We start from the raw sequence: 72089 nt of genomic DNA, 5'->3' as shown, positions 1-72089 counted from the left end.
AATAAGTAATGTGGTATATACTAGTAACTCACTTAGTAAATAGCTGTTTGCAGAAGTAGATACTTACTGTTACAATATTATTACAAATTCTTGCAATTTCGCAGTTACGTTTAAGTGCGCTTGTTATAATTTAACATAGAACCTTGAAAAAGCCTTGATTTCACAAAGGCACTTATAGCCAAAATAATTCAGGAATCACTAAGTGGGACCGAAAAAAAATCATTACTTTGCTATTTAATTGGCTATTGATGTTACACACAATGTACTTAATTTTACTAGCAACTGCTCCCGTCAGAAAATCTAAATAAATCGATTTTCTTGGGACACATTTTTTTGATTGCAACAATCAAACATAACTAAATTGCTTCACCATCTTTTTTTGCTTTTCTTTATTAATAAAAAAAATCTGCGAGTTGTGAATATTGTGTCAAGTACTTAGTCTGAAATGACAACGTAATATATATATTATTTAAATACAGATATAAGGTCATCGCACAATAAACATAATGCTATGTAATTTATTTGTATAACAAAGTAATTCACTCTTTACTCTGCTTTAAAATCACAACACTCCGTTTCTGTTTTTGACATGATAAATATTTATAAATAATATGATAAGAACTAAATGAATAAGGGACTGAAGACGTTGTCGAATTATAACTACGTCACAGTAGAATGCGAAGCAACAGGAGCACCACATACGATAATATTTCCTTTCTTAACTCTACAGTTGGCCGTTCTTCTGCTCTTACTTTTACATATTAGAAATTATATTATAGCATAATGTTTTACAGGTAGTTTTTTCCACCATTCTGATATAATACGAACAAATTTTCTGATTATATTTCTTACTATTTTTTTATGTCTTGTGTATAAACCAAATATAAAATTATAAATTCAACGTGTATTTTAATTCCATATAAAGTATACTTTTAGTTCAATTCAAAATATATATGATAAAATTTTCTTTGTTTATCGTTTTTTGACACGTGCCCAATGCAAAATAGCTTATTTATCTCGTGATACTGAATATTTATGTATTCAATTTTTACCTTTGCGGATTGGGTCGGCAAAACAATAGGTTTAACATTTTTGGGTCGTAAACAAAAAAAATTGGGTACCACTGCCCTACTCCATTTAAGTGATTTTTTTATGCATAATAACAAAATATTTTCTTCACTTTAAAAAATAAAAATCGTTATCAAAGAGATTTTATGTAGAGCCATTCTGAAAATCTCACTCCTGAGAGATTTTCCAATTTAAATTTACTTTCGATATCACCCGCCCACTCAAAACCAAATGAAAATATGAAATTTCCGATTTTCTCTCACTGGTTATTTTTTGCGAAAAATTTCCCAATCCGAATGACGGTCACCCTAATAAATATTCGAACTATTGCGTCGCCGTTTTCGATGCAAAACGCTTCATTGTTAAATTTTAATTTTCACGTCGCGTGGCATTGGATGTTTATATGCATATAAAAAATCAATACACGGATTTTATAGCTTTATTTAAATTTTTTTGTAAGTGTGAATATAAAAGAAAAGTTTTATTTATTTTTCAAAATGCGTTTCAAGTTCAAAGTATTTTTCTTTCATGAATATGTTTCAATACAATGCATGATATTAATGTTAATAGCATGAAATACGATAGGTGAACAATAGCTTAATGTCTTGGGCTTAAATTCCATATGGATTTAATTTGTATCACGTCTGAAGTTCAGAATTAGTGATTATTATATAAATTTAATTCCGATCGATTATCAAAGATTTGTTTTTTCAAGTTTTATCAAATCACTGATGAATAATTAAAATTATATTCTCGCTGATTTACAGACTTTGATTTCAGTCTGGTGTCTCACTACTAACTTAGTATAAGTTGACTGTTTTTATCCAGTTGTAACGTATTGGTATAACGTCATGTTGCAACGGAATAATAAATAAATTGTTACTCTATAAAAAATCGTATTATTTTATCTTATTTTATTTTTATCACGCTTACTTTCTTTTGAGACTGGACTATACTTAAATATGTGTAGTGCTACTTTTAGTGATAATAGACGTGGCAAAATTTTTTAAGGTATTTTTTATTTAAAACTAGAGATAGCCAATTTACACTAAAGACCATATTTGTATATGATTTTTAAATTTTCGAGAAACTTTTCAAACCCTGAAATCAAGAGTTGGAAAATTATATCTTCAGGTAAAAACCAAGATAAAATTTATATCTGGTTTTTCGAAAGTTTTTTTGAAAAAATAGTAAGTCGAAGTAAAGCAAAGAAAACACTCCATGCCATACTTCGCTAAAAGCAAAAGATTTGACGATTTTAGGATGGCCTACACAGTCACCAGAACTAAATTCTATAGAGGATTTATAGGCAAAATTAAAAGAAAAGGTTGCCCAAATTAAGCTGCGAGCAAAATTGCAGATGGAATGGAGAAAATTGTCTCCGTCCACCCGCAAGTCATTAGTTGACAGTTTGCCAAAAAAGGTTATAGCTTTAAGTATAGCTAAGGGTGGGCCTACTGAATATTAAAAATTAACTTTAAATAAACACTTTAAGCTTCTTTAGTCGGTTTTTTATTTATATTTTCACCATTTTTAAAATATAACACATTTATTGGTGCTCCCCATTATTATGGTCAAGCCTGTATTTACATATTATAAAAAATGCTTATTTTCCAATTAGATAGATTTATAGCAAAATATAAATTATGTCAATATTTTTTTTATATATATTATATGTATATAAACTGTGACATTTCTACAAAAAAGTGTAGGTAAATTATTTACACTTGAATCCTTTAAATATGTAAAAGTAACAATATGAGATATACCATCTTATTGCTCATTTTGTATTATGTTCTAAAACGTGATACTGCCTATGAATTTTGAGAACCGCTGATCCACCTAAGGCGACACCTGTTGAATACCGCGCGCTTTTCAAACAATCGAAGACTAATAAGTCTGTCAGAAAACATTGATCAATCACTTAACGAGTCGATGGGTTTTTTTTTCTGCACTCGCAATCTTTGCACAAGATCGGTGCAAATAATTTCAAGTGATCATTACGACAATAGCTGACGAAATCGGGCGTCTAATTGGCGTCGACTTCCATACCCAGACAGCAGGCGACGCTGATCGATATCTGTTGTGAGATGTGACAGAATCGGTCAGGCAGGGCGTGGTCGGTCACACAGTGGTCTTGTGTGGTGCGTAAGTGCGTAAGGCACGCACGGTAAATGGTCATATGTCAAACATGTTTATGTAAGACATCCTTCTTCTGCTTGGATTGCCACATTTTAACAGGGCTATAAGTTTTATCAGTAACAGTAAGCTCACAATGTCACATATGATTGCATGACATCATTCATCTCACATTTTAGCAAAGTCTAAATTCGAATTATCTGTGCTGAAACAAAAATATTTTTTTAATTGATTAAAAAATTTAATTTTTAGGCATGTGTCGTGGAAATGCTGCTGCTAGCTCATTAAAGTAAACTTTTAGTGATTGCAAAAGCAAAAAGTCTAGATTATTTAGGAGATTGAAATAAAAATATATTATTATAACTAAAAAAGAGCATAGATAAATAAAGAGATCTTCAAAGATTGGTTTAAAACTAAATTGGTTCCTGAAGTAAGATATTTTTTGTACGGAAATTTAAAATTTAATAATTCATCGTACTTCGTACATGTTAATAGGTGACACTTGTTCTTTTATATTAGATTTTAGAGTAACCACAGTTTAAATATCCTTTTCTTATTTAATAATAGTTGTATCAGTCGAATTTCTGGAAATTAAACGATTTTAAAAATTAAATAATTTTGTCATTTATTGATGAAACGTAATCGCTCTAAAAATTGGCTACAGACAACCATGCCGAGGGAGCAGCTAAAGCCGACTGCGGCGCGGGTGGGCTGGCTGATCAGCTGTCGTGCGCAGTCGGTACGCATGCGCCATGAATTGCTTATCGGGAATTGAATTGGTCGCGCATGTGAACTTGAATTTCAGCCGGTATTCGTGCTCGTATACAAACAATATTTATAAATTTTCTCTATGTCACTTTAAAATATTTAAATTTGAATAACTGAATAAAAATTTATATATATACATATTGTGCAACATATTTTTTGTCTTCGTAGCCATGTTTGCGTCTGTAAAATTCAATTGTCTTTCAAGATAGTTAAAGGTCGGGCCTCACTTTTTAACTAGGGTTGACGTGCAGAGGGAAGCAGCTGCTTTTTCTTGTTCGTGCTCCGAGTTTCTCGGCTTAAACTTTTTCTAAAACTGGTTAAATTTACGGTTAAGGAAAATATTGTTATTGCTCTCTCTAATTGTACAATCTCAATCAGTGCGTATTTTTTGCTTTATCGTTTTTTCTCCCTGTGGATATTTTTTTGCTCAAATTGTGTACCAGTTTAATGGACCATCATACCTAATTATCAAATGCTTTAATTTATGTTGCTATGCGCTACGTCGTTACGCAACGACGATTAGCAGTGCGTCAATTAAGGAATCTTAACGAGCGATTTCTGCGACGCGTCAATTATGTAACGCTTTCGCTGCGAGCCATCATTATAATAAATAGTCTGGGATTAGTGAAATTGTTTAGATATGAGATATTCGCGTATATTTTGTGACGATCTAAATTTAATTGCTGGATTAAATATGTGATTTGGTGTTTAACCGTGGTAGATTTGCATGAATATTGGACTATGTCTAAATTAATTACAATAATTCAAGGTTAGCGTTTCCGGTAACAAAGATAAATCAGTGGTTTGCTAAGCTTACAACTTTGAAGTTGTTGATTGAATGTTTAAGGGATTAATCGACATTTAACAGACGGAGTAGGGTGAGCACAAAAAAAAATTTAATACACAAATAATTGAGCAGATTAAGTATGAAATATAAACATTTGGATTTTTAATTACTTATTAAAAATCCATAGCGATCTTTACATCAATTAAAAACGGTTTTGGATTAAGTAGGAGTTAAGCACGTCATCAATCTTCTTCTCACGGGCGTCGATTAACGGCAGTCTAAAGTCTATAAATGACCTTTCGGTCTAGACGTTGGACGAAAGTAATTCTCATTGTTCTTGCGAATTCGCAATGGCGATTATAGAGCGTTGGAAAATGTCACAGCGGACGTAAAATTTGCATACACTGTCTTTATGTGGGGCACTAAGAATAAAAAGTACATCGTGCAACGACTTGCTGTTTCATATATAATATAATTTATATATAATGTAACTGAATTTTAAAATTATATTAGGAAATTTTGTTTTAAAATTTAATAGCACTGCATTTAATTAACTGGTCATTATTATTTTTATTTTTCGTTGCAACCACTCAACCTAAATTAAAAACATGAAACTGTCATATTTTAACTACTGAACTATTCACAAGAAATCACAGCCGACAATAATACAACTCTACATGCCAGCGAAGACCATCTGACTTCAAGGAGCTGGTATTTACATTCGTTGCCTAATAGCGGCATCTACATTTCTCTATATATGTACATAAAATAAACTGTTACTAGCTTTTTTCAGTCAATTTGACTGCAAAGTCACACTCCTTTGGCCTCAAAAGCCGAAACTTCAAAATTAAATAAAAATAAAAAGTGCTAGATCTTAAGCTAGAAACTACGTTTTGTCAATTGTTATCGAATAAATTAGAAAATATAGCATAAGAGTCTAATTCGACTCATTAATATGTTTTTCTAGAATCTTGCAAATATCATATTTATATCAATAATATTTATTTATCATTATTAATATTTTAAATAATACATTTTAAAATAGATTTGTAAATATATACATACATATATTTTATAAAGAATTATTGAATGACATATTGTTGAACAGGTGTATGTATGTGTTTTCAAAAACAGCTGTATTCATAAAACACAAATACAGCATACCATCGTATACATATTTACAGTTGAAATCTATAAATACATATTATTTTTCATGTTACATTACTGACATATTTGCAAATAAATCTTTGCATAAACACAAGGTCAAGCTTACATTTATTTATTATTCTTTTGTTTTATTACAGTAAATTTATTTAAATTGTTAAACTAATAATGATACATACGTTTTCAAGTGCTCAATGGTGTAACATAGTATAATGAAACATATATGATTTTTTAATGAATACATTGGCTATTCATAAATTAGTTCATTAACCCTCTTACCTCCTTATATATTTAGAGATACTAATATTATTTGATTTTAATATATATTAACGTTTATATGTGTGTTGATTACGAGTAGAGCGGCAGCTAGTTAAAAAATAAAAAAATAATAGCTAAAAGAAAAAAATCTTCTTTATCTAATAAACTGTCCGATTTATAATCGGTTATAAATTTGCTACCAAAACTACCAGAATTTGAATTGCCTCAATCCATATTTTGATTTATTTAATTTCTGCCGTAAAATATTTTGTAAATAATAATTCAAATCTGCTACCGTAGCTTGAACCCACAACCTATAGGTTACTAATCTAGACCTTATGGAATACGCTATTCCGACCGCAATTCATATAACAATACAAATTTTACAAGTAAATTATATATGCTCTATTTCAACATTATAAAATAACTGCTTCAAAATCAAAGTACGTTAGACTGTGCAGCATGTAATTTTTTGATATTATTTTTTAATTAGCTTTTAATTTAAACTAAAATTAAGATTTTAATTAGTAATTATTCTTGATATTAAAATATATATATATATATATATATGCTTGATTTTTTTCATATTTAAATTTAGTTAATAAAGGGTTTACACAGATTTTACTTAATATGCAATATATTCCTATTATAGTAATATAATTAACTCATTATCAACGTTTATGAGGCATTAGAATATCATCATCATAGCAAACTTATTTTTTGTTAGTCAATGGTTCTTGTTATATAATACAACTGTTGCATCCAAGTGTTTGGAAATGATGCCTATAAAAATGGTTAATATTCATCATTTTAACGCAATCATGCCTCACATTGGTGACCTAGATGATATTTGCAATAATTTTAGATCAAACATACAATGATTAAAATATAACAAACGTCTACATAAATACAGAGAATTTAATTAGCAGGTTTTTTGTTTACATTGCTTTACAGATTTTGTTTACATTACACGTCAAGGCTCGATGCACACTGTGATGACTTTAAAAATTTAAAACAATTAGACTAGTAATTCATATTTAATTGAAAATAATTATAACATTATTAAAATTGTTTCATTATAAAAACATATAATCATAGTTTTACCTTATATTTATTTCCGTTACATAAATATAAAAACTGATGACAAAATAAGATTCCTATTTAACTTTGCCTATATTTGTATAAAAGTAAACATATATCTATTATATATAGTCTGAAATCCACATGTTCTTTGAAAGTATAATTAGATTCTCTACTCATTCAGAACTTGTTATTTAATAATTTTATAATTATTACAATAACAATCTAAACACTTGCTTTGTGCTCTATGAAATACAATGAGAACGTAAACACTTATTTTACGCAGATGATTTTAAAATGTATTTACATAAATAATTAGTGCAAAAATATAAACTTGAAATTAAATATTGGTAAATGTAATTTATTTTAATAAATTGAAAATATATGTAGCAATTATCTTCTAAATACATCTAAAAATCGAGAGTAATTGAAAGAATATCGACAAATATTTAATTTATTTTAAGACCACATAAAGTTATGTTCTTAAAAAAAGCCTAAATACTGTTGTGCTCCTTGAACATAATTAGATTTTTATATTGAAAATAGTTATTTTATTTTTTAGTAAAGCAAAAGGATAACTATTGATACCATTATTTTACATTAAGTATTATTTATCATCATGCAATAGTAAAATTAAATTATTATTAATAAACCAGTATCTTAATTTTTTTTATACATATATCATTTTATATTAAAACATCAGTATTTATTATTTTTTTAAATTTGATAATTATTAGAATCAATAATATTTTTTGTGTTTTTATGTATTTAATGGTGTTTATATTTTGACTAAGTGTTGATATTTTAACAAAGTACGAGCTAGTCTCATGAATTGCTCTATAAAAATCGTCTGAAATATTTGTATTCTTATATCACATATTTTAATAGCATTCGAGAAAATATATATTATATATTAAGTATAAATAAAATAAAATAATGAATTCGTGTAGTTATCTATAGATTTATTGACATTTTATCAAAAGTAATTAGGATCGATTTTGTTGCCGTATTTTATTTTGTAGGTTTTTTCATATCCTTTGATAACCTATATTTTGTAATAAATTAATATTTTTAATTAGCTGCTATCTATTCAAATTATTTATATGTATCTATTATAAACAATTTACATTTTTAGTTATCCTTGACTTGTAAATGAAATATAATACAATAAAACTGTTCAAGTGAAATAATTTATTACCTTATTTACAATAGTCAATAAAATAATTAAATCTAAGCTTAATTTTATGACAGCTTTTACAATTTTTTAACGATGTTAATAAATAAGATCTTAACACTTCTTCAATAATATTAATTCTCTATTTCCAAATTTTATGTTTTTTATTAGTAGATTGCAGTTATTTAAAAAATGTTTTTTAATTACAGGTATCGCAAATATAGTATGATAATAAATAACATATTATTTTTATTTATTTTTATTTTGAATTTATAGATCAACAATATTTTATAAATCTTAATTACTTAGCTAAGGCAATTAACCCTTTGAGTAGCGAGTTAATTTATATACATTTGTAAGCATACATCTTGGAGTTATTTAATTCTACGTATTTTTCCATAATTATTTTTGTTGTTATTTAATTATTATTATTTCATATTGCATTCATATTAAATTATCAAAAAAATTAGCATTTTTCAACGTTTTATTGCTTTGATTTATATTACTACTTTTGTATTAGTATAAAGTAATAATTTCTTCCAACACTATTCTATTAATAAATTTATTTTACATATTTTTTTATATATTTTGTAGATTTTTTTTTATCATTTCTTAAGCTTTTAATATTTTTTATATAATTAATATGATTTTTTTGTAATGATTATTTATTTAGTACTTTTTAAAATATCGATATTATTATTTTTTACAAAAATTATTTACATTAAATCAAATTAAAAAAATTCGCTCGTTATCGCTCGTCATTATCGGACGTCTACTTACATTAGCTCCAGTAATGGACATAATTAATATTATTGTTGAAAAAATGGACGCAAAATTCGCTGCACAAGCGAAGTTGATTGCGGAACAGCAATCTCTAATTGCGCAACTAAAAAGTCTGCTAAAAATTCAAGCTGCGACCCAGCAGCAACAGCTCACAAAGAGAAGAAAAAATAAAAAAATAATCGCAAAATCCATGGACTCTAGGCCAAGCAATGAGATGGTGATAGGCTCAATTTCGTCGTCACCAATTCAACCCGCAGTCTCACCGACTCGTCGACGACACGCGTCAGCTCCTTCGGTTGCAGAGAAAACCCCAACGCCTGTGCCCGATGTCTCGCCATTTGCCTGGACCGAAGTCAGGAAGAAGAATAAACAAGCGCGCAATCAGCTTCTTCGCGGGTCTGGACAGCAGGATGGGTTAATAAAAGCAGCTTTAAAAATGAGACATCTACACGTGCTCTACTTGCACCGGGATACAACCGCGGATGCAATTATGGTATATCTAAAAGAAAAACTAAAATCATGTGATGTGTCGGTCTCGAAAATCATTACAAAGGGCACAAGTTATGCATCATTCAAAATTGCAGTTCCTGATGCCAAACTAAATGAGGTTATGTGTCCAGAGTTATGGCCATCTGGATGCTCATTTAAAGAATGGAGATTTCGGAAAGGCGTTAAACCTTCCTAGGAAGAGTTCGATGGATCCCCTTTCGATTTTTTATCAAAACGTAAGGGGATTAAATTCCAAGACCGTCGACTTTCTTTCCGCTATCTACGCACAGGAGCATGACATCATCGCTATAACGGAAACGTGGCTGACTGATTCCGTGCTGAACGCTGAGCTCTTCGACGATCGTTACACCGTGTTTAGAAGAGATCGATGCAGCAGAGGCGGAGGTGTGCTCTTAGCTGTCCGCAGAGATTCAATTCATGCGCGAAGGCTTGCGCATCTCGAAGCTGACGGAGAACATCTCTGGATCCTCGTCGAGACGAAACGAGCTTCAATCGTTATATGCGTGTTATATTTTCCGCCAAATCAATTAAAAGACGTTACTGCTGCATTTTTTCGTAAGATTCAGTCGGAATCTGAATATTTTTTGAAGAAAAAATGTATCATCTTGGGTGATTTTAATTTACCTACGAACATTAGTGCCAATATTGACATAAGTTTAATAAGTAATATTTTTAATTTAAATCAAATAAATTGTGTCAATAATAATTTTGGTGACAAATTAGATCTAATTTATACAAATGTAAATAATTGCATAGTAATTAAGAGCGAATTCGTATTGGTGTCGGAAGATAATTATCACCCGGCGCTAATGATAAAATTAAATATAAATAAAAATGGCATAACTACGAATGAGTTGGAATGCGTGAGCGATCGGAATGATCTCGGATGGTCGTTTGGAAATTGTGTAGATTTTGGTTTATTAAATAATTTACTTTTAGGTATGGACTGGAGCCGAGTTGGCGGGTGCGTTGATGTTGAATCTTCCCTGGCGGCCTTCTATGAGGTTCTTTATTGTGCATTCGACCAGCTCTTTATTCGAAAGCGCCCTCGAGTGCTTAACGTGTCATATCCTAGATGGTTTTCTCATGAGATCATCTCATTGCTAAAAAGAAAGCACGCCTTTCATAAGTTATGGAAGAGATCGGGACATCCATCTGCTCTCGAGGAATTTCGTTCATTAAGAGCACGCGTTAAGTGTTTGATAATTTCCTGTCATCGCAATCATTACAAAAATTGCCAAAAACAAATAATTAATGATCCCAAAGCGTTCTGGAAATTCATTAGCACTAAACGCGCTACTCAGTCTACGTTGAAAGTGATGAACCTCGACGATAAAACATTGGACGGTTCACAAAATATTGCTGACGGTTTTGCGCAATATTTTCGTTCTGTTTTCGAGGAATATTTTTCGCCTTCTGCTCAGTCGCTTCCTTCTTCATGTTCTTGGTCTTCAGTACTGACCATCAGAGAAACTGAGCACTCAGATCTTAAATACGGATTTAATAAATTAAAGACAGGGCGTTCTTCTGGACCTGATTTAATTCCCGATTTTATTTTGAAGGGTTGCGAAGTAAGTCTCGCTGCTCCTCTAAAATGTATTTATGATCTGATTCTCAAAACATCATCATTTCCTGATTTATGGAAATGCACAAAAGTCACCCCTATTCATAAAAAGGGTGACAAATTATATATAAAGAATTATAGACCAGTAGCAGTGTTGTCAGCTCCTGCTAAATTATTTGAAATAATTATTCATAAATATCTTTACAATCACTTTCAGCAAGTTTTATTAGACCAACAGCACGGGTTTCGTCCTGCCCGTTCCACTGTTACTAATCTTCTGTCGTTCACCAAAACGGTGACAACTTCTCTCGATGCCGGAATTCAAGTAGACGTCGTGTATACAGATTTTGAGAAAGCCTTTGACAAAGTTTGTCATACGTTATTATTAAAAAAATTGTCGAACCTCGGTTGCTCAGATAATTTAACTCGGTTATTTTCAAGTTATTTGAGCAATCGTAGACAGTTTGTAACGTATGGTGGCCGATTGTCAAAGGAATATTTTACCCCTTCGGGGGTTCCTCAAGGATCCAATCTGGGACCTCTGCTTTTTGTGTTATTTATTAATGACATAAATACTGCAATTAAACATTCAAGTTTTCTTCTGTACGCAGATGATTTAAAATTATATAAATGCATTCGATCTGTTGCGGACTCCTTCTCTCTACAAAGTGATTTAGACTCTCTGTGGAGATGGGCTTCCGTTAACCGTCTGCCCTTTAGTGTCGGAAAGTGCCATACTGTGTCATTTTCTCGATCCCGTTCGCCATCAGCTTATTTCTACCATCTCGGTGGTAACATTTTGACTAGAGAAACTTCCATTAAAGATCTCGGAATCACTTTCGAGAGCAAATGGAGGTTCTCTCTACACATACACGACGTCTGTGATAAATCTTCCAAGATGCTCGGCTTTGTTATGAGGAATGCCTTTCACTTTGACGATCCGTCAGTTATTCGCATCCTCTATGACACCTTAGTTCGTAGCATTCTTGAATCGGGATCTATAATTTGGAATCCCCGAATAGCCAAATATTCCCTTTTAGTGGAAAAAATTCAAAAAAGGTATTTAAGATACCTTTACAAAAGGACATTTGGTTATTATCCGTACTTATATCCCAGCGCCTTTCTTTTAGGAGCGTTGGGATATGATTCGCTGAGTTCTCGCAGAAAGCTGTATATCGCTAAGCATTTTTTTAAATTACTAAAAGGTGCTGTCGACAATCCAGCTATTCTCGAGGAATTCCAGTTTTGGGTTCCTGAACATTTTCGAGAATCACGATCGAGACCTCTTTTGATGACCGTTAGGGCTAGGACATCCGCACTTGCCGACTCGCCTATGGCTGTGGCCATCCGGCTCCTTAATACGCTGGCATTACATATTGACCTATTTAATGTCAGCTACGAGGAGCTGATCCGGTTTATTTCATTTAATTTTAATATTTTATAATTTTTTTGTTATGTTTAAGTATTTTTATATTTATGTATATATACTTTTTTTTTTATGTTTTATAAATTTAAAATTTGTTTTCGACCATCGTGGCGCATTGGGGTAACCTGTTAGGCCACGATGGTCTTAATTTAATCTAAAATAAATAAATAAAATAAATTTCTCTTGATTTAAATATGTAACATTGAAAGATTGACCGCCGTACATGTACGGCGATACCGATCAAATCTAATCAAAACACTATATTATATTTTAAATTATTTAATTTTATGGATTCATCAATTGTAAATATACATATTTTGAATAAATATTGAAAGGTAACAAAGAAAAGTTTCCAGGGGTTTTTTCATTCTATATTTTTCACATACCCAAAAATCGGGTTCTGGAATTGCTTGATTATCTAACACTGTTTTGTTGATTTTAAGAATCACACGTGTGTCTTTTGTATACGTCTCAGCGTATAAGAATCAAAACAACACGTTATTGTTTTGTAAATCTTGTGAATGAATTACAGCAGAATAAACATAATTTTATTTACGTAACCTAAGATTTATTTGAAGTATTTTATATCCCAACGGAAGCCATTAGAAAGTTCCAGGAATTTATTATATCTAAAAGTGTAGAGTTTCATAAAAATTATCATACGAACATAATTACTCAATTGGAAAAACAAATTGGTACTATTACAAAATACCGTTTGAGTTGATAATGTCTATTTTGATTAGAAATATATTGTTCTGTTAAAAATGTCGCGTTTTAACATATATAAATAAACAAATTGTTACATAAACATGTTTCATTATTGATAACCAATACTATGTTTATCTTATCTTGACATAACAATTTATTTCTTCTTACTTAACAGCTTTTTTTTATTTACATATTTACAGTGATAATTTAGTATTTGTATTTTTCTTACATAGTACTACTATAAACATATAATTTATTTGAAGTTAGTTTCCTTTACATTGCACGATTATTACGCATGATCACAAATCAACGAACGTATCACATCTGCCTCTGTTTCTCAGCTGGTTAAAATAATTTAGTTAACCTATTAATTACACAACAATAGTTAAATCACGTTTGAACACTGAAACAACATTAATTTCATACAAATGTTAATTGAAATAGTAATTTAAGTCATGAATAAAAATATTATTTATTTATTAACCGCTATTATGCATTACCATAATAAACAATTTAGAAAGCGAATCCTCGCAAGGACATAATAAATTATAAAATCAAGTTCTTTGAAAGACCACGCCCGTCTGTGAAGCGAGATCCGCATTAAAGCGCGTTAATCCTTTTAATGTACAAATACGATGCAGGTCAATTGAAATAAAATAAAAGTATAAGAACCACATTTTTGATAGCATACTGCGATCAGAAATTCTGTATGGCTTATAGCAATGAATTGTGGTTTTATTTAAAAGCGCAATCACTATGCTTGAAAGGGTTAACCCCTTCACGCCGTTGCATCGCCCTGGATTGCCCACGACAAGCTTGTCACGCAACGCAGTGCGCCAAAAAAGGCGCAGCGATTGATAAAATTCCATAAACGTACGCCTTAATGCGTCTCTCTGTCTGTCCACTACTGTCGGTCGCTTATTCAACCTTTTTACTGACCAAGGAGAAGCCGGTGGAGAACGTGCACGTGCTACCATATTATACAGTTCTTTAAGCCAATTTTGGCTCAGTCAATTCATTAGGAATTTACGAGGCGAAAAGTACGATTGAGTTGTCATATGCATCGATCGATGTGCGGTTGCGATTGATTGAGATCTAGGTTTGTATTAGAATCACGATGAGAAGCGTTGAACGGTGAAACTGTCCAAATACGGTAAACCTACGATTAGTTGCCATTAAATAATTACAATTCATAAATTATAGAACGTACACCCACTCCTACTCCCACTTCAACTGCAACTTCCACTCACATTTGAAAGTTTCTCTAGTTCTCAAACATATGATACTTTGAAAAATACATGGCACATAATATATATTTTCACTAGTAAAAATATATATCTACTGATGAAAATGTATTCCGATATGATTTTACTGAAATTACATATCTTAAAAAATATTTTCGGAATAGATTCGAGACTGTTTTTTTATAAATTTTCTTCAATTAAGATTTGTCGAATATTTTCTCTCATGTCTTATATTTTTTAAACGTTCAAAAAGCAACAAAGTCAACAATAATTTGCAAACAACTTTGAATAATAATGTTTACTGTGAAAGTACTACCTAGAAAGTAGGTGCTTTTGAAGGCAATGTTCCATTTCTTTTATTTATTATATAACATATATAAAAAGGCTAAAGAAACTTATACCTGAAATACATAAATATATTATTACTATTTAAGGTCGGTTTTTACTTTTTTTACAAATATATTCTTGCTATGATTTTTTTCCAGAGTTGGGCCCCGGGATCTCGATATCCCCCCCCCCTCTTTTTGGCAGACCAGTAAACCTCAATGTTTTTGTCAATATGCATCAATCGAAACTGTCTTATTAAAAATCAGATTTGAAATAAATGTACAGGCTTATATATGATATTTAAAACTTATTAAATATTTAAAATATTTTGAGGGCGACAATGTGCGCGCTGTAGTGCTTTGCCGTTTTCAATACCATTTTCAGTACCCATCATAATTTAGACTAGTAAAAATCGGTTTTTTGTTGTTCAAGCGTATTATGAGAACATACTATCGATTTTTGTTTTTTGGTAAACTGAATCCACACTGTAAATAAAATCAACTAGCATACCTACGACTATTAAAACATCGGAAAATTTTCTATGGCATTGGGAATATCAAGTTATATTATGTTTAATAATTAAGTAAAAAGAACATACCAACAGTACTTTAAGAGTAGTGATGAGTAGCAAGTTAAAACAAGATTGTACTCATAGACATTTAGATCAAAACACAGATGGAGGCTTGATTGTCGCATTATATATTAAAGAGTAAAATATTATTTCAATGTTTATTGCTCAATATATATTTTTAGATTAAGTTGTTATTTATTTATACCAAGATAACAAATAATTGACAATATTTATAAATAAATATTTTTATTACATATTTTAATTAAATGATTTTTATGCTACTTATATCACCGAAATTAAATAAAATATGATAATATTTATTATTTATATAGTTGACATGATAAAATCACTGTTATTGTTGTATTATACTAAAACAAAACATGTGATAATGCAGACGTTATCTTTCTTTATTTTAATACATAAAAGAATACAATAAATCGTTAACGACTTTTTGAAGATAAATTGTTCTAATGACACATTTTTTAATCAGCTTTGTCTTATTATTTTATGAAATATTATAAATGTCAGTCGATTTTTAAGGTTATTGTTAATATATTATTTTTTTACGATATAGGTGATCATCGCTATTCGTCAGTTGTTTGCTCGCAACGCTCGGAATTTCGTTAATTGAACGATAACGCCACAATTCCACAGATGCCTAGGTGCAAAACGACGAAAACGAACGATAACGACTGCCATCACGAGTTGCCAAGTGGTTTTTTTTAGAGCAGCAGCTTAAGAACTATGTGGAATCGTAGAAATTACATACCACACCTATCACTATTATGTACAATTTTTATGTATTTATATAGTTATATTTTGCAGCTTTAAGGTATAATTTTGTATAGTTTTTATATCACAAAACACATTCACTCAACATTTTTGAGCGTAGATTTAATTTCATAAATTATATTATACTAGCTGTCGGTATCTCACTAGCATGAGATACCGCAGCTAGTGATTGTGTGTAAATACCGGACACCTAACTTTATGCGTTTAAAATTGTATTTTTGGTTCGTTCTGATTTTGTTATTCTTTGCTATTATTGATCTTGAAAATTAAAATATTTTATAGCTATTCTCAACGTGGTGAATTATAAATTTGAAGTTTTCATTACGAAGATTGTTAATATAGTTTAATCAATGTTTTCTTCTAATCCTTACACACTTAAATATTTATTTCATTTTCATAAACGTACCTAGTTAATTTGCAATCCGAATATTTACATTTTGTTAAATCAAACAACACGCATGAACAATTAATGAAAATTTTTGTCACGTTCCTGTAGGCCATCTTCTTTTATATTTAAATAAGTATTTTTTTATTGTTCGACAAAAAAAAACACTGTTCATACAGAGTGATACGATTAACAGAGTAATAAATTGAGCGTAGAGCGTTTTATTTTAAAGCAAGCGCGTCCGAAAGCGAAAGCGGCTTAGAACAATTATATATAAGATAAAAGATAACATCAAGTCTTCTTTTCAGCGATAAATAATTGGTTTATTGTTTCTTAATTACATTATCGCCCTAATGATGATGATAATGGTTCGTAAAAAAGTCGGATAAAAATAGTTGAACTCTATCTTGAATTTGATAATCATTATGGCATAATGAATCGGGTCTTCGTGTGATTTAGTACAATAAAGTAATATATTGCTAATAAGAAATTAGAGAAAGATTTACATACGATTACGTAATAGATTTACGGCGATAAATACGATGACTCAGCGTCCGTTCCCGAGCGTGTGCGAATAATATACACATACATTAGCAGTAACCTTTAAAACAATAAATGCAGTAATCATTTTTGCTTCCTCTACATTGAATATGCATATTTTTATACGTGACGAAAAAATATTTTACATGTTAATACAAGACTAACTTATATTTACGGCATTACTGATTTAATTTAAGCAAATGACAACATTTTAAAATCCTTGTTATTTTGAGCATATTAAAGATAAATATTATACAATTGTATTAAGCTATATAACTAACAGCGTAACTCATATTGTAAGATTCTAAATTAGTGAAAATTGGCAACGTCATCATTGTATAGAATGTGTAATCTGGGCTTTAATAACTTTACATTTGATATTTGTCCAGCGGAGATCTTTGAACACCGACCATATCATTTGTTCGTGGTTTTTATGCAAGTGATTTTGAAAATGTTATTAAGTACTGTTTAATTGATCCATCTTCTAAAATACGCAATATCGTTTGTTTACGCCGACGAGTCTTTTAAAAGATCGAAGGGATACAAATTTATTATTTTTATAATACCATTTCAAGAAAGTCTTTTGCTGCTAATTTTATCGCAACATTTACAAGTGTTTAATGTTAATCCAGATAAACGCAATACTACTTACACAGAAATATTGGTTCTGCAATTTTAAATTTAAATATGTATAGACAGCGTTTAGATTTATTTGTACTTAATGTGTTTTATGAAGCATTCTTATTTTTTAAGCTCTCATTTGATTCAAATGAAATATCATTACTATCTACAAATTTTTTTTTAACATTTCACAAATAAATTTGCAGTTTTATTTTATAAAAAAATTGCATCACTAGAAAAAATTACAATAGTTTATAATTTTCAAATATGTTTGAATTTACAAACTTTTAGTAAACTCTAGGAAATTGAATGCGACAGTTTGATGATAAACTTAGAAGATATCTCTGTAAGCTGTACTAGATTAGAGTTCTGGCTGAACTCTTGTGTATTCTCAAACAAAGTTGAAAATTCCGCAAATCGTTCTTGCTGATATTTAAATATTAAGTCGAAGATGTGTTACACATGTGTTGTCAAAAGCAAGTCTTAAACGATAGTTGTTGATTTAGACACTGTGTATCTGGTTTTATACACATCGCCAGCTTGAGGAAGTTGCAGTGTTCACCCACTTTTTTGCTACCATAATCAATTAAAACGTGCTAGGAATGTAAATAAATTAGCTTATTCACTTACTGGACCATGACCTTTATTGAGCTTAGCAAATTGCAAGTTGTAATCTGAACAAGTAAAATAATTATCGGCTTGTTTTTTTGGATTCCAACTGTGGTTATTTATACATTTGTACATAATAATAATTGCAGCAGATCTCGAATGAGTATAGTGATACTTTTGGTTTATTCCGTCTATTGTTACGTATGGTCTGCACTGGCGGCATAAAAAAATGATAAATACAATTTTGTTTATTTCTAACGGTTAGTACGTTGTTTTAATAATATCATTAAAAAATAACAATTATGAAATAATTGTCTGTAATCAATGTCGAATCTTGGAACCTTAAATTAATTTTCATTTCGAAGAATAACTTGAATTAATAATTGCATTGGTAACACCGGATATTGCGATGGGCGTTTAATGAACATGTTATTAAATAAGGTTAAGACTAAAAGAAAAATAATCTAATGAAACATTTTATTGTATAATAATAAATGAAACATTCTCTGCGGACTAGCAAAATTCTCTCACGAATCATCAGTGGTCCACGGAGCATTGATAGGCGAGTACTGATCTAAAGAACATAACGATAAAGACTTACCTAGGTGAATTCGAAAGACAATCTCTCCTTGAAAACGTTATGTTATTACAAATATTATACATACATAGATTAAACGACAATTGAGAAGACCTTTTGCTACATTTACAAATCGTATGATTTAACTATTATAGCACATAAACTAGTTAACGCTTGTGTGCAATTTCACTATTTATTACCACTATAAAGTGTACGATAAACGCTGAAATCAATATTTTGCATTGCATAAGCGTATTATTGCAATAATATTTTAATAATAAGGTCAACGGACAAACTTGCATAATTCTAAAGCAAAAAAAAATATTCATTTCATTTCGGTACAAAAAAAACAATAATTAATCGTCGACCTTGTATAGGTACGTAATCTTTTACACATTGACGGTAACACACGTATATTATTATTTTGTATTGTACAAAAATACATTATTGATCCGCATCCGTTAATGTAAGCGTATGTGGTTTTTTCATACTTAAATAGAAAAAATACGTATAAAAAATAAACATGAAACGAATAACAGGAAGCGGCCAATTTTTAACTAATGCGTTAAATATACTAACCATTCGATTATACTTGCACGTAACATGTTCAAATTTTTGGTTTATATTTCATAACAATACGTTTCGGAGGTTAAACTCGCCGCTACTGTAAGAATACCTATGCTGATATGATTAATTACATCAGACTAATGTGTGATATCTCAGATAATTAATATGTCTACTTGAGGATTTTAGATAGTGTTGTAATTAATTTTAGCGCATTTATAACGTGTTGTGTGGGTAATTGAACCACTTGTTATTTTAGAGACATTACTATATAAATTGAATTGTAAGTAACTGATACTAATAGCATAATATTTTATAATGTTGATCATCTTGTTTAATATCCATTCGTGCAGATTGCACATGTTGCATAATAAAGTATGGAAGGTCACGATGATAGTGCTTTTCTGTCATAAATTTAGAGTACGTCTATCTTAGAAGAGTATTTACTTACATACATCAACATATACTTATGTATATAAGCTCACAAGTATGAAAGGGCTTGTTCCGTCTCGTTAGCAATCAAACAAGCCAACGACCGTTTTGAAACTGTGCCATTAAACTATACATTTCCTGGTGTAACACTGCTAAAAAAACTACAAACGTGCTGAAGCACTTGACTGATGGTTTGTCAGGAGAGTTATTGATGTACATGCAGTATAGGTGAAAAAGATGGCCGGTGTGCTATCCTATCTAAGAATGTAAAGTTGTGTGTTTTGCAATTGTATAATCGCGCTCGATTGATTCATTACTGCATTCACCTTCGGTCATTATTTTCATTTTCTTTTGCTATGCAACAAGCGACCGCCAGGAATCTGCGGAGAAATTCTCAGACGATGGCCAATTTGAATTGCTGCCACATTGGTGATGAAGATTGTTTGGTATGGCTGGTGTAATATACAATCTTTTTACTGACAGTAGATTCGATTAGAATTATTTAAACTCAGGCTATCATTATCTATAACAAGATACTACAACTGGTATATGCTTATATCTAAAAGGTTAAAGATCTCTCGGTTTGAACTCTTGATACAGTATTATTATTATATTTAAAAAAATAATAACTAATTAATCAATGCATACTGATGAAGCATAAAATAAGTTCTAATGGTATGAAACTGATTACAGTTAGCTGGAAGAAATGCCATGGAGTCACGGCAGCAAAAACAATTAAATACGAGCTAAGGGACCACATCGAAACGAGAGCAATCAGTGGATCGTCCAGAGAGGATCACTATAACACATAACCACAGTATCACATCAAAACGACGCAGGACAAAATAGCGCCGACAAAACAGCGCAACGCATATATAAAATATATATAATAAAAACAGAAATAATGTATAAGAAAAATTCAATAGAATACGGTAGTGATATAATAATAATTCTTCTGAAAATGCACATTTGCATTTTTCCTGATCTTTAGAAATTATATTTATTATAGGCTGTGACTGCATTTATAATCATATGATATATTATTTATTTTTGCGGTAGATAAATTTTATTTTATTTGAAAAAATAAATATGTTTTTTATTCACACTTTTATGAATAAAAAAAATACAAATGTGCACTTTACAAAAAACCTACGTAGGAATGTTTTTTATTTTATCGTTGCTGTTTTTTGTTTTTAATATTTTGTATATATGTGTTGCGCTGTTTTGTCAGCGCAGTTTTTCTACGGAACCTATCACGAAAAATTCCAGATGATCCATTGAATTCACAGCCGACAATAATACAACTCGATATGCCACTCTCTGACTTTCAAGGTATCTGATTTCCAGCGGTAAATATATTTCTCTCTATATATGTGGTAATTTATTATGTTCATAAAATAAACTGTTACCAGCTTTTTCTATGTTTATTTGGCTGCAAAGTCATACTAAAATAATAATTAAAACTGTATTTAATCTTCAACATATTTCTTTTTATTAGTCTATTCTGTAGTAATTTTCCTGTCTTTTAACTTTTAGTATTACTTGACCCACGACTTCATCATAAATTATAATAATAGGTATTATGAAAATTTGATTTGCGAGAGACTTGCCTATGCATATAAGCCATAAAGAAACAAGTCACAATATAAGTACATACTATAATATATATGTACATACATGCATACATTACATATCCGGTGGAATATTGCTTTAAAACGATAAAACATAATTTACGGTTTAGTTAGTATTTATTAACACTTAAACGGCTAATGTCGTTCGATAAACACGTTATCAATATTAGGTTAATGATTGTAAAATTGGTAATTTATTTAATATATTCAAAGTTATAGACAAGTACCAGTTAAGTAATTTTTAACGCAATTTTTTTATAGTTAATATAATAATATTTTCTTATTAATTCCAATTTATAATTTGCAATTCGATTCACACGTTTGTCAGTGGAAATAAACACGATTTTCAACCGAACAACGAGAAAATCAACATCGTCGCAAAACAAGTTGTAAGATTAATATCGCTTGTTCATTACATCTCAGAAGCTCTTGTAATAACGTTCCATCACTTGACTACTGATTTTAAATGGCGCAATATCGCAAAATGATTTATTTTGTAAACGCAAACAAATTATCTTGTTATATTGTTTAGTACTTTAGTTAAATATATTATTTATGTTATCAATTAATTTATATGGTACATCTATACTTATATAAAATACATATATAGCAAGGATTTTTTGCTGTTCCTCAATATATTTGCGAATGCTACCGAATGCTTAGTCTACCTCCAACTCCAAAACACGTTGGGCGTTTTTTTGCAATTATAAAAGATAATTTAAGTGAAGCTTATTTGATGCAAGTACATTAGCGTTTTTCTACAGATATGCTTCTAAGCTTATGAATATGTTTTAAAAGATTTACTGTAATCGATGTCTTCTAAAAGTCTGTGTGCCTTTTGTGCAATCCTGGGTGTTCTGCTTATTTCCAATTTATATTTTTGGGACAAACTATCGTTTTGACGATTTTTAAATGCAATAAATTGTGTCCACAGTACAAAACACTTTTTTTTTATTATTTAAGGACACGAATCATTTTATTGTTATTCTTAAATTATGTGTATATGATTGTAAATGAATGTTAACGATTTTTACCGGTGGTTCTCGAACTTTTTTCTCATTATTAAATTCTAACCATTTGAAAATCATTTGAAAATCGAATCATTTTATTATCTTATACATAATTGTTCTAAGCCGCTTCTGGACGCACATAATTTAAAACGAAACATTCTGCATTCAATTCTTTACTCTGTAAATCATATCGTATATGTTTAATAATACACGTAAACAAAAGAAATATATTCAATTATAACAATAAATAATAATAAATATAAAAATTGAATTTGCTTCATTGCTTTCCGATGCACCGGTAATGCGTTCTGTTGTTTCGACCAATGAAAAATAAGCATTCAAATATAAAACAAGATGGACGACAGTACCATGACAACAGTTTTAAATAATTCTTATTTAATAATAAAATTTTGCTACGCAACAATAATTTTCATTAATTCGTCATTTAACTGAATATAAATAATCGGATTGCAAATTAACTAGGTGTGTTATAACTATGAAAATTAAATATATACATAATGTGTCGAGGATTAGAAGAAAACTTTGATTAAACTAGATAAACAATCATAAAACAATCTTTGTAATGAAATCTTCAAATTTTGAATTCCCAGTGACGGGCTCAGAGGCCAAAAAGTGAGTTTTTCCTTTTATAAATAATCGGATTGCAAATTAATTAGGTGTGTTATAACTATAAAAATTAAATATTTACCTAATGTGTTTAGGATAAGAAGAATACATTTATTAAATTAGAAAAACAATCTTCGTGATGAAATCTTCAAATTTTGAATTCCCGTCGCCGGGCTCCAAGGTCGAAAAGTGAGTTTTTCCTTTTATATTAGATAAACATTGTCATTGCTTCCGATTTAATGCACATATACGTTAGATTTTAAAAAATTTAAATAAACCAGGTATGTCTTAAACGGGAACGTGTAATATATCATTAGTATGTATGAGGATTGAAAGTTAATGTCCATCAAATCAGCGCTGTCACAGTGGGAACGCTATATATATCAGCCAACGGACAGCTTATAAATGTGTAGTTTCTTGGATGTTATCTAATAATCAACATTTTACAATGATTATAAATATGTGATTGCATACCTGGAATAATCGATAGCCAAAATATCTAAGAGTTGCTTATTTTTAATTCCGACGTGGCAAAATATGTATGCATCATGGTTTTTATTCAATTTTTGTTCTGTGATATCATTCCTCTTTTTGAATAGCCAAATTCAAGATATTTAGTTACATCAAAATTATGTAGTATGTTTTTTATTAATTGATAATACTTGCTAACAGTGACTTCAACATGAGAAGATTCACTCTTTGTTTATATATACCAATTCTACGTTGTAGCCATATAGGTCATCAAATTGTTTCATCATTGTTTCTGAATAATAATTAAAAACAATAGAACCTTTATCAAGAGTAAACATGAACAGATTATTACTACAAATATAATCCATAAATTAAATTTAAACGACAAGTTACCGTAGAGAATTAAATACGTAGATTGGCATCTTTTCATCTTCTTTAAATTGTCGCAATATGTCATATAATATTAGGTAATCCCGGAATTAATGTCGTTTTTTTAATAGGCAACTTTGGCTTAGTATTTTTGGGTCCGATGAGCAGTGAAGACGTGCGTTGTAATTTTTTTCTTTTCTGTGATCCTTTGCCTTTCTTTTAAACAAAAAAAATCTTTTCTACCCCATTTACAAACAATGGCAGAGACGTGTCCTTTGGAAACACATTTAAGAAGCTGTATGTTGTTTTCGTTTCATTAAAAAAAAACTGCGACAGAAGCAACAGAATGCATTTATGACATTTACGATGATATACTGGACAAAAGAAAGTGCCAAAGTGGGTTCAAAAACTTTCCAACGGGCAATCTCGATTTGAAGGACGAGCTTCGAAGTGGACGGCCCAGTCTAGTGGATAGTCCAGCTCTAAAGGCGGAAATCTAAGCAAATCCGATTATGACCATTGATGAATTATCGAAGAAAGTCGGCACATCACGGTCGAAAACCCATCGTTATCTTGAGAAACTGCGAAAAGTTAAAAAATAAGGTATCTCGGTTCCTCACGCGCTCACCGACGCAACAAAGCTCAACGCCTCAACACATGCAAAATACTGCAAGAAAAGCAACATTTTACCCCGTTTCTCCATGACCTTATCACCAGAGACGAAAAATGGGTTCTTTATCATGATATAAAAAAATAGAAACAATGGTTAAATCGAGGTCAAACCCCAATTCCAACACCAAAACCAGGACTACATCCTCGGAAAGCATTATTGTGTGTGTGGTGGGAATCGAAAGGTGTAATTTATTATGATGTTTTAAAACAAGGGCAAACTGTTACTGCAGACCTCTATTGTGAACAGATGGACAAATTAAATACGACGTTACAAAAAATTAGACCTGCTCTTGTGAATAAAAGTAATGTCATTCTTCAACATGATAACGCCCAACCGCATGTTGCCGATATTACCCGTAAAAAAATCCAGGACCTTAGCTGGGATGTTTTATTGCATCCACCCTATTCTCTGGACTTGGTACCGAGCAACTTTCACTTATTTCGCTTTTTAGAAACGCAATTAGGGAACAAAAAATTCGACAATTCGACAAAAACTGAAATCGGGTCTTTCGGAGTTCTTCGAATCTAAACCAAAAGCCTTTTATGAGAAAGGAATTTTAGATCTAGTAACAAGATGGCAAAGAGTCGTAGATAACACTAGAAATTACTTTGTATTAAAAAAAATATTAAATAATTGAAAAAAAAATAAGTTTGAGTTTTAATAAAAAACGACATTAATTCCGGGATTACCTATATATTAATTGTTTGCCATATGTATAAAAATCATTAAATTCTAAAAAAAAATTTTATTGTTCAGTTTATACGGGATTTAAAATTTAATATAAATTATTTGGATTTATATTAGCTTCACTATACAGAAAAAATATGTACTTAAATTTTAGCGAACGTTGGCAATTTAAAGTTATAGTTTTTTAGAATTTTTTTAAATTTCGCTTGAAAAAACATTTTCAACAAAAAGGAGAAAAGTTTCAAAATAATTACTATTCATTACCAACCAACTACTCAACACATAGTGTTGCAAAAATCCCTCTTCCTGACGCCTTTGAAAGACAACCATACAAAAGTGTATAACACTAATTTAGTTTCAGAATAAAATTTCAAGATTTATTCAAAATATTTTTTCAACCTTAAAAATATTTTTTATTATGGATTTTAAATATTCTTAATTTATTATTGATTTTAAATATGTTAAGCTTATTAATAATTTTAAATAAAATGAAAATTTTTGCACTACTTAATTATTACAATATATAATGCTGCGCAAAAAACATTTACTTTAAAAAATATATAAATCAAAATATTTTTAATAAAAATAGACAAAGGTCTCAAAACTGAAAATCGAACCTTAGTCATTTTATTATTATTCGAAATTTATATAAATAACATTATACGCAATTAAGGTAAATTAATTATGAAAATAGGTAAAAATTAATCTTTTGTATTTTTTATTCAAATGCTTATAAATCTTAAATTTTGCTAAAAATTATCGATAAATTTATAAATAGTGCCTAAGCCGACAATATTTTAATATCGATTTTACATAAGAAATGACATAGATTAAAATCATCTAAATTGATTTCCTCCCCTTTTTATTCTACTAGGCCTTATATGGATTTAAATAAAGTTTTGTGGACCATCCTGTACATTTAAATTTAGCTCACGATTCGAATGATTGTTGTCTGGATTTGTATTAAATTATGCATTAATATATCCTTCACGATATAATAAATATTGATTGTGATGCAAAGCCTTTTCATAAGCATAAAATATGTTTTATATAATTAACATGTATCAAGTTTATATCATATTATTTACCGCAATACGATTTTTGCAACATTGAAGCACCATTCAAATGTCGGTCTTTAATTATACGTTTGTATGTACATATGTAATATAAATCTTTTAGTTTGAATGACTATTAGAAAGTCAATCAGCAAGATGCTCATGTTAAGTGATGTGTGCTATCAAGTGTTAAAGTTCACTGTGTACCAATGATTGTCGGGTCAGCAAAACCAACAAAAAACGCATACGTTTGACCCTAAACGACTATTTCTAAACTGACCACTCTCGAATGGCAAAATACACTCTCTTAATCATATTTTTATTATTAAACAAAAACACGGAATGCCAAATGGAAGATAGAGACTGCTGATTCAATTTTTTATATGGACCAGATTTGAGAGCGAATTGAGCACGATCTTTTTCAACTACTTAGACAAAGCGTTCAATTATTGCGTTACTTTTGCATAATAAAATTTAACAACTTGACTCGTAAACGCGATTATTATATTCTGGTGATATTATCAATATGTTTATATCTTTAATGCCAAACTAAGGCATAACGTTTATTAATTTGATTGACTATAAAGTCAATAATATTAATTCCATACAATATGCATTTAAGGCAATAAATTTAATGTTCCTTAATAATTATTTTTAAATGATTAGTATTTAATCTGGCAAAGAAACGATGTTTATATGTACATACACATATATATTAATAATATATATAAATAGGAAAAAAAAAATATTAATAATATTAATTCAACACTATATTATCATTTTAATTCAATTTGTTCAGGTTGGGTGCAAGAACAGTAATGTCTTGAATATTTAATACTTTTTTAATATAAATACTAATATTTTTCTAAGAATTATCTTTAAAATATACTTACGTACATGTTGTAATATTTTTACATAGATGTAATATTTTTTATACCTAGCTACTCTTAAATGATCGATAGTTATAGCATAACATTATTGATAATCCTTCTTTCTTATAAATCATAAAACATTGTATAAAAATTCTAATTTATATTAAAATATAAATAAACACACAATTCCCTAATATTTTTGAACATCTAACACATAATTTTACAATGAGTAAATCTATTTTTATTTTATATTACTCTCATAGCTTTTTTGGCTAATTCAAGTGCTTTTACTGCCAAATTCCTATATTGTTGATGTTTTTTTATGTATCATCTAAATTTATAGAATGTATTGTTCTGTTCTGTTATTGTGAAATATTCTTAAAAAAAATTATAAGATATTCGGGATTTTAAGAGTTATCTTTATTATTATCACCTAATATACAGATAAAAACCTTTACATTTTTCTAATACAAATTTCCAAATAATCGAACCGATTACGTTTGTTTCTGATAAAATATGAAGAATACGAATAAAGTAAAAGTAAAAATTATATGAAAATCATACACATGTTCTCATAATTCGTAAGCATTTTTTTTTTGTAATTTGATGTTTCCCAGAAACACAACGAAACGAATTGAGAATACACACAGAAGATTTAGGATTAGGAAATAAAATTCACTAGCTTAAAAAATCTGTAATTTTTAATCCAAAACGTAGTTATAAATGTTTTCATAGTAATTATAAAAATGACATTTTTACAATATGTCAAAAATCCATCTACGCCTTTTCCATTCATTCATCATCTTCAATAGCACTCAAGGCGTTAATATATTTTATTTTTAATATCTCATTTTTTTCTCAATATGTCGTTATTGGAAAGGGCTTGAAGTGACCTTTTAGTAAATGTTAGGACTACATCGTTACCATATAAGGTGCGATAAAAATCGCAATCAATAAAAATCAATTATTATCTCCGCTTTTCTTCTTTGCCGCAAAACTTACGACAATTTGCATCGTCTGTTTGAAAGTAATGAAATTATTACTGAAATTGCTGCCGACTATTCCCGGTAAAGGCCGTTTATATCACGACGTTAATGTATCGTCAAAATTGCACAGGTGTAAATGTAATGTAGGCCGCAATAATACGAAATTATGAAAGCGATGAGGCCTTCGGAATCCTCTTGCTATTTATAATACTAAGGCTGCTCTTGTATCTCGCAACTAGATTGATAAAATGGATGTTCCATAATTAAATAACCGATAATTTATTATTTTATCTTCAGAATAATTTAATCGATTTTTAATTTGTCTGTACAACAAACTGCATAGTCATATATTAATATAAATCTCAAAGATCAAATTATTTTTGCATGTGTTAATAATGAAATAAAATTATTTTTCACAGAAAGATCTGATTTTTTAGGTCATTGTTTATATGAAATAATATTATATATGAAGCAGTTAAAAATTAATACAATACATTTAATAAAGGGCATTGCTATAAATTTAATTTATGTAATTATTTAAGAGCATATGTAAATAAACAAATACACGTTTTTGTTATTGCCGTAGTACTACGTCTTCATAAATCGAATTTGTATTAAAGATTTTTTCATGTTTCTAAGGGTCAAATTGGTCAATTCGGCGTAGCTCTATTTGATGCGAGTTTGGCGGAACAGTCGTTATTATTAGTCTGAAGTAAAAGGGTGATTCAGTACAAAATATACTTTTGAGGAGTGGAGAGATATCAAACATATCTTTCAGTCCTTGATTATTAGTCCAATGCTCTTTAGTATGTGTAAAAGCGCCCAATAAAGATCCTTATATTTCGTTAAATATCACAAAATCAGTTTATTACCGTAATTTAGTAAAATATTTAAAAATATTATCCTTACGTGTTTAAAATTTTTTTTGAGGATTTTCATATACGGTGGTCGATCTTTCACTGTTTTGGGGTAACCCATTTGCTATATATTTACATATAAAGCAATCTGGGAATAAATAATAAATAAAAAAATATTATAATTATATATTCTTTTTTTTAATTTTTAATTATTGTAAATGATTTCTATGCAAAATAATACTAATAAATTATAGAGTACGAAATAAATAAAAAATATTTTATACTAATTTTATAAAAAATATTGAAAGTTTCTGTATTGATATAAAAAAATCCACAAAAGCCGAACAATTTATAATAAATATAAAAAAATAAATTAACAAAATTTAGTAATAGAAAAGTGTTAAAATAAATTATTAAAACATACTAATACAAAAAAGTTGTAAAATAAATTAAATCAATAAAAGTAATAGAATCATTGATTTTTTTATTTTATTTTCTAACGACAACAACAACAGAAAAAAATATGGATATATACGTAAAATTAACTCACTCTCAGGTATATCCCAACAAATTAACAAATGATTATAAATTAACTCACTACTCAAAGTTAAACTTTTTAATGCATTTTTTTTAACTACATACGTTTGTACATAAAATGCAAATATCATAACATAAACTTAATTATTTATTTCCTTTTACATCACATGTATGACTTCTATAAAACGAGAAACTTTCTTGCTAATTGTAATCTACAAGTTTGTTCAAAACAAACCTACAAGGTGTGTTATAGACAAACCAGTTAAGCAAACTATTTACTAAGTATACTCTACTTTGTTATATATTTTAATTAGTTCATAATATATTTAAAGAACTTGCTTACTAAGTTAAGCTTATCAGTATTATATTTACTTAATGTACACTTAAGAAAACTTATAAATGCTCCATATTCCTAGAAATTATTTTATCCTTTATATAAATAAGTATTGGAGTATAAAAAATGACGTTACTTCAACTCACAGTTTTTAATAGTATCTTGTACCTTTAGTGTTAATAGATATTAAATCATATGTGCATAAATTACAAACAATAATAGAGAAATTATTTTAAATGTCGAAACCTATATTTCAAGTGTGAATATGAATTACTTTTTTGGCAATAATTTTTGATTGATGATATTGTTAAAACCAAGAATTTTTTTGCTGATTGCAATCTGCTTCTTTATCTAAAGATTTGGACAGTTCCTATTTTTTGGTCATGTTTGCCAAAAATGGGTATTAAATGAGAACAATGCTATACTAAGCTTAGGAACATATATGTTATTAAATAGATAACATGTGTTACTTTCATGAAATTTAAAAAATATGTATTCATAATGAATTCTTCTGAAAATATCGAATTTACAAACCTTTACCTCTCAAATCAATTTGAAAATTTCTGAATTATTTATTTAGAATTTATTTTTAACCAAATATATATATAATAAAAATGTTTAAGAACACATTTTTACCGTTTAATGTATTTTTACAATCGTGTAAAACTCTCGTTTATCTATATGAAATCATGTAATTTTTGACGATTATTTACACATTAGAATACGCACGGGAAAAAATTTCCATGAAGCGGAAGTGGATCTATTTTCTCGCTGAAAATAATTTTACTATCGTTAACGTTCATTTCGCATACGATCGACCGACAATACCGTTTCTAAAACGCTCAGCAGGATGTAGAGCGTGATGGGCAATTTTGCGAAATTCACTCGCAATTTTTTTCGTCATCTCGCATGGACCGAGAGGATGCAGAGCGTGACGCAAGATCCGGATCGAAACCGTTTACTTTTTAAGACCGAGAATAAGAAGACGAGTTTGAATGCGCAGTTAGCGCGCAACGTAACAGATGAACGGATTTTCGGTTACGTCAATGCAGCGGTGCGAAAGTGACGCTTTTGCACCCTAAACCATGCAGCAGTAATTTTGCAATAATAATAAAAGTAATTAATATCTAGAGCTATGTGAATGTTTGTTTTGTAAATTTTATTTGCTCGAAGTGGGTGTCAGGCTTAATCCCCAACGGGTTGTTATTATTATTTGCTTTAATTTTCATCAGAACACAAGTCGTTGTTGTGACTGACCGCAAAGTTTCGCTATCACGCGAAAACGCGTCAACGGACTATACTGTGTTATAGTTGTTTATATCATATTCTCCGATATATCAGATTAGTGTGGTAACGAAAAATATTTTTGTAGTATTTTCTAGTATATGACAATGTTCTCTGATTATTTTTTGTAAATATGTTGTACACATTTTGCTAAGTTACACTTTACGAAAATAGCCAAAATATTTAACTCCCTGTATTTTTAAAATTTTAAACCTTTAACATACGAGTAAGGTTACATATATAATCTCTCCGATGAACCACTTTCTCACCTATGTATGAATGGAAATATTAGAGGTTTATTTGCAATTAATTTCCACTATTTTATTGCAATTATTTTTTAATACAATTACATGTCTTATTATTATCTTTATATAAAATATATCAACGAGGTTTATACTGTATAATGTATAATATTATCAAGTAGTAATATACAATTATGAACCGTAAGCGATAATATACAAAAGTTTGGTACTTAAACGGGACTATAAGACCTCACCTAAAGTGAAAAGGGCTGTTATCTTAGCGTGAAAAAATATAACGCTCTCTTTTCCTTTTGTCTAAGAAAATTTATCACACCTTTATTAAGAAAAAATATTTATCAACTAGTAATTTATTTAATTAATATAAAATGGCATATCAATTAAAAGTTACACTGTTGAAGCTCCTATTTTCTTAGTGGTGATGAAAACACAGTTTATGGATATAGTGAGCTTATCGATATAAAATGAAAACCGAAATATAATATATACCGATACATGTATGTTCAAATAAAATAATGTTTGTGCAGGAGATGGAGTTGTAGAACTTCGAAGTTATAAATATCAAGTCGTTCTCATCTGTCAGTTGAGTCGAGTTTTTGAGTCTTGAGATTCGTAAGTTGTTACTAAATGTGTCATATCTTATTAAAATACGATGCATGAATTCTAAAGTATGACCAATCATTGTTTAGCTCTGCTTTTGATTTACTCTTGTGTTTTTTGGAGGACAAAGAATACGCATGTGTCAGGAAGCCTATATAAAAAGGTTTAACAAATTGCAATCTCTGATGTCTGTGTGGCTATTGTGCAATTATCGGGTGTTCCGAAATGCCGATTACACTAATGTTTTGTTTAACTAAACCTCTGTTTCTTTTTTTAAAAACGTTATAAGTGATTAATATATAATTATAATTTTGATAGATTATCACAGATTATATTTTTCTTGCCTTAATAATCTCACGGTCAAGTCTAGCTGGATCATGCATAAAGACATCTATTGATTTTTTTTAACGTAATGTTGCTCTAATTTTTGTGTCAGTGGTGTTTATTTAATTCAAGAAGTAGTATTTTTGTATATATTACTATGCAAAAATTTGAGTTATTATAATGGTGTTATTTCCTATGTGTAGTACAGTAGACCCCCCAATAACACGGTAAATTATGGACGTGGACGATTTTAAAATCACGGGATTCATCGCGATTTTCGCTTACTTTCTTTCTATATTTCGGCTGCTATGCTCCAGCCATGCTCACGAATTATCGTGACCATAATATTAGAGACAAAATTAAATATTATTTTTGGCCGTAAATTTTAATGAAAACCAAATTGTCTTAAATAAAATATTTGTTCTTTCGTAATAGTTTATAGTCAAACACAATCGATAGTAAGCATAATTCCCACACTGTTCATTGAATAATATTCTTATAAAACTTTCCGTCACAATCTCCAAAAACAAGTTTTTTTTCTAACAAGTTAGTCTATTTTCGTCAGCGTCGCCACCTGCTATGTGCATTTTTGCATAATCTTAAGCATGATCATTCATGCAACGTACACTATGTATGTATGCGGCTAGACGCATTCTAAATTATTATTAATATGTACTGTATGTTCATTAGCTCGTTTATCGTGTTTAATGTTGCCATTTTTATTCCTTTTAAGCGAACGCTGATTAACGAGCGGCTCAATTAGTTGTTCCGTTGCGATTGCAATAGTTTTGCAATTGACAGACGGGAATTTATTGGAGTTACATACGGTCGTGGATTAAGCTAATTGGATGGATCTTTGGCGGGTGCGAGATGCAACTTTTTTACCCAAGAACCAGACTTAGAACATCCCACGGAGTCTTTTCACTAATTAGACGAAGCTTTGATGTATTACATACGACATTTAATTATAAGTTGCAAGATTTCAATACCTATTCAGGAGAACGAATTGCACAATAAAATATTTTTTCACGATGAGAAATTTATTTATTTTATTTAATTGTTGACTGCTTGTTATCATCGTAGATTTTGTTGTCTGCCCCTTTTTCGATAAAACGCCCTACTTCAATAGGGTGGCGAGTTTTTTTAAAACGAATTTCTATTGACCGCTAAGGTAGGTCAGAAACGGCTGCTTTAAGCGTAACCCTGAATGAACTCGGGTTTTTAAGGCGGTGGATATCAAATTCTTTCTGATTTAACGAAGAGACACATTTTTTCTTAAGCGGCCAAAATGCTTTATCAGAAGTTGAATTGGCTTTTAATAATAATATTTTACGTTAATCCTTTCAATTATCAATAAAAGAGTGGTTCAATTAATGAACTTGATATTTTACAAATATTTAATATAACATTTGTCTTTTTTAATCGAGTTAAGTCGAGACAAATTATCATTCTTTAACTAAAAGCTGTTAAATTAAGTTTTGTGATCTTAAATAAAATTGATTTTCAAATATGAAAAGTTATCAAAAATCATTATACATAAAAATATTACTATTTACTAGCATATATTTTTTTATTGTTTTGACATTGCTTCTTATTATACATATATTATATTATATTTTTTTTATTAATAATTCTAGCAGGAATAGATTTTTTCAAACAAAGATTTTATTAGACAAAAAATACCGTATCAATAAAAAATAATGCTTATTTTATTAATAATTCATGTGAAAAAATAAAAATAGAAAGATTGAAAATCAACGCAAAATGTTATAATCAAGATTAATATCAGCGAAATAATACATACTCGATAGATTAAACGCATATTTATTTATTAAAAATGATACCATAACATCCCTAAAGAGAGTATTATTTTTAATAATATTTTTTGTAGCAAATTTATTATTTAAAATTAAAAATGTCGACAATTTTATTTACAAAGTTATTGACCCAAAAACCAAATCATATTAAATTAGCCACTTTTGCACTATTTTGTATAAAATACCTCGATTTATATGTAGAATTAATTGTATTTTTTTTTAATATAAAATCTTGTAGTGGAGACCGGTCAGGTGACAAGTAACTTTTGTGCGAGTGAAGTCAAGAAATTTTGCAAGAAGGAAATGTTTGTGGAATTATCTATTCATAAATCAAATGCCACGACGCGCCTGTTAAAAGCTGCTCTGCTGCATTTTATAAGCAAACACATTGTCAACACAATTACATAACCTGTCATCAAACACGCAAACTTAATTTTGACATCGAAAATAGAAGATATTTAACAATCGATTATCGTGCGAGACTCTTCCGTTCTCTATTGCGTTGAATATGTATGACAAAAGTAGTCTTTAAATAATGGGAATCTTAATCAAGTTTGCTTGTAACATTTTGAAATAAAGTAAATATTTTATTTATTTAAGACCAAAACCAATTTTAAATAATCTAAGCGCATAGTTTTAAATGTATCTCTTTGTATGAACGGTGTATAATAATACATGTAAACAAAGGAAATATATCATAATTAATAAATATAAAAATAGAGTTTGCATAATGATTTTCGAATCTCCACTAATGAATTCTTTTGTTGTCGACCAATGAAAAATAAGCATTCAAATATAAAACAAGATGGCCGACAGTAACGTGACAACAGTTGTAAATAATTTTGCTACGCGACAATAATTTTGCTACGCGACAATAATTTTGCGTCGTTCGATTTGACTGATTGACTGAATATAAATAATCGGATTGCAAATTAACTAGGTATGTTACAACTATAAAAATGAAATATATACATGTGTGTAAAAATTATAAGAATACATTGATTAAGCTAGATAACAAGCATAAAACAATCTTCGTAACGAAATCTTCAAATTTTGAATTCCCGTCAACGGACTCCGAGGCCGAAAAGTGAGTTTTTTCTTTTACAATACATAAAAATTATCATTGCTTCTGATTTATTGTAAAATACATATTCGTTAGATTTGACTGAATATAATAATTCGATTTGCAAATATACCAGGTACGTTTTAAACGTAAACATGTAATATATACTTATTATGTATGAGGATTGAAAGTTAATATCGAACAAACCATATAAATGCTAATAAAACGTATTTTTTTATCTATTGATATTTGGGAGACTCTCTTTCACTGATTGTGATGCAGTCAGTTATTTAGCTAAAGAAGTTTGGTTCCATTTTTGCATAATCATCTTATTGCTCCTAAAATGTCAATCATGGGCTCTCGACTTTTTGATTTTTACGTTTTTTGTGCAATATAGTGGTAATATTTAGAGTAGTGAATGAGTTGTTGCATACACCAAGGTATATAAACAAAAAAAATTAAAACCATTATTGCAATCCGAACGACGACCCGCAAAATATCAGCCAACGGACAACTCATAAATGTTATCTAATATACGAAATTGCACAATGATTATAAATATGTGATTGCATACCTGAAATAATCGATAGCCAAAATATCTGAAAGTTAAATTAATATTTAATCAAGTTGCAAACTTATTTTAAAACATAATACAGTGAAATCTCTTTGTAACGAATATCGAAATAACGAAATTTCCAGTATAACGAATTTTCAATTTGTCACTGAAAAACTTTCATACAAAATGTTTTCATTGTAACGAAGACTGATCCAGTATAACGAAATATTTTGATCCAAATTGAATGATGTTACAATTTGACATATTTCTCCTAATTCAGTTCGACCTTGACTTGGCGTATGCCGGATGTGTTCACAAGCGACATTTTATTTACAAAACAGTATCCTTAAAAATAGTCATTCTGTCAATCTTATTAGAGGTTATTTTAATGCTGTATTAATATGGTATTAAAAACAAAATAAAAATATATCATTCTCCTTACATTCCAATGTAACGAATTTTTTTTCTTTGCTTTCGTGAGCTTCGTTATACTGAAATGTTTAGTTTTATTGTTATCTAGCTAGGTTTTAAGCCTAATCTTAAATGATATACAATATTTAGTTTTATCATTAAATATCTTAGTTTCAAATCTAACTTTAAATAATATAAAATGTTTTCTTCGGGAAATATTTAGCCAAGTTGTAAACCTATTTTTAAATGAATTGAAAATGTTAAGTAGTTTTTTATAGATTAAATAATTTTGACTATCATTGAAAATCCTAAATATAAATGTCTAATTTCAACTATTAAATTTAAAAATATCAAAACGAAGCAAAAGTAATATTTAAAACCTAAAATGTTGGGTTCCTTTATTAATGTCATCTCGAGTGATATGTGCATGTATTGTTTGAAGGTCACAAATTATAATGAATATACTTTAAAAGCTTTTTTAAATGTATCAATTAAAATAGATATTTACAACTTGCACAACGATCAGAAAAATTTATATTTTTCATTACAACACATTTTTTCGCGAAAATAAAAAAAGGTAAATTAAGTTATAACTATATTCAGTTAATGTGTAGCTCATTTATTAATTATTAATTATTAACACAAAAGTTGAACACATTGTGCGTAACATCAATAGCCAATTAAATAGTAAAGCAAATGAGTTCCAATATTATTTTTTCGGCCTCACAGATTATTTTTATGAATGCGCCTAATGGTTAATTATAACAAGTGCACCTTGCGAAATGTATGATAAAGGGTTAGGTTAGGTTAGATATGTACCAATTTTTAAAGGATTCTGCAAACAGTTGATTACTATATGAGTTACTGGTTTGCACCTTATTTTTTATTCAAGGAGTTAATGCTTTGTTTAAAGTGACTAAAGCAGTGAACAATTACAGACGAAAATATTTAAATGAAGTTAAGAAAACCTTAACAGAGTATATTTATAAGTGAAATTGACTAATCTGGTTGTGGTAAATATGTACACAAAACAGATTAACCTTTTTAATGCGCATACTTAGATCCACAAGCTAAGAGCTTCAAGAGATCGATGCATATTTTATTTTGTATAAAAATTTTAGTTTGCTAATAAAGCACAATTATTTAAATAATATTTTGTTGTAACAACTCTGGCATTACAATATAACTCATTACATTTTCGTCTCAACGTTTATTCAATGAAGTACTTCTTCATGTTGCTAATGAGTAGTGTCGACATCTGTCGACGATCGGCGATTTTTAGCCGCGGGCTTAAAGAGTCGTGATCGCGTCCCTTATTCTTGTCCATTGCGGCCAGTACGCCAGTGCTTGAAAACGCTCTCTTCAAACAAAGTTTTCGGCAGATTTTTTACACACCTCTTGTTTGTTGAAGTATGTATTGTACACGTATGAGTATATTTTTTATGTATGAATTTTAACTATATATTAGTATTTCATTATTTAATCGATAGTTTAATTTTTTTTTAAATTTCAGTAAAAAAATATTATTTTTTATACTTTTGGTAAACATTATTATTAAATTACATGTATATTATTGATTGGAATAGTAAATAAAATATGATATACTGGTGACTATTATATTATTATATTTTTAAATAAGCAGTTACTGAGAATTTTTTGTGCCGCTTTTAACTCATTTTTACAGAATTTAATGCCTATATGATTTATTTTACTGGGAATAAACAAATAACATTTTTTGCCACAACGATCTATTTTATTAATTTATTTTTTAAATACATGATTAGTTGTCTTCTAACACGTGTATTTTATTTTTACAATGATATTATTTAATTTAAAAATAAACAACACAAAAACCACACATGGTAAAAAAAACTGATGACAGATTTGAAATAAAAAATATATATAAATCAGGTTACTGAACCTTTGTGGCAAACAATTCTAATATAAATATAAATATTATTTACCATTATTTTTGCGTTTTTATCAGAGCAAATGGTTTTGAAAAACATATGAACATATTAATTCATTGAATAACATTTTTATACCAACCAGTGTTCTTCAATCTTTTCGACCTTTTCTATATTTGCATTGTATCATCGCCATGAAAAATTTTCACACTTCTTAAAAACATTTTGTTTTATCCATATACGTTTCTGACATAAAATATACAACGTTTTTTTATTACCAACACGCACCATGAAGAAAAGCACAATTTCGTTCCCATTCCAACGATGTATTATGTTATTAAGCGCAAATCGACCGAAAACGTAACGCAAATATTATGCATGTAACAAAAGTGTTACGCAACTCTGACAACTTGCTTGTTAAGTCTGCGCATCAGTAATAAATTCTACGATAAAAATATTTTTACTCTCTACAATTAAATAAATAAGTGATGGTCGGAGGAACACTGATTATTAACTTTAATCATTTTGCAATAATAACAATGCGTTTGCTTTCTATCAGAATTATGCAAATCATCGATTATGTGCAAAATCGAAAGATTTTGGAATACTGTGACCTTTCGATGATCTAGTGGCGTCTTGACATTTGCAAATTTACGATCGAACGTTAATTGCTCTTCGATACGTTTATGCATTTGAGCAATAGGCGTTTGCGAATTGTACGTTTTACTTTCAGTGTAGTTTTATGTATGTTATTATTGTGGTACGTTCTCTTCTAAAGAATGTTTAATGCTTAAGTAGTAGTTCGGTGGATAGTTGATTTACTTGAATTGTTTCGTGGTGGAATTGTTGATGCACTGAAAAGAGCAATAAACGTGTACAATACATAATGTCAAAAGAATATTGATAAGTATTCTCCTTATTTTATCAGCGTAAGCCATCATAATAATTTTGTCTTTAACTATTCTGATAAGGAGTATATAAATCAACTTTTTCTTCTTCTTCCGGATCCACTTTTTTATTTTCATATTTTCTTGAATTATGCAATTTTAGTGTTAGTATTTTCAAGGATCGTATATGAAGCTAACATATGTCTAAAACACCGCATATGATCAATATAGAACTGCTAAGTATTATTCTCGTTCTATAAAGTCCCAATTTAAGTTCTCTGTTATTTACTCTTTTAATCAATGACATATATTTAACACTTAAAAACAATGAATATATATTATATGCTGGTGATTTAAAAGTGTTCACAAAGCAGATTCGTTGTCTCTATAAAAAGCTCTGTTCGATCGACAACTGGCTACCTATTAGAATTGCCAATTGTCATGTTCTTATATTGTATTTTCCAGATCATACTGATCATACGACAAAAGTATTTTTAATGTTAAACGTAAATATGCTGCTAAAGATTAGAATACAGATAAAGTTTTAAATAAATTGACTTATAAACCAATCACTGGATATTGCCATTTTAAGTTTAACCGTTTCAATTCCACATTTTTTTGCTTAAAAATTTGCATCTTTTCAGATTTTACTCGTATTTTTTTTATTTAAAACAATTTTATTTTTAACTTGAAACTTTTATGTTGTGACTATTATATATAATAGCATATTTTTAATTATAAATATTATTTTTAGAGTACATTTGAGTATGATTTTTAAAACAAGAACTCTGATTGTAGCAAAGTTTTTGTCTCGGTTTTCTTTTCATTAATAGCATTTTATTTTCTTTCACCTGATATTATATCATTAAAGCACAAAGTACAATATTTGTGCGTCAATGTGATATAAATACATTATCGTTTATTATGAGTTTCAAAATGAAAGGCTTGAATTTGTCTGTAGAAAAGGGGTTGTTACCAGTGGTGTAATTGTAAAATTAGCAGAGGATATATTTTTGTACAACTAATAATGTAATGTGATAATATTTTTGCTAGCTTACTTAATGGATAGTCTAGATTTAATATTCTATATTTCATAAACTAAACTTTTGACAACCATAAAAATTATATAATAATTGTGACTTCTAAAAAAAATATCATATGTTAGCATTTTTAAAAAATACTATTAAAATTAATAGTCAAAAAAAAACTGTTGGGTTTTATTTTATGATTGTATATTTTTAATACTTCTAAAGCCATACGTAAAACCAATATATGCAATCAAAATGTGGTTTTTATAAATGTATAATTACAATCGTATAATATCAGCATTGCATTATTTACCAATAATAATCAGTGGAAAAAGTGTTTTTAAGTCATCGAAAAAGTGAGCGGATAGAAAATATTTATTTTTAGGCAGTCCTAAATACTAATATAAGCCAAAAGCTAGAATAATATTTTTTTATGTTATGTGAGACAATACTTCTATTTCAAATAGCGTTTAACCTTCGCCGTGATTATTTTTTCCCGGGTCGCTCCAAAGACTCGAGCCGGCCCTGCTCTTCATTGTCGTGCAGGCACGGGGCCAAATTATCTCTCAACTCGCAGAATTGTCGAATTCCAAACTATTAATTTGCCATAACGCGCATTCATAAATTCATATCAATTGAGCACTGATTGCGATGTTGTTAACCAACAGACACTTCGTTGATTTATGTTTGGAGTTCAATCGTTCTTTTTTTACACTGCTCTTTCTAATAGTCAGGGAACTAAATTAAATTTGATGAAAATAAAATGAAGAACATTCTAACTGAATAAATTCCGTATAAACATTGATTAACCTCGCTTAGGAACGGTAATATTTTTTATGGAATTCTTACTATTACAAACATTGTTACTCTCTTGCCAGAAAAAATGGTAGTTAAGTAAATTATAGATTTATTGTTGTTTTAAGATTACCTTATTTTATATATATATATATATATATATATATATATATATATATATATATATATATATATATAAATATATATATATATATATGTATATATATATATATATATATATATATATATATATATATATATATATATATATATATGTTTTAGTTAATATTATATATTTTAAATATTTTTAATAAAAAGTTTTCATTCTTCATTGTCATATTTTATGGATTCTTGTTATTTACAATTATCGTGATATTTAATACTACCATTACAGTTTTTACCAAAAATAATTCTTGAATTGATTATAGTGCTAACATAAATATTATTCTAATTGCTATCTCAAATATATCAATATTACCCTTATCAATTCAATCATGGCTTATTAATAATTATTTTAAGTAAATGGTATTTTGTATATAGATATAATAAATACATAGATTGAATTAAAGTAAGTAAGATTTTTTCTTTTTCAGACTTGTAACATGTAATACGTAAGAATCTACATTATACAAAAACGCTTATGCTATAAATACTGGTGCCTATTCACGCACCATATTAATTGCAATTGGTTCTCAAATGTATTATCAATGTACCATAAAAATGAATTATGTCACGACTAATTGTGTGATTACTTATGAGCGTTGACATTGAGACATAATAACGGCTAACAGCTTAGATTTAATTTATGGCATAATGACCGATTATTGGTGACATATTTATTGTATTAGCATTATTGGTTTAACCTAATATATTGTTATGCATTGTGGTATTTAATTTTGATAATATTTAACGCCCTCTAACTAATTTATTACAATAATGGCTATGTATTATATACATATGTATGTATATACATTTTCTGGACACAATTCAGTGTCTCAAGGACGACCTTAATGCTAAAAAATATTTTTGTACGACCTACTTTCTTTATAAAACGTGATGCATCATCTATATTTCAGGCTGAAAATAAGCCTTTAAGATGCTGTCCCACATCCTCAGCTACACTTATTATTTGTGAGTTGTGTACTAATTATTGTTCTCAATACTATTTTTTTTTTGCAATGATTCCTTGCTACACATTTTTAAAGTTATTTCTAAATGTATTCTATGAGTGACTGGTAAAAATTTCCCTCAATTCGACTCCAAAATAAAGAAAATTTTTACTGCTTGGTTGTATTAGAGCTGAATATCTTAGTAAAAGCGGCTGCTTTTTCATGATTTTCGAAGATGTTATATGCGTCGATTATGGTGTAAGCTCCACTGGATGCAAGTTCAGGGTTAAACTTTCTAGTTAATGTTTTTCTTAAACAGCGGTTCGATTCATATATGATTTGTAAAAATGAAAGGAAACTGTTTTTCTCTCTTTGAGCAATTGTATATAATTTAGAGTGAAACTATACTATTTTATTTACCTTCTTTAATATTTCATTGAAATAGTTTAGTAATGCATTCCTAAATTTTTTTTTTGTAAAGCAGTTAGGCATTGTACAATAATAAAAAAAAATGTATATGTTTAAGTGCAAACCACTTTTTGCCAGTTAACTGGTTTTTACCGGCTAGAAAATTATTTATGATAAAAAATATGTATGAATAACATTTTGCATATGCTGAATGTTTTTTATTAGCTCACCTAGGAAAAAAATACTAGAGAGAGATTGAGATTTACAGCAGAGAACCATAAAGGATATTTATGAACCATTTAGAATACGAATACCTGTAAAATATCATTCTCAAATTTATCAAAAAATTTGATTGAATTAGTTAAATAAATAAACAGATCCATGATCAAACATCTGTTATTTAAATAGAAAAAAAAATAAAACAATTATAACGCAGTTGATAGGCAAATCGTGTTGGAATTTTATTATTTTATCATTTTGTCAAGGCGCAGTTATTAAAAGCAATCATTTTGTTGTTACGGCAATTAGTCAGTTGGACATTTTTGTTTCATAATATTCTTATCGACATACAACACGAATCGCAATCATCATTATTTTTAATATATCATGTTATGTTTAATTTCACTGTCAATGTCACTGTCAATTTGTGTTTATCATTTTTTATACACCCATATCTAACGAGATGTTTATTTCGTAATATCTTTTGGCACTTTTGACACTTCTTCCTCAATATTGATGAATATTCATATCTAATATTTTCTTTTGTGTTTTTACACCATAATAATATCGTGAACATTTTTCATTATTAACAAAGGTGGTAAATAAACTCATGCATAAGCAATTTGTACCAACGACGACGTGCTAGTCGATAATTGTCATTAGCTATTGTGTTGATTATTCGTGGGCAGTTCCCAAAATAAGCGTGGGTGGAAACGGTAAATGTAATCTCAAAAAGTTATATTCGCACAACAACGGTTCGCTAATTAGATTAGACTTTGACGAGAGACACCGAGAAGAGTTTCAGCAAACAAAGCGTTTATACTTAGATTAGTGTACGACAATTGGATGCTAAAATAAAAATTATAGTTATTTTTTTTATTGTACTTCTTAGATTTTCTGTTCCAAAAATCATTATTTAAGAAATATTATAATAGTATTTTTAAACAAACATTACTTTCTTAATGAGAGTTGCTCTTTCATTAAATGGTCAGTAATATCATAGACATTCAATTATATTTTTATAATCTTTACTTCATTTTTAAGTAACCTTATTCAATTTATTTATATTATTGTTTTGGCCTTTGTGTTAACAATTTGTTGTTATTATTCAATTTATGCGGAACAATTAAGATCATCGCATATGTTAGTTACACGTGATTTTTCTCTTAGACTCTATGTGTCTCAGAACCAGGTTCAAATCTGGATTCTAGATGTTGGGCTGAACAGGGAATGCTAAGAGAGAAGCGGCGGCTTTTTGATCTTCGATGAATTGAATTTGTCAAAGCCTTGCTCAGATGAGAAAATGTTCAAAATGGAGAGCATTTGAAGTTCTGATGTCTTGAACTCCTAAGTGTGAATGTCATAGAAGTGTCATAAAAAGTCTCTGATGAAGTGTCTGAGAAAGAGATCGTTGGTTTGCCGCGTTTCCATACTTAAAGTCATGGCCCCTTTTTTCAAGATTTTATTTTCAGACCCTTTAGGTGGGATGGTCAATTACAATATATTTTTTAAACACTGTTTACGAATGGTCGTTTTCATAGTAATCCCAAATGTGTTGCACGTCTTTTCTTATAGTATTTCTTAGAATACTTCCGACGGGAATTTTTATTTCTTCTGATTCATGGCGGGTACTTCAATTGCAGAAAGGTTTCACTTCCTCTTGTAGAGATATTTAAAAGTACTTTGCTTCACATGAATTTTAAACGATGGAGGCATATTAAAAGACGATACAAACTAGCGTATCGTATAGAATGAGAATTAGAAAAGTGACACGCGCTCCGCATGACGAAGTTGAGCATCCTCGACGTCTTTTCGCACATTTAGCCGATGTTCATACAAAATTTCCATCCCTGCTCAAACGTCACTTTTAAGTAGAGATTCCAGTACCGGTAGTACCAGGCGTAATCCAATACGTATATATTGTTGGTTGCAAAAAGAGTATTAAATTTTATCTCTACATATGTACATATACTTTGTTTTAATTTAGCCAAAAAACTGTAACGAACTGTATACATAATACGAGGCACACGCGCGTCTGACGTCCCAGAGTAATGTTCGCGAACCTAGCAGCGGTCAAAGAACTACGCCCGCATTCTTAGCATCCGCTTTAATGTATAGAGTAGGGATACAAGCTAAAATTTAACACATAAATAATTTAACAAATAAATAAAAAAAGCGCTTTAACAACAAAAAAATATATTTAATTAGACGGGTTTAAACATATGCTTGCCCAGTATGGAGAAATATGAGCGATACTAACTTTTATAAATTACAAATAATTTAAAATTAAGCAATAAAAATAATTTATAACACCCCATTTTACACAAATTTTTAAGTGGTATATAAAAAATATAAAATTTCAACAATAAAAGAACATTGTCATTATCACACGGATAAATATTTTAAAAAACATTCAACCCACTAACATCTAGTATCGGTAATTACGACAAAAAAGGAATTTTAATATATATTATACACTAAATTCCAATGCACATCCTGCTTTAGAGCATTCAAACTTAAGCAAGTACAGCTTTAGTTTTATGATTAATTTGACTTAGTATTTTTAATTATGTATATATTTACAACTAAATATTGTAATAATTATATAATTTATTTTTAATATTTTTCTATCTCTTAATTTGCAAATGGTTTTGTGATATCCTTTGACTAAATTAAAAAGAAACTATTCTATTTCACATATTTGTATGACTTATTTGTAAACAAGGAAGTGGTTATGTACCAGTAAAGTTTATTTAATTATATATCATTTGTAAATGCAAATCTTATATATGAAATAAGCAATAAAATAAGCTTCTGTAACATGAACGAATAACGAACGAAAGATTTTTAATTAATTTATGACAATAAATTTTTCTATATTAAAAACTAAAATGAAACTTTTGCAAAAGTGAATAAAGTTTGAGTAAGTTCGTTAATATTGAAATTAAATTTATAAAATCTATGTTCTCATAATTTTGTTACAGACATTTTTAATTTTAATACGATAAAATTTATTTAATAAAAATACGTTCCCTAAATGAAAATGTTCATATATGTATATGAGAAAAACCTAATACGTTTCGGTTCGGAAAATCTCAATAAGACTTTGCCGTCTCATAAAAAGAATATTCACAACACCGTTCCAGTTCATTCTCCAAAATCTTAATCCTATTCAATTTTTCATATAAGCTTACCGACATAACCTTGGCGATATATTTTCCCTTAAAACGCCCAAACATCCTCGAACTCTATTGTGTAAGAGCAACAAATCGACGTTCTACTTCATTGAGCTGTATCAGTTGTATACATATATTTCTTTTCAGAAATATATGTATACAACTAAATTTTGATTAAAATATACATTGTATAATTCTAAGTTATATACAACGCGTCACTGTAAAGTGTTACAATCAAATTATTCATCGGTTTAATTAATGCTTATGAATAAATGTCGCAAACGTATTGTTCAACGTGTTATACATATGATAACGCACACGGAATATTAATTTAATTTGCACATTGCGTGTATACAAATTGGATAAATTACGTAGGTTTGTTCGAAAGTTCTTCTAAAAATAAATATATTATGTATACACTTCAAATGAATTTTGTTTGATAAGTTTTGATACATAATTTACATCAAGATAAGTTTTGATACGCTATAAAGTTGCTTCATTGCAATTTAATCCCTCAACCTCTTTTTCAGATCTTTTTCATAATACCTGGAAGCATTTATTCGCCTTCGGCTAATATCGTTTATGGGTTATTACCCCTGAAAAGTTTCATACACGTGTCTCATAATCGGATTGAACCCAAAAAATATATACTAGCTTATCGTGTTCTGGTAAAAAATGAATATTATTACTGATCTTTTGATCGGTATTATGACATGTTAGTCAAAGTATGTGTTGCGCAATGTAAGCATATTGAGCTTTTGGATTATATGAAGTCTTTCTTGTCTCGGCCATTTATTGACATAGTAGTGTTAATATAATAAAATAAGGTGATCTATAAAACTTGTTCGTCAAGTATAAAATCAAGCGCGTAGCTTTACTGTCCAACGATAAAATCATGTATGCTCGATTAAACCTTGGCCTACATCACATATGTATTATTAAATACATATAATGTACAGTTGCACTCGGTTGTAATGAGTTTGCGGATGTTGAGAATAAAAGATTTTGTACAGATAACTGTTATGTTATGAAACAATGCTAAATATCTTGAAAAGCTACCCGAGAGCCAATTTTCATTGATTATTTTTTTATTAGTAGCGATTGATTGATATTATTAAACATTTTTCTCATTGAAGAAACGCTAGAAGGTGCAATGTATGACTCACATGATAATATATACATACATACATCAGAGGCAAAAAAGGAAACGTCAACTATGTAAATCATAGGTGGGATGAAATCGTCATAATATCGTCATATTTCATAAATATATTCAGAATATTGTACATACGTATAATAATAAAAAAGCACATGTACGTAAATAGTGAATATTTTGATTTAATTAGCTTGTGCTAGTGTTAAAAACTGAAAACAATCAGTTTTGATACAAAAAGTTTATTTTTTTCCAATGCTCATTTCGTATAAAAAAAATTCATTATCTCTAACTGCAAAAACTACAATTATAAAATTGGCATATAATGGGTTTTAATTCACCGTAGTCATTTAAATTATGCCTAGGATTGACTAACTAGTTATTAATGATGAAAGAATGCATATGATGTGTGAAGAGGATGTGTATTGATTCTGTACAATAGGAAGCTAATTATGTAGCGATTCCTATGCATGCAATCCCGCCTTGTTCTTTAATCCTGATGTGTTTTGGTGCTCCTATTTATTTTGGCTACTTAATTATTAATGATTCTTAAATTAAAGTTGTGGTTGCATTTATGTCTGTGAGGGGATTACATCTTTGACCTTGGACTTATGCCTCGCTTCCTGTACGAGCAATCACCTGAGAGTAGGCATCGTAGTCGTCGTTGGTTGTCAGTAATATTGGTGATGTGACTGAGTATCAGATATTTTATAATGATTATTCGAGAAAGCTTGGACAAATATAATATGAGACCGATTAAGAGCCAATTTCATTAGGTTCCAACTAAATCTCTAAAATTACTTAATTTGGAAAATATATGACAAGGCTGTTAGACAACTGACCAATAATTTATTACTTCTCAAAACATAATATGTGAACAACAATCGGGATTCAGAGAAAAGCATTCCACTGAAACTGCATTACAAGTAGTGATAAATGATTGGCTGTTGGCTAAGGATACAAACAAAATAATTGGAGCAGTTTTCTTGGATTTCAAGAGAGCCTTCGAAACAATAGACAGAAAAATAATGTTAATGAAATTGGAGAGTATAGGTATAAGTGATATAGTTTTAAGATGGTTTAATAATTACTTATATAAAAGAAAACAAAAAGTTAAAATAAATAATGTATATTCTGAAGAGAAATTAGTGTCTTATGGAGTACCACAAGGGTCTAAATTGGGACCATTGTTATTTGTTTTGTATATTAATGATATAGTTAATAACGTGAAAAAATGTAAAATTCATCTATTTGCGGATGACACATTAATGTATTGCATAGGTGATAACATTAAAGAAATTGTAAATAATTTAAATAATGAATTAAGTATATTAGAAATATGGTTAAAGAATAATGTACTTAAATTAAATGAGAATAAAACTAAATGTAAGTTTATTAATTATAAAAATGTTTTAGATAATAGTACCAAAATAGTAATAAATAACTCTAGTATAGAAATATTAGATAATATAAAATATTTAGGAGTAATTGTTGATACAAAATTAAATTTTAAAGAACATTGTAATTACATATTAAAAAAAATTAGTAGAAAAATAGGTTTATTATCTAGATTAAGAAATATATTAAGTATAAATACAAAAAAAATAATTTACAATAGCCCCAATATAATAATATTGCCCCATTTTAATTATTGTGCAACACTATTAAATATGTTAAATAAATTAGATAAACAAATGTTGCAAAAATTACAAAATAGGGCAATGAGAGTAATCTTAAATAAAAATAGATTAACTAATTGTAAAAGTATGATTGATAGATTAGAATGGTTGAATGTTCAAGAAATATTGAGTATGAATGTTTTAGTATTTATATATAAGTTAGAAAATAATATGTTACCAGAATATTTTAATAAGTATTTAATAAGAAATAAAGATGTACATAAATATAATACTAGAAATAGAGAAAATTTAAAGATAATTAAGTATAAGAAAACGAGTACGGCTAGGAGAATTATGTACGGAGGTTTTGATTTATATAATAGTCTTCCAAGAGAAATCCGAAACAGCAAAAATATAACGGGTTTCATAAATGGAATAAAAAAACACCTTCGTACATATAGAAATAAATTATAATATTAAGTCTTTATTATTGTATATTTTTATTTTTTCTTTCTGTTATGTATTTTTTTATATATTTTTATATATGTTTACTAAATTTGTTAGATGTAAAGATTATCTATTAAACTAAATAAATTAATAAAATAAATAATAAATAAAATAAATAATAAAATAATAAATAATAAAATAATAAATAATTCAAAATTATCTGACGTCACGCCAAATATTTTTAAAGCCATTAATAAAACCCGTACACAACCTTTAAATAATTTTCCATCAGCTGTTTTTAGTTTAAAATGGGTGCAATGCTAATAAACTATAGAGGAAAAACGCTTTTTAACAGCAGTAGTCTACCAAATCTTGTTGATTATTTTATTTTATGCATTAACTACATTTAAACCATAAATTATATTAAATATTAATAAAAGCTTCCTAATATTTTTTATTCATAAATTAATGTAAACTTCTATTATTGCTGTTTTATGTATTATACATAAATGTATGTATTTAGCACTGTTATTTTTACAAATTTTTACTGAAATATAAAATTGATATTTTTTTAATTATATAGAATAACGTAAGCAATTATACATTAAATAAAATATTGCACCTATAAAAAAATCTATATGAACAAAACATTGGGAGTAATCTTAGTTGGATAATCTTCGTTCTTTGGCATGTTTTTTAGGTTTAAAAAATATAAGACATTATTGCTCTAGTCTCATAAAATTGTGTAATATGTTTCAACTGATTGTTTATAATATTTAGAGCTTGCCAATAATTGCACTGTGCGACTTTCTCGTTGGTGTTATCGTAATTAAATTTACTGACCACGTGCGGTTTGTTAGTGTAAACAACAAACCACCGCCAAAAGGTAAACGTCCAGTAAATCTGCTCATTGATACAGTACACCAAAGCAGTACGGTGCTACTAAAACGTTTCTTAGTGCCCATTGAACGCCTTTACGTAAACGCAAAAAGGAAAACCTTGATGGTCTGCTGTACAGGCGTACCTGACTACCAGCACGAACACAAAGTACAATCGCCTACTTTCGCACCAGTCTGGTATCTTTTCTTGTTGTTTATCAAAGCTACGCATGTTTGAATACAAATTAGTATTTTGGTGAATTGTTGCAACCGTCTGACGTACTAGTGCTTGATATAAATTTGGGTGAAACGGAGGAGATACCTTTATGTACCCATTTATGGCGTATATAATCAAACTAATGTTTTAGTTATTATTATGCTGCATTAAATATTACTATATTTAACTCATTTTCCATCCCAGTGTAAGGTTGCACATAGAGTGAAATCTCAGTATAGCGAAGCTCACGGCACTGAAAAAAAATCGTTATATCGAATGTAAGGAAGATTTATTTTCAATTTATTTTTAATTACATTTTTTTATCCAGTTTTAATGAACATAATAAAATTTGTTTTAACTTAACCAATGGAAATGGTTATGAATCAGTATTGGGCATTAAATGTATTTGTATGCTATTATACCAATGTCTATTTATTAAAAAAAATGTGACACTGCGTTATTGTTCCGTTTTTTGAATGCGAAAGCAGATTTTATGTTTTTGTAAAATGGGGGAGATCGATATGAATTTGAAGCAAAAAAATCAGTTTTTATGGATAAACTCATATAAAATAATAAAACGTTTTGATAGACGTATTATAATTTATTATTTTTATAAACATTAAAAGATGGTACAAAAATATTAATGAACTGCGCGCGTTGGGTGCTGAAAAATAGGCGTGGTGCAACTTCTATGACGTTGGAATAAAAAAAATTATACAGTTTAATAATGAAAATTAATCAATAAAAAAATCCTTGTGCATATGTTCTTTCACATAAAACTCTCAGTATTCCAATTGTCTCTTAGTTTTTAAATTAGTGTTTTCACAATGATGTACAATTATCGATAATAAAAGCTTCAAAATATTTTGATTGGAAATCCATCTTGTTGTTATGCATTCACCCGTCCATTAAATTGGACTCGAATAAGCAAAAAAGTGAGCTTCCGTCAATTAATTATAGGATTGGAGTGCTTGCACAGAATCCGACGTGTTTTTTTGCTCTCGCCAAAGAATTCGAAAATGGCAGTAGCTTTTACCGACGATCATGTTGATTGCTGACTGCAACTCCTTAATGGGTTCAGACATCAATAAGAAAACATCTTTTGACTTAAGACCGACAAGGTACTAGATAAAATTCGCGGAATTTTCTCAATATTTCCGTAAACAATATATAACTCTGCGTTAAAATGCTATAAAAATATTACTTAGTAGTAGAGCTTAGTACAATATAATATATTAAACATGTTAATTTAATTTATTTATTATACCATCCGCAAGCGCGTTAAAGTCTGAATGTATTGTGTGTTTTATAGGAACGCGTTTAAAACGCACACATAATTCACCATTGTGTATTACAATGTGGGCTAATAGTAACGAACGTAGTTTCATAAGACTGAAAGGAGGCACTTGTTCTGCGCATATTCTCTGCTGATCAAACACAGCCTTTTGTTGAACATCTGTTCAGCGGTTCTCTCTCGCTTTCCACCGACGCAATGCTTTAAATGTTAAACCTAGGGAATTTCCCTGGGCACTGGTTTCATTATTAAATTTGATTTTCGCTTTGGACGACATTTCAAGCCATGCTAAAGTTAAACCATTGTATAATATTATATTATTATCGAGCTAATTCCGTTACGTCTATCAGATCAACTGACCGCACAAATTTACACAGACAACTTGAGGTTAGATATAAAGCAAGATTTATATAGAACAGCGTCTGATGTGACTAAATATTAAATTTATTATATTTTTCTCATTTTTAAAAACATATGATGACAAACTTCATGCCATAAAAAATCAACGACTCACAAACACGTATCAATCTAATAAACACAACTTCTCCATACTTCAAACATGTTTGATATTTTGTAAAAAAATATATTCATCCGCTCACAAAGTAAAAAAGTATGTCATCCTCATGCGAGAACAAAGCTGTACTCTAACATTGAAAAATACTTTGTTGACACGGTAATCGTGTCATCCGGGAAACAATAAATCATCGCAACGAAAAGTACGCACGTTACACACACCTGACAGTGTGCAGTTGATTTATGATCTCTCCAGATACAAATGTGCATATTTAATATATAATCGATTATGATAATTCACGTTTTGTGTAACATAAATAATTGATCCACTTCAAAAAGCTTGAAAATAAAAAAATATAATTATCGATAAGCTATGATAGTTTTGGGTTCTTACTACCACGTGTTCGTGACAGAAAAATTATATAGAAATTTGTTGTTAATCTTGTAATATATGTATTGTTTCTTCCAATTATTGACGCTATTATAAAAAAATGCGTTTCCTTACTGATGAGGATTGAAACACAATATTTTTTACAATTCGAATGTGACAGTAGTGGGTCTGTTCTTTTTTTATACAATTCCTCCGTTTGAGAGAAAATCTTCCTCTTTTTCTTACACGACCTTTGACTATAAATCGTTTTACATTGTCGCTTTCATTCCGCAACATATAGATGGCTTAAAAACAACAATCATATTTTCGAATATTCATATAGTATTATTAAACAGTATTAAACATCAATTCGAAATATTTATATAAATATCTTATTAAAAATATTTTCGTAATTTTAAAGAGAATAATATCAAATAAAATGTATTGAAATTAAAAATTTGACTTACCTTATAGCATGTTGGCGAAGTGCAATTGGACGCGAGCCTATAAGTGCGATAGCCTGGATGCAACCCTTACCGCTTTATATAACGAAATTTACGGTGTGTTCGACTAATGTTTCTCCAGGGAACAAGACCGCATAGGCGGTGGGAAAATTTCAAAACAATTTTGTAGGGACGATTTTTGAAAGCGTTAAGAAGCCAATTCGCTTTAGTAGAGTTTTGAGCATTGCGGAAAATGATGATCTGATGCCATCAAGATTACTTTAGATAATTTGAAAATTCACTTATCAGTGATCCCGGAATGTGTCAGCGTCATTCCACGGTATGTGAGCTATGGAAATCTTTCGCTCATTCTAAAATAACACTGGGATCTAATCTGGGACCTCTGCTCTTTTTGCTCTTTATTAACTACATAAATGCGGCAATTTATAACTTGTACTAAATATTATATGGTAATGACATGAAAGTGTTTCAGATTATTCGCACAAATTCTGATTCACTCTCTTTACAGAAAGACTTACAGTCGCTATGAAGGTGGTCGATTGACAATTGATTACTTGTAGCATCGCCAAGTGCTACGTTGTAGAAATATGTGTCGCTTCTTCTGGAGTACCACAGGGATCCAATCTGGGTACTCTGCTCTTTTTTCTCTATATTAACGATACACGTGTTACGTGTTGAACCTAAGATTCTTAGCGAATTTCAACTACGAGTAAATACTCATAAATATTTCAACTTGAACCCACTAAGTTTTTACGAACTTCAATCAAGAGTACTCGCTGATTACTGAGACGTGAAAAATGAAGAAGCTGCTATTTTTTTTCACATCTCTTGCTTCAACTCGGTATCCGAAATTTATAGTTGACCACGCTATAGAGACTAATATATTCTTCGACAGTAGACACAAAAATAAGACATACGTTGATTTATATTATCTGCGTTGAAAAAAGAGCGTAGTGTAGTTGATAGGTATAAGACCATATGAAGTAGTAGAAAAAACTTAATCGCGTAATTTCAGATTAGCGCTGTTAGTGCTTGTGTGCGTTTTTATAGCACATTCCGTATTTATGTAGTGTATATTATATTGCACAAGAGTTATCACATCCGATACTTTTTAGCTGCTGTCGAGGAATTCAGGGCAGCGCAAGGCCGTTCTAGTGAGAGTGGCCGCAAGTGAACGCTTGACAACGTGGGCGGGGGCACCCTCAAAGACAATGACCAACTAGGGTAACTACATTCACTGTGTGACGTGGGACACACTTATTGACCGTCGCATGTACAATGAAAAATAATTTAAAAACAACAGACAGAAAAAAACAGCATTTGATAATACTTTTTTACAAGAGGATCGTAAATTATTCTCGTTTTTTAATTTCATATGCTTAAAAATGTTTAGAAATATTTATCTGAAAAAATATTGAAAAAATCCGCTTATTTAAATGATTTAAAATAAAATAAATTTAAGCACTTTTTGCATTTGCTTAGGCCTCAGACTAAGTCAGATATTTTTGCCTGTATAATAATTTGTCCATGCATGCAATTCAAAAGCGACAGTTGGCGACAAGATAAACAGATATATCAGGTTTACTTTACATAAATTGTAGAATCTCAAACGTTCAAAATGCTTTTAAAAAAATTTATACACTGGCGTAAGAAGCAAAATATTACGTTATTAAGTCATAATCTTCGGCAAGTTGACAGGATTTTAAGTACCTGACATAAAAAAAGCTTAGTTAATAATGCAGATCTGTGCCACAGAATAATTTGCTTAATCTATACTTAACAGCAATGTGATATATATAATATAATATACCTGTCTGCTAAATGATGCAAAAAATATTGAAATTAGGAGCATTTCTATATATAATTTTCTAGAAAACTAAAGATTTTTTTAACATTTCTTATAATTCAAATTTCATATCATTATAAATATATACGTGCATTAAAGTGTTAGCGTTTGAAATATAAAACTTGCGATATAACACTAAAATTTCCTTTCCAGTTATATAGGGTCTTTTTTCTATAAAAACCCATTTCTATATGTTTGTATAAACATAATTTAAAGTAAATTCGACTTTTTTTATTTCGCTTTAAATTTAACTATATATTTGAAGATATAAAATATTAAATACATAATATTTTTTTGCATGAGTTAAAAACGAGTGGTAAAGCAGCAGAAACTGCTAATAAAACTAAACTATACTCTTGATGTCAGTTCAAATAATAAACGTACAGTGCAATGGTATTTAACCTTTTATATGCTGGGTGCGGATAAATCCGAATTATCGTATACGACTCTTAACTCTTTAAGTAGTGAGTTAATTTATACAAAGTTGTTAATTTATTAGTATACATCTAGGAGTGTGTTAATTATACGTATTTTTCTGAAAATATTTCTGTTTTTATTTATTAATTATTATTTTATATTGCATTAATAGTAATAATATAAATAAATCAGTGATTTTTGTATTAGTATGTTTTAATAATTAATTTTACCACTTTAAAAATTTTACATAATTATTATATATTATTCGGCTTTTGAAGATTTTTTTATATCAATACAGAGGCTTTCAATATTTTTATAAAATAATTATTTCGTACTCTTTCATTTATTGGTATTATTTTCTACTGAACTCATTTACAATATTTTAAATTGAAAGAGATATTGTTGAATTTTAATGTTTTTTATTAATTATTGCCTCAATTATATATGTAAATATATATTTGGGGTACCGCAAAACAGTGATAGATCGACCGCCGTACATGTACGGCGATTATCCTCTAGTGCGAAATTCGGATTTATCCCACACTGAATCAACTTTCATAAAAAGTCATATAATTAGTAAATTATATAGTTGCAGCATAGAATGTAGATATATAAATATAAAAAATCGAAATTAAATTTAATTTTTACTGTATAATTGACTACTTACGTGACTTTTTATGAAAATTAATTAGGCGCTTAAAGGGCTAAAAAACGTGATGGAGAAGATCGTGGGATTTCAAAATTATCCAACAGTAGTCGTAAAAATCATAAAACTGCACAAATGGGTGCCGCATGCACTGAATAAAAACATAAAATCGTCAATAATTTTTTTATGCAACAGAATCGATCTATTCCTCGTTAATACCGTAACGTGCGAAGAAAAGTAGATTTTGTTAAAAAAGACAAATGGTCGGGGCTAAAAACAAAGGAATGTGTGGAATTTAAAAAAAATTGTAATTACAAAGTTTTTATATGATTATTTAATGCAATTTTGTTTCTTGCTCGTATCGTAACGTGTGACGAAAAGTAGATTTTTTACGACTTGGGCATAAATGAAGCCATGAAGAATTTCGCAAAAACGAAATTACTATAAAACAAAATTATGGCGACTGTAGCCTGCATTTTGTATACTTTACTATCCTGGTGAAATCATTACAGCTCAAAGTTAAATCAAAATAATGCATCAAGAACTGTGACATTTAACTGCACTGGTCAACAAAAAGGTACAATTTTTTTGCACGACCAAACATCGTACGATTGAACGTTAGTGTATGAAATATTGCCTTATCTGCTACACTTTGAATTCCTAAATTTTACACCACAGGAATAAATTAAATGGCGAAGTTAAGTAATTAAGTATTTGGCGAACATGTCTCAATTCTAAAGGTTCTGATTTTAATTACTTAATTGATTTTATAATAATCTGAAGGTTATATACTAAGTACCCATATAGAATAAGCGTTTACACAGGAAGAGGTCTTTACAATTCTAGATCAATTATTTCACCACGTTCCGATGCTCAAATCTCGGTCGTTAATTGTGTGTCTGTAGCCTGGTGCGCCTTTCACAAATTATACAAGAAATCGCAGACGAAATTTCAAGTGTCTGCCTTGAGAGAGCAGTTACATCAGGGTCTGACGAAAACCGTCGCATGCAATAGGCAACGAGAAGCAACAACACGTAACAACAATGCAACGGAGCCGTGTGCGGGCCCGGACCCCTAATTACGCTCAGTTCGGTATCGTTTTGTGGAACTCGGACAATTTGGCACGTTCGACAATACACATCACGATGATGATGATAAGCGTGACTGAAGCCGGCACAAAGCAATACATCCGGGTGGCAGATGCCAGGTATATCGGCTGAAATAGAATTATCTCGCCTGATATGTGTTATGCTACTGTCATGTTAGTTTCATAGGTGTGGATAGGAAAAATAACACTGAACTACCATATTTTTACCACAAATTAAAAAAAAGTATATGTAAAATAATCTGCATATATAAGCAGTATCAATAGTTTTTATTAAGTAATACCTTATAAATATTATTGATTTCGATTAATAAAAAATCCAGTAAAACCCAAGTTTTTCTTTGACTTAACAGAATACTATAAAAGTATTTTTAATTGCATTTTTTTATTTTATTATGATAGCTAATTTTTTTGCAATACATTTGCAAGATTATGGTATAGGTACAGATTTTAAAAATAGAATTGCTAAAAATATTTATATCAAGAATTAGTTCAAATGAATGGCTAATAACATATTTTACATGTGTTCGAATAAACTGGTCCACTGAATTAGGTAAAAACTTGAATATAATCGTTCATGGTAAGTTTATTCCATATTATAAATCAAAGTCAATACTAAAACGTGCGAGTTAACTCGTCCAACGTTACTCCACACCGAGCAAGCGTATGTTATTAATTGTATTATCTGCTGTTTTAATGCGCTTTTTCTGTTAGACATTTTTTTATAACTTCATAGTGTTTCATCATACTTACTATTCTTCCAAATATCTGTTTATATAGTAAATTTAATTTTTTTAGCCGCAATGGCAATGATATTTTTTATAAATTTGACATATTTGGTTTACACATTATAAAGCTAGTATAATAAATATAAAATAAAATAAAAAAACATTTATGACAATATTAATGCTTATATATAATATTAAATCAATAAATTATTATTATATAAACCCAAAATATTACAATATCATAACTTATGTAATAGTAATAATATAGATATATTTAATCTATTGACGTAATTATCTTTTTGCTTGTTTATCAGATTTAAATATTTCTACAGCGTATATATTATATTAAATAAAGTTGTAGTCGAAATAACTGAACTTTAAAATAATCAAATCTTTATTAGTGTCGATTTAAATAATAGTCAGCTGTGATATTTCTGACTATCTGTTACTCCTTGAAATTGAGTCTCTTAAGCGTGTTCCGTCTGCCTCTCTGTAACAAAATGTCACATATTTTATATTGCTGATTCGAGACAGCTCTGGCGTATCACAGATGAAGATGTTGGCAGGCCAATTGCATTGCTTTTGGGACACATCGCTTCGTCGATCGTTAACAAGGGGAAAATAAAAATAGTCTTTTTGCGCATTATTTTTACACAAAAATTATTTTCTTCGGTATATATGTGTGATTACGATATAGTGGATCTTGAAATAATAACACTTAGTAACACAATTGTTAGCGACGAGATTTCTCTTTCACTGTTAGGTTTTATTTTTATCTGTTTTAGCGGTTTAAATGCCATTTAAATTAATTTTGCAGGTGATTAAAACCATTACAATCAGAATAGCGATGTCCGTAAGGTCTAGATTGATAACGCAAAAGCCAAGGGTTCAGGTCCCCGCAGTGAACTCGAAATTTTATTTTTAAAAATGCGGCCTTAACTTCAAAGTGACATGTATGTATTACAAATTTTTAATAGAAATAATAATTTAAAAATATATATAGATCATCGATTCATAGATTTTCACTCTGGTTGTTTATATTTATTTGTAGGTTTTAAATATATCTGATTGACCCAGTTAGTACTGATTTATCTCGTTGTAATGCATTGAGCTTACGACTGTCAATCTATAGTGGAGTATAATAATTGCAAAGTTTTTGATCTTTTCTGTCATTTTCTCTAATTTTAATAAAGTATAAATATATTTATTGTACCTTGTAAATTAAAATTATCAAAGCCTAATCTTAGCTAACAATGTTACTTATAACTAACAACGTATCACGCGTGACCATAAAAAATAATAAAATAATGACAACAACAAAATAAACCAGGTACGTGTGAAAGCGAATACGAAAATCTTATAGAAACTATTATTTTATCCATTTTAAAATTCTTATGTTTATTACCAATATAAAATAAAATTCTACTACTACTACTACTCTCATATTGTTGTAATTAAAAAAAACATGCAGTATATTGTTATAATATATGTTAGATCGATGTACTATATAGATAAAATTTATTATATTTATATTTTCACATTAATATATTATATAATAATATAATAATATTTTTTAGTATTTTATGTATATTTATATATTATACATCAATTAATTATAATAAATAAATAATTAGTATATTTTAATATTTATTTTTTCGCTTATGATAATAACAACATTAGATAACTCAACACGTGTATTCTGGCCTTATTGATAATTTAAAAAAATACTGTTTTTTGCGACATCCGGTAAATGCAATATTATGGTTTCACACATAATCAACAATCAACATGCATATTATCTAACATGTTTCATTTTTGCGGTTTGCATTTATCTAAAAAAATAAAAAAAAGTGCCGTTGACGTGCGTTCACAACATTGTCATTTTACATGACAACTCACATGTTAATCCAATTAGTACATATTGCTATTAAAACTAAATACAGACAACAGTATGTTAGCGATAATTTCGATAATCGATTGTCTTTCTCCTCTATTATATTAAAAATTTCCATAAAAAAGTTTTGATCAGCGTCTTAAATTTATACACTCCTAAAAATATTGTTGTTATACAAGTCTCGGTCAAGCTGAGTGACACAGTTAGTATAATATAGGATGTAGCTTGCAGGTGAGTGTCAAAAAGGCGGTCTAGTTGCGTAACGAAAGAAGCCGGTTGGAGTCGTCGAACTTTGCACACTCCGATGACAATGACATTCAACGTTGTTGTGTGCTCATTGTTGGCAAAAAAATATAATAGTGACTGCGTTTTCCCACCACTATTGTTTTGGCAAGGAGGAACTCGATACGCTTGTTAATTGTTGGGCTGAAGCGTTTGTGTTGCAGTGTCACAGATAAAATGATGTTTAGATGCTATAGTAGTGACATGGATGGTTTGATGGAGAAACGCTCGAGTCAAAGATCAATCATCATTGATTGGACTATTTTTGTTTTGTTTCGTGTTCTAGTTTCGCGAGCCAGACCTTGAAAATATTTATATTTTTATAAATGTCTGTTGTTGATGTTAACTGACTGATAGCTTAAGGGTATATAGAGGATGAAGTAGTATTATTTCAATATTTTTAAAATGTAAATTCCCAGTCGATTTCTGTAGATCTAAATTCCAAACACATACCACTTGTGCAATGACAATTAATTGTCAACAATACAATTGACGTTTGCGTATTTTGAACATGGATGTTGAATGTTTCGAATTCATCAATTGGCTATTAAAGTGAGGGTGTAAATATGAAAAGGCCATTTCAGATCAAAGAAATGAGAGTATCTTCATTGAATAGTACACACAATTAAATTCCTAGATCAAGAGAATAAAACTCACGGTAAACGCAATCTTAGACACAATCGAGAACCATGTTTTCTTGCTTTTTATTATTTGACACCGATTGGCTCGATTGATTATATTAATTCACATACTCATACCTCATAAAAAAATTTTGCTCCTGCAGGGTAGTTTCCTTAGAACGTTCATATTCTTAATTTATACTAATGATATTTATACTCAAGAAACTTTGATTTATCAATATAAAATAACGACTGAGTCGTCATAACTAGTTATTGGGATCTCAAAACAATCTTGTAAATTAAATAAGTATCAAAAATCTTTACAAAGCTTGAAGAAGGATGATCTTCTACGGAACATCATCCTTCCGCTAGCTTCTCCACCACCACTCGGAGAAAACGATACTCGCCCATCATAGCTACTCGCAATATATGTAATATAATCTAATACATTATTACCAGTTTCCACCTTTTTTTTATTATAATAAACTATCATTTATTATTTTATTGCTAGTTTATAATGCAAAAAGTCATCCGTTATGTGACTTTAATTAAAACATTAAAAGAATGTTTCTTCTTCTAAATTCAACCATCATTATTAGCTTTTTGAGTAGTTAGTTGTTTATAAACAATTTTGCCTTGATAAACGAGCAATATTTTGCAATAAAAAAATTATTTATAAAAGTATGTGTATTTTGCATTAATATTTTTGAGTTTCAAAACAAATAAACATTACTTTAAATTATTTATTACCGAGACATTAGCTTTGATAAACGAGTGTTTTGAAGTACAAGCACGTTTTCGGAATGAAGTATGCTCGTAAATCGAGGTATTTATTTAAATACATATATACAAATAATATTTAAGATCATTTTATTTTTACATATCATTTAAAACTACTCATATTTTATTAAAAATTGCTAGTCTCATTGAAATGCCTAATATATTTAGGGTATTTTAAAACACATTTTAGTCTGATACTTACGCGCTCATAATTTCACACTAGTCGCTCGAAAAAAACAACAACTATACATAATTATATAAATAAAAATGTATATATATACAGATATGATAAAAGATGCAATACCAACAGCATATGTATCAGTAAATCCACATGTATATAGATAACCATCACATTATTGCATTGTGGAGTATTTTTAATTGGCGCTTCTGTGAATATTGTATGAGACTCGCTCACGGGCCTAATTATTTAACATGCACGATTACCGGCGAATCGTTGCACAACGAACAACAGCCAACTGTGGCAATAAAGTACATTCTTGAATAAAATAGTCTAAGTCTCTCCCGAGTTTGTTACACTGAACCACTATGCTGTGATGTACAAATCTCGTTTGCCTTGGAGATTTGCTTCGACGGCCCATCTTCCTTTCTCCTTTCCTGCATTTTTGCTACGTTTATGCTATATCGTATACATTATTATATGAGTATTTTACACGTTTAACGACACGACGTAGCAATGGTGAATTACGATTATGTCGGCGAGACAAGTTATGTTTGTAGAGCCCTTTGTCTGTGTGTATGTTAGGGTTTAACGTGTATTGTTTTGTAATGCATTAAACATAATTTGTTGATAAAGAAGTTTGTTGTTACAGGACATAATTAAATATATAATAAATACAGTTCCATGTAGCATATTTTATAGTTTAACTTATAAACATAATATACAAGAAAAAGCTTGAAAGCAAATTTACTATATAACTACACAAGCGTAGAAGTTTTAAAAAGAAAACTAGTAAACATTCAATGTTATTTTTCTTGACGATGTACACATATTCAGAAGTCTAATATACCTTTAAGTTTATTTATTCTCTTTACTTTTACAATTAATATGTCATTTAATTACTCTTAAATAATATTTTTAAAAATAGAAATTTTTATTAGTTAAATATAGATATTTTTTATTTTATTAAATGCTTTATATGTGATGATAATTTATGTTCATTTAATTTATAAATAAAAGGTAATTTATTTGACTTATATTATTGTATTATTGTAACACAACCATTTGGAAACGAACCAGTAACATTGTAAAAATAGTTGGGATTAAAATAACCATCCTCAGGATTTATTTGATTAAAAAAACTAGTCAATTGATGCTAATTTGTTCAAAGTTTTTCAATATCATAAAAAGTGGACATGTCTGATATTGATTTTAGACGCCACAATTAATACTAGACGTTATTATGTTTGTATCGACAGCCTTAATATGTGATAATTTTTTGATTGCTATTACGTTATTTATTTTTCTAAACTAAATGTGATATTGACATAAGTAATTATTGTATAAAATAATCGTAAAGCTGTCCAAACTTACTATTACACAACAAAAACTTATTTATATTAATTAACTTACCATATCTTTATAGATTGACCTTGACATTTGTGATTTACATTCTTAAATACTATTTAATTTATTTTTACAATAATAAAGATTGCCTTTGAATATCTCTTACTTAATTTACCGTTTAATTTATATACATATTATATTATCGTTTAATCTACCATTGACAAATTTGCATTTAATGTCAAAAAAATAATTATACACACACACAAATGCCAACCAATACATCATCGTACCCAAACGAAATCGAAAACTAAATGTGGGCGATCGTTGTTTTTGTGTTCGAAAATGCAATTAATCAACCGGTCCGTACCATCAAATAAAAAAAACTATCAGAGATACCTACCAGAAAACGTAAGGTGAAAAAAGTGTTTTGAATAAACAAACGGTGGTATTTGGCTGTAACCGGTTTTGATGGGGTTTTTTGCTTGTCTTGTATTCAAAACGGTCCGAATCTTCTTCGACATTTGAAATTAAAAGTGGTTTGTCGGTGGTAGGGATTGCGCAACCGCAATTCCGGTTCTACTTACTCTCTATGATGCTTTTGAGAACAACAAGACTGAACCGAAGCTGGCTAAACTTGCTCAACGTGGAAATTGCGCTGTTTGATGCCATCGCCTGTGAGAGACAGAAGCTCGTTTCGCAAACTGTTTCGACGTTTCGACGCTTTTACTACTATAATTCACACCAGCACATTTAAGTGAGTTAAGCATCTGTGGTGTTCAATCCTGATGGTTCAGCTAACCTTTCATTAAACAATACATATAATGAAAGCGCAATATGACGCCGAAAAATCTGGTAGCAGTTTATTTTATAAACATTTATAGATGCCGCTATCAGGCGGCACAGTGAAAGTGGCAGGTCTTGAAAATTTAAAAGTCTTCGCTGGCGTGTCGAGTTGTATTATTGTCAGCTGTGATTTCAGTAAAGCGATTGGGATTGTCTTATTGCTTGATTTATTCCCTACTGCTTCTTTTAAACGCATAAGAATTATATTTTCAAATATTTTACTAAATGACGGTGCGATAACAAATCAGATATTTTTATTGGACGAATTTTAGAAGTTTTTTAAGCAGTTGCGAATGCTTTTATTTGACTTATTGTTCTATTTTTAAAATTTACAGCTCTTTGTATAATTAGTATATTAACTTTTAAATTAATGACTATCCTAAGAGAGTATATAAAATTACTAAAAAATTTTGAGAAAAGCTACGTCAAAAATAATACATATTTGTTTATATGTAAGAAAACATTAATATATTTTTATATTGATATAGTTATCTAATCGTAGTTGTATTACTAAGTTAATTATTTATTTCTACATTTCAGTATAATTTGCGTAAATATACAATACAATACTTCTAAACCGCAAACCACAAAACGACTACTACCGGACGAAGATATTAAATAGGAAATCTGGTCAACTCAAAACAATATGTACATAAATATGAATTTGATATTCGTATTATTAATATGTAATTATTTTAGTAATAAACATAAACCCAACGTTAAATATAATAGTTAAATTTTATTTTTAGTTCTATATTATTTAAACATATGCACATAATAAGATATTAATGGAACGATTTTACCTTTATGTAGTAATTATGATTATTATTTGATATGAATTACATATATTATTAATTCTATTTTTAATATTACTTGTAATTGATTTAAATGCATTTATTTCGCAAAATAAAAAAACATGTAGAGTTTTTTGGGGTAAACACGCAGATTTTGTCAAAAAATCTGTAAACAATTATAATTTGCTAAAATTGTGATTACTCATATATTTTAAAAATAGTTTTACATATAAAAACGGTTTTGTGTAGAAAAGTATTCAATTTATTTAATTCCATAGTGATCATTTTTATTATTGTTTATATTTTAAGGTTTTATAATCCTAAGGGGTGTGAATTTGCAACCATAAATGCACCGTTAGAAACTGGTAATAATTTATTATATAATATTACATATATTGCGTCAAATTATGGTGGGTGATATCGTTATTCTCCGAGCGGTGGTGGAGTAGCTGGCGAATGGATGATGTCCAGTGGATCTTATAGTTGTGGCAGCGACAGTGTAGTGGAGGTTCGTTCCTCTCTTGTCTGACTTCTCCTTATTAAAGGTATCTAGTGTTTCAAAGCTCGCTGACGAACCACATTTTAAAATATAGTTATCTATCATTTGTATAGTAGAAATAAAATTGATTAAGAAAATGACATTATATTTTCTTAATAATCAAGATCTGAAGATGTATGTACATACATATGTATATTTAATACATACACAACTATAATACAATGGAATGCATTGCGCCTACATACCACATACACGAGAATTCGTTGGCAAACGTCGTAGGAAAAAATATTACTCGTTGATACAAGAGTATATTATTAGAAACGTCCGCCCGTTAATTTCGTTGTTTTTTTTTACCTTAGTCAACATCCTCGAGAGATTTCCTTGTTATTGTTTTCCATTCGATTAGTTCGCCGGTTGTGCCGCTAGAGCGGCCACCAGGTATTCAGGTGTATCCTGTTGACTGCCCTACATCCTCGTCGTCCTTGGGTCGAGTCACGACGCGACTACGACAAAGTAAAAGTTCAAACTGTTCTATGTGTATGTGTCTGCAGGAAAATTAGGTATATGTATAGATTTATGTCTGTAATCTAGACGTTTGATCAGCGAGAGTGTAATTATTTTAGCGGCGTCTGGTGAGGCGGGAGAAACTACGCTTCCTCTCGATTGTCTAAATTGTATAAATCATTAATAATATTGTAAATCTACTGAAACATAAATTATAAAAATCATAAATACGCTTAAAGCTGTTTTTAATCTTTTCTTAATGACCAAAAACATCTGAATATTAAAAAAAAATTAAAAGGGATATGATTTTATTTTGTTAGTTCCATTTAAATTTCAATACAAATACTGCTAACACATTTCATAATTTTTAGCGGGTTAAGGTGCCTAAGGTAACTGTGCCTTAATAATGTTATAAATAATTAAAAAATATGTCCATAATTATGGATTAATATTTTTTAGCCTGTTATGTAAATTATATTCAGAACTAACATTAGTGTTTTTTTTTTTTTTTTAAACATTTCAATACATCAGCTTAATTGTTTGACTGAGCATATATGCGCTAATTTTAATATGAAAAAAAGATGAGCCATTTAATGTTAGTTATAAAAAAAACTTTTGACACGGAATGACATGAGGGTTTGATTCACAAATTATACAAATACAAAACCCCCGAATATCTGATACGCTTAATACGCTCATACGTAAGCAGTAGAAGCTATGTTGTTACACTAAATAATTCGATACTGCGTAAAATTTCAGCTGTAGTTTCTCAGAGAAGTTTTCTCAAGTCGTTTCTCAATAACTTGTATACAAATGATATCGCAAAATTAAAAAAACTATGTCTTCATCTATGTGCACTGACGAACAAATTATTTTAAATATTTTGCGGAGTGAGAAATTAATATTAAGTTGAATAAAACAAAGTCAATTATATTTACGAAAATTAATAGCGTTAAATACTTGTGCTAGCACCTGAATTTAATACAGTAACACATTTATTCGCTCTAAAAGGCTTGCCGCCATTGTGACCCTTTTACAAGATATTCTTTTCATTGTTGTCATACATACGTTATTGAAAAAGGAATAAAAAAACAAGATAAAGAAAAGCTTTAAATGATATTCTCAGCGACCATAACTATTATCCTAGATTCTTGTAGTTATACAACAGTTTTAAAATCATTAGATTTATTTTTGGTTATATCAGTATATTATAAATAAAAAGATTGCAGATTTTAATTTATATTAAATTTAATACAAATTGCTGGTTTATAACCATTTAAGTACTTATAATTAAATAAGACTAATAGTAATAAAAACATACTAAAACTTAAAAAATACATAAGTTAAAAATATTTATACTTTTTATGTTTGGTCTTCTAATTATTGAGATTATTTTCTAAATATGGTCCCGCGAAAAAATAATATTTTTCAGTATGATTTATGTATATAATAAATGAAGTATTTCGATAAATGCAAAAAAAAATTCTATTCTATTGTATTAATAATAGTTTAATTAAAAAAAATTGTTTTACCATTTCGAAACCATTGATTGCATTTGTAGTTTTAAAAATATACTAATTTAATTTTTTTTATCTTTCATGAAGCTGGCTATTGTATATTCAAAGGAGTCTGTATTATCCAGTTAGATTCTGAATATAAATGTAGAGGAGAATTAATAAAAAGAAAGATAATAAAATACTTAAAAAATAGAGTTGAGTTTTAATACAAAAAAATATATTTATTTTATTTAATATATAATATTAAATAAAATCATATGATTTTTTAAATTTAATAAAAATATTTTTGAGAAGAAACAATATTTTTCACTAAGATTAATAATTTTATTTTTTGATAGGCGTTAAACGATCGATGAACTTTATGAACAATGTCAAGGTGTATCTAGCACCTTGTTTTTTTTAATAAAAATAATATCGAATATTATCTATTTTTATTTAATGTTGCAAAAAACAAAAATGTAAGCGATACAAGTATTTTCTGTAATTGTATCCGTAATTCTAGAGATAATTCAAATGCTATTTTTATATACTAAAATTTATACCCAATGCTTCTGTGTTTATAAACTCGACATTATACTGATTACGTAGGTCTATCTGTCAAAATTGAGTAATATATGTATGCATATGGGTCTTTATCTTATTCTCAAGAGAGGTAAATATAAATCCTAAGTATTTAGCTATCGTAAATACTTTAAGCCGATTTTTATTAACAGAAATATTTGTAAAATACATCGAGTTTTTTTTTTTAATTTTTGTTTATTACATAATTAAATAATACATTTTTATAAACATATATATTTACATTTCATTGGTTGCTGGTTAATTACCATTATCACAATTTACGATTGATTTGCTAAATTAAGAGGAATTACAAAAATAAAAAGAATAAAAGAACATAAAATACGTTAAGTTTAGGTCAAAGTACATAAACACCTTTAACAAAAAAAAAAAAAAAAAAAAATATTAATTATAAATATATATTTTTAATATAAAACTCGTGGACCTGGAGCTGTTAAATTAATAGATAAAATTTATGCGTCAGAGCAAGATGTGCTTTGGCATTTTGTGTTTATATTTAAATTTGAGTTTGTTTTTGTCGTAATCACCGATTCTTGAGACTAACGGGTTAGTATGATTTCGCGGTATTTTTTTATAATAATTATTAGTATGGTGGTGAACATGTTCTTTAATAGTTGGAATTAAATATTTATTATGAAGTTTTTTGAGGTTAGTATAAAAAGGTGTATTATAAATTATTTTTATAGCTTTATTTTGAACAACTTGTAGCTTAGAAAAGTTAGTATTACACGTATTACTCCACACTGGGCAGGCGTAAGTCATTGCCGGTCTGATTAATTGCTTATATAATAGAATTTTATTTTTAGTATTTAGCGCACTTTTTCGATTAAAAATTGGTTTTAACGCCGCAATGGCTGCGAGCCCTTTAGATTTAAGTTCGGTTATATGTTTATTAAATTTAAGCTTGGAGTCCAGGTGAATTCCGAGGTACTTAACGCTCGCCTTCCATTCTATACACTTTCCCTGCTCGCTTATAATAGTCGGGGGCAAAGGTTGTCTTCGAGTTGTAAAAATTATAGCCTCCGTTTTGTCCTGATTTATTTTTATTTTCCACTTTTTGAAATAATTACTTAAGAGAGTTAAGGATTTTTGCAATTTTATTGAAATAGGCTTAAGACCGTAAGAGCTACTCATTATCGCCGTATCATCGGCATACATTGAAAGACAAGTATTTTTTAAAATAGGTATATCATTTGTGTACAAAATGAAAAGGAACGGTCCAAGTAAACTCCCCTGAGGAACACCAGCTGGGATATTACGCGGTATCGATTGTTCATTATTTACTGAAACAACATAACTTCGACGATCAAGGTAGTAGCGTAACAAGTGTAGCAGATAGTTAGGGGTTTTATATTTGTGGAGTTTGTAAATCAACCCATCATGCCACACAGTATCAAACGCTTTTTCCACATCTAACAATAAGAGTCCCGTTGATTTTTTCATGTTAAAATTAGCAGAGATGTGCTCTGTTAACCTATTGAGCTGATGAGTCGTAGAGTGGTTTTCGCGGAAGCCAAATTGTTCATTGATAATTTTATTCCCCAAAGATCCCTTTAAACGTGATAAAATTATTTTTTCAAATAGTTTACTGAATGACGGTAATAAGCTTATTGGACGATAATTAATTGCGATAGTGTTATCCTTTCCTGGCTTTCTAATTGGGTGGATCTTTGCGGTTTTCCAAATAGCGGGAAAGTACCCGAAAGATAAGCAGGCATTAAAAATATTTGTTAGATAATTGATGCTAATTCTTGGAAGTTGTTTTATCGTAACGTTATCTAATTTATCTATACCGGGACTTTTTCTATTCTTTAAATTTTTTATGATGTTATTAACTTCTGATAAACCAACTTTGTTCACTAAACTAATATCTACGCTAGATGAATTAATATTTCGTATCGCACGGGCGACTTTGTTGTCTATTTTTGAATCTAAGTAATTTACAGTAAGCGAATAAGATGTGGAGAAAGCGCTGGCTAAATTTTCTGCCTTATCCTTGTTCGTGCATGCGATGGTGTTTCCATTTTTTAATGGGGGTATTTCCGAATGTTTATATTTAAGTGATTTAGTTATTTTCCATAAGGAATTATCTGCCGGGTTTAGATTTTTTAGTTTACGCGTCCACGATTCGTTTTTTATTTGCTGAATTTTATCGCGAATATAACTAGTAACGCGGTTTATTACAGATTTAAGTCGCGGAGATTTATTATTTTGCCACTGTTTTCTTAGTTTATTTTTGATTTTTATTATTTCGATAAGTTGTGGAGTAAGTTGATTTTTATTATTATGATTTTTACGCGTCGGTATTGATGATATTTTGGCTTCTTCGATAACGGATGTTAAATAACTGATATCATCGTCAATTTGTTTAATGTTATGCGGAGTATAATTCTGTCGCTCATCTTGCAAACGAGACTCGACTATATCTTTAAACTTTTTCCAGTCAGCTTTTAAATAGTCAAAAAGCGTTTCAGAGACTACCTCCGCTGAACCCTCCAGCGAGAATAACACTGGAAGATGGTCAGAAGACAATGCCTGAACGCAATACATTTCTGACGTATTCAAGTTACCCTTGACCAAAGCAATATCCAGAATTGACGGCGTCATGTGATTGGAAGGGTAATGCGACGGTGAATTTGGAAAGTTAACAATCGTGTCAGAGTCGCTCAAGTAGTTAAAAAGTGACGCTCCAGATCGATTTGCCCCAGAACAGCCCCAATGCATATGACGAGCATTGAAGTCCCCTGTCAGAATGACCGAGTCTCCTAGAGAAAATATCGAATCTAGATCACTCCGGAGCAGTTCGTCACTAGGCGAATTATACCCCGCAGCAATTATTATTATTTTATTTTTATGAATAATTTGAATCGCGACGGTTTCTAGATTATTAGTGTTAGTGTTTATACGTGCGTGTTTTATCGATTTTTTAACAAATATCGCGACCCCTCCGCCTGGCCTTGAGGGTCGGTCCCTCCTAATGCAGGCAAAGTTAGGTAAATATACGTTAACATGTGGTTTTAGATAAGTTTCGGTGACTACGACAATATCAATTTTGTACTCACTGATTAACAGCTCCAGCTCTCCGGTTTTGTTACGGATCCCACGGGAATTCCACGTCATGAGTTGAATGTCTTCTTTAGAAGAGGTCATCGAGATACTCGACCATCATCAAAGCAATTTCAATTTTGCTAGCGCACTTTCCGGCCTTAGTTCGGATTTCCTGGAGGATAGTCAGCATCCTGCGAAGCTCATCAGTAGACATGGCTTCTGATGAGGGCTTCTCAGACTGTCGGGCTTGGGGGCGTTGTTGCGTCTTAATTGGGGTGGCTTCCGGGACGATAGTCGGTTTTTTCACTGCTGGTTTCGTTGGCCGAAGGGCAGGAAACTGACTCTGTTCCAGAGCGAACGTTGGCTTGGGTGCGGTCAGTACGGCGGTATGTGGCTTTTGCTGCCTCTTCTTCATCTGCAGGAGATATTCTGTCCTGCGAGGACAGTCCTTGTAGTTGGCCGGGTGACTTCCGCTGCATCCAGTGCAGGTTGCTGGCGTCTCTCGGTCTTTTTTAGTGCATTCGGAAGTGGCGTGGTTTCCTGTGCATTTCACGCATCTGGGGTCTCGTTGGCAGTTCCTCGCAGCGTGGCCATACTGCTGGCATCTGAAACATTGAGTCGCGTGCGACTTATTACGCTTGTATTTTTCAAGCGTGGCCTTAGTGAAGCAAACGTACCGGATGCTTCTTATGGACGTCACCGTCGTCTCAGCGGAAAATTGCGTCAGGTAGAGCCGCGAGGAGGTCTCTGCCTTGGTGTTCATCGCCGTTACTTTGACGACGCTTAATCCTTGCCGCTCCAAATCAGCAGCGATTTCTTCAACGGGAACCTCAGGAAGCCCCCTCAAGACAGATTTAACTGTCTTGTCTTCGTCGGCAGTGAAGGTGTGAAAGGCACGGCGGCCCTTCAAACCATCCATCAGGGTCGCTCGTAGTTCGAGCGTCGCACACTGGATGGAAACATTACCTCTTCCGGTGTAGCGGAGGGTAAAATTACCTGATTTGGTCATCGACTTGATGAGGTCGATGGTCTGGAGATGTGTGCCAACCACCTCCATGATGACAGGTGGCACTCTTGCGTGTTTACTCCCGGCAACTTCGGGGAGTTTGTCATACCTGTTATGACTTGAAGTCGGCAACAGGTTGGCGTCAGTAGAGGAATACATCGAGTTAATTGAGTAGAAGAATATAGCGTTTTGTAAGGCAAAAAAAAAATATGGCGAAAACGTGTTTAATTATTCTTAATTATTTACAGGTATTGTACAAGTGTTTACTAGACTCCTAGTAATAATTATTTAGGTAGATACAATTTTAACAATAGCACATCGTTTCATTCATTAAAAATGTAAAAGTTGTACCTAAAAAATGTTTGTTTAAGATTTGACCTTTTATTTAAAGATATGTTACCACATGATTATTTTGTTTGGATAACTGAATCACACAGTGTAATATAGCAAACTAAAG

At 29.5% G+C, this 72089-nt stretch overlaps 1 protein-coding gene across 1 annotated transcript; it reads right to left on the bottom strand.

Annotated features, from left to right (window-relative positions):
* Positions 1–67914: 67914 nt before the first annotated feature.
* LOC148229969 (uncharacterized) lies at positions 67915–71778 on the bottom strand. The gene is made up of 2 exons (XM_088197003.1): positions 71304–71778; positions 67915–71231 (listed from the first exon to the last, which is right to left on the bottom strand). Exons 1-2 carry the CDS (start codon positions 71681–71683, stop codon positions 70715–70717), a joined length of 897 nt encoding a protein of 298 aa, XP_088053129.1. The 5' UTR covers positions 71684–71778; the 3' UTR covers positions 67915–70714.
* Positions 71779–72089: the final 311 nt, after the last annotated feature.

This window comes from Plectrocnemia conspersa, unplaced genomic scaffold (assembly GCF_051122295.1).
Source record: "Plectrocnemia conspersa isolate PC_06_02 unplaced genomic scaffold, ASM5112229v1 ptg000011l, whole genome shotgun sequence".
Lineage (NCBI taxonomy): Eukaryota > Metazoa > Arthropoda > Insecta > Trichoptera > Polycentropodidae > Plectrocnemia > Plectrocnemia conspersa.
Note: the sequence above shows the minus strand (reverse complement) of the source record. Positions and strands in the feature narration are given on the sequence as shown.

Excerpts from the sequence above, each read along its gene's own strand:
- LOC148229969 (XM_088197003.1), bottom strand. The coding sequence starts at position 71,683 with ATGGAGGTGGTTGGCACACATCTCCAGACCATCGACCTCATCAAGTCG. Across the intron at positions 71,232-71,303 it reads ACGTCCATAAGAAGCATCCG|ATGCCAGCAGTATGGCCACG; the intron begins GTACGTTTGCTT and ends TCAATGTTTCAG.